Here is a 72,089-nt window from a genome sequence, read left to right as displayed (position 1 = left end):
TGGGATATATGTAAAGTGCGCCGTGTGTGTGTGGGTTGTGCGCGAAAAGGGCGTAGCCCACCGAGTGCTTTCCGTGCCGCCGGCGAGAGCAAGCATGGCCGACGGTCGCGTTGCTCCGAGCGCCGTTGCGCGCTCCCTGATGTGCTGAGCGTCGTGGGGACGCTGGTTTTCACCGCAGGGCGCAGTTTCCAAAGCCTGTGGACTGCGTGCCGCCTGGCGATCCCGAGGTGCTTCACACAGGCCTCCCCTTCACTTGCACAGCCTTGCCGCGGTCCGACGACCCCAAGGTCTCATCGCGCGGGTCCTTCTTGTGGAACTCCTGAGCGCCGCGGGTTGTTCTCGCCCGGGCTTGCCAAAGCCGGAGCTTGAGGAACGCCCGTCGCCCACCGTCAGCGATCCGCCTGCTGCGTTAAATACCAGCGAGCCTGTGGATGATAGCTACGTTCGGTACCCGTGAGTGCACTAGACTTTTATCCCAGGTTTTGGCCAAAACCCCGCGTCTCGTTCATCTCGCGATCGTAGATTAAGGTTTACTATAGTGTCATCCCATAACCGCCGACAGTTTAGGGAAACCGATTGTATTCTGAGCAGCGCCCGCCCTAAAGCGGAGTGCATTGTAGTAGTTAGCGAATTGTATTAAATTGCATGTCATATATTTGGTTTTATCTTTTCAATATCCTATCAAGTTCCCATTAACCAGGTTAGAGTAACAAGAGGACCCTTGCACTCCAATAGTCCAATGTTTCATTGCGGATCTTATCCGAGGCATCACTTCCATTAACTATTTAAACATTTTAAAAACCTTATTATTTCTCATACAACAACAACATTATTTTTTATACACGACAAAGGCTACAAAATATAGCCATGAACCGTAGCTTTCGTCGTGACATTCGGTGCATGGGATCGAGAAGCTTGTGGGCTTCAAAGAGCGCTTCCAAACACCTTAAGTTGAGCGTTTTAACATTGTCGGATCGATAATGAAGAAGTGAAATTATTTAAAATGCCTTTTTATGTCTATTTATTTACCTAATTAATATTTATTGTTTAAAATAAAGCGTTAATTAAAACTTTTAACTGTGCACGCAATATGCCTCCTATTTGGACTTTTCTAGCGTTATTGCTTCACTGTTATTTTAGTATTTGAATGTTTTTGCATTGTAAATTTTTAATATCAAAGCTAACAGTCTAACAGAGCTATATACAAATAAGAGTAACATCAACATATTAATGAAACAATAACATTATATCTAAACTGTTTCGTTTCATTTATACAAAATCAACAGAATAAAATCGCAGAGCATTGTCTAAGTTGATATTTCATTCTTAAATAAGAAATACTAACCTATATTGATATTAGATTGGAACTGTATTAGTTTGAGCGTTACTGCTTTTTCTAGTCCCCTGCTCCCGATCTGATGATGTAAACAGGAGGTGGCCATGGGAACTATGTAAGTACATAGTAAAACAACGTAACCTTATTGTGTTTGCCGAGGCCTAAATTTATGTTAGTGTGATACAGTGACAATAAAATGGAAATAGATTTATTAAAATAACTACCTAGTGGCTCTGTGAGCTGTAAACCTTGCGGAACTCTATCCCTATAGCCCTGTAAGTATAGGTATTTACATGATATTTGCATGAAAATTTTCGATAATTCGTTGGATTTACAGTATGATGTCGGGCAAGTTTTAATTGTTAAAGCATGTGTGGATTAGATTAACACAGAGAGAATGGAGGCACATGTTCAGACGGAGCAATTAATAGTTTGTGGCCAGTTTTATGAAGTAACTTTTTCGTATTGTTCGAAAGACTAATTATGGAGTTAGCTCGCCTTTGATCGAAACTCACACGAAACTGAGTGGGGAAGATAAGTTGATGGGAATCGATGTTTAAGCTGCCGGGTAACGGGGCATTAACGTTTTACTTGATTTGCTTCATGAAAGCGATATACTGCCGTATTCGAACTTCAAGATAATTATTCACAAGAGACGACACGTACTAGATCCATTCTAGATACGTTATAGTTTAGATATCAACTAGTTCTCTTTTGCAGCGCAATTCGGGCAACCAATGTCTCTTTTACTTGAGATAGGGTATCTATTAGATGTGAATTGGATCTCTACGTCATATCCTGTGGAAATCGTTCAAGAGTATCTCCAGAATCGACGAATCGCGCAATTGTCAAATTTGACAGGTTAGATCTTAAACATATCGTTATCGTATCTTGGTGATGTCTAAAAGATATCTAATAGATGTCTTTTTAAATCCGAATCGGGCCCATACTTACTTGAAAAATACTGTAGAACCCTAAGTAGTTAAATACTTAGAGTTCTACAGTACAAAAAACAAAATTTTACTTTAGTTTTTAGGGTTCCGTACCCAAAGGGTAAAACGGGACCCTATTACTAAGACTTCGCTGTCCGTCCGTCCGTCCGTCCGTCCGTCTGTCACCACGAACCGTGATAGCTAGACAGTTGAAATTTTCACAGATGATGTATTTCTGTTGCCGCTATAACAACAAATACTATAAACAGAATAAAATAAAGATTTAAATGGGGCTCCCATACAACAAACGTGATTTTTGACCAAAGTTAAACAACGTCGGGAGTGGTCAGTACTTGGATGGGTGACCGATTTTTTTTTGCTTTTTTGTTGTTTTTTTTTGCATTATGGTACGGAACCCTTCGTGCGCGAGTCCGACTCGCACTTGCCCGGTTTTTTTTGTGCTATTGTGTCGCAACGTTTTCTTAAAATAACCCATGTATTTATAAGTGGCTCGCTTAGGTTAAGTTTTTTTTATTAGTAATTATTAGTTATTTAATAAGTATACATGCAATTTATTAAAAGCTAAAGCATGATTCCCATAGGCCCATACTATGAGTCCTAAAGATTTCTCTGTATTCTTCTTGGTCGCATCCATCATGACTGATGATCGTGGTTGGTGGGTTTTGTTCGGGCACGAACACACTCTCGCCATCGATTCCGGTCCATCGCTTTCCTCACCACGTCATAGAATTTCTGAGATGGTTCCTCGCCTTTGAGTTGGTCAGTCCATCGTGCTGGTGAACGGCCCCGTGACCTTTTGCCATCAGTATTACCAACAACGATTAACCTTTCCAAACTTTCGTCTCCCCTTCTCATTATATGGCCAAAGTAACTTAGGAAGCGTTGTTCACAGATTGTGGACAATCGCACTTTCACGTCGAGTTCCAACAGTATGGAGTGATTCGTGCGCTTAGCTGTCCATGGTATTCTCAGCATACGCCTCCAACACCACATCTCAAAGGCATCGATCCGTTGTTTCTCTCTGCTTTTGATTGTCCACGTTTCGGCTCCATACATAAATATTGGAAATACCAGGGCTCGTACAAGTCTTATTTTAGTGTTTCTGGATATTCCCCGATTACGCCATATTTTCTGAAGCCGCGTCATGGCATCTTTAGCCATTCCTATGCGCCTTTTGATCTCCGGAACACAGCTGCCATCATTACATATCTTTGACCCCAGATATACGAACTCATCAACAGTGTCTATACCCTGGATTGTAGGAGCTGCAGACAGGCGGCCGGCGCGATCCACAATCATCAGCTTGGTTTTGCTTCGGTTGATTGCAAGACCTAACTTCCCGCTCTCGACCTCCAGTCTGTTGACAAGTTCTTGCATGTCAGATATTGAAGATGCCAAAAGGACAGTGTCATCAGCATATCTCAGGTTATTAATTCTCTTCCCACCAACAGCAAACCCTTTGTGCCATCCTTCAAGAGATTTACGGACAATATACTCGCCATAAATGTTAAACAACATTGGTGATAGTATGCATCCCTGTCGGACTCCTTTTTTGGTCTGGAACATTTTGGAACATTCTGATCCAATTCTAATGTAGCTTCTGTTGTCAGTATACAAGTTACGAATTAATCCTATGAGATGCTCCGGTGCTCCCATCTCTGTCAGTACAGACCATAGTTCCCCCCACTGCACGCAGTCAAATGCCTTTGTGTAGTCAATGAAACAGAGAACAACTGGATTGTTGAACTCTCGACTTTTTTCAATAATCTGTCTTATGTTAAGCATTTGCTCGCGAGTGCCCTTCCCCTTCACGAATCCCGCTTGCTCTTCAGGAACCTGTCTATCAAGAAAGTGTTTCAGGCGCTGGTTAATTATGTGAAGGAGAATTTTGCTTGCATGTGGGATCAGTGCAATGGTCCGGTAGTTGCCACACTCCTTTGTCGATCCTTTCTTATGAAGCGGGATGAAAACCGACTCCCTCCACTCCTCTGGCCATCTACCTGACATCCATACGAGGTTACAGAGTTTGGTCATTATGGCTAAGCCCGCGTTACCCAAATTTTTCAGAAGTTCGCTTGGAACTCCATCCTTTCCAGGCGATTTCCCAGTCTTTAAACTCTTGAGGGCTTGCTCAACTTCCGAAGGGAGTATGTCAGGTTCATCCGCGGTCCACAAACTCGTCGAAACTGAGGCGTCAGTACAGTCGTAAAGTGACGCGCAGTACTTCTTCCAGCGGTCCAGTACTTGATCCAGTTCCGTAAGAAGTTGACCATTTTCATCATTGACTCCATATTGCTGTACCGGTCTGGATCTGGTCAGTACTTTTAGCTTCTGATACAGGTCTTTAGTTTCGTTTCTTGACGAGTGCTGTTCAAGGTCCACACAGATGTTATTGATGTAAGCGTTGTAGTCTTGCCTGCATTTCCGTTGGACTTCACAGCTTAGTTGAGCATACCGTTGGAACTGTTCTGGGCTAGATAGTCCTCCCTGCTTCAATTCCCGGCGTTCTTTTATGACTTTGGCTGTTTCATCTGAGATATGGCTTTTCAGAGTTGGTTCTGTCTGGGCAAACTTCCTCGCTGTTTGTACAATTGTGTCTCTCAGTGTGTTCCACAAGGCATTACTCTCCGGGATGTCGTCTGCTGGTATCCTCGCCATCTGGTACTGCATTTCATTCGCGTATGCCACTGTATCCACTTTTTGTAGCTTTGGAGCCGATTTTGACTTCATGATCCTTTTTAGTCGTAATCGAATCGTTGCAACTAGTAATTGATGGTCGCTGCCACAGTCTGCACCTGGATACGTGACTACGTTCATTATAGACGATCTCCACCTTGAGCGCATTAAAATATAGTCAATCTGGTTCTTAAATCTGCCTCCAGGAGAAACCCAAGTATACAGCCGTCTTATATGATGCTTGAAACAGGTGTTCATCGCTGTAAAGTCTTCTTCCGTACAGAATTGAATGAGCCTTTCACCTCTCTCGTTTCTCTCTCCGATCCCATACTTTCCGATCTGTCGACGAAGATCTGATCCATGTTCACCTTTGCCTATCTTGGCGTTGAAGTCGCCGATCACCATAGTTATCTCGCGGTTCGGGATTTCGTCGATGGTTCGTGATAAGGAGTTATAGAAGTTCTCTATTTCCTCCTCACTGGATTGACACGTAGGGGCGTAAACCTGGATCACGTTCAGTTTGCACGGTGTGGTATTGATCCTGATGCTAATTATCCGATCATTGACTGGCTTGTATCCTGTGACATGTTTATCAAGTTGAGGTGGCACTACGAAAGCTACACCCCTACTGCTGTCATTTTCCGGACCCGAGAAGTAAATTTTATTCCCGGAATCGGATAAGTAGTGGCCGGAGTTACGCCAATGTGTTTCGCTTAATCCTAGCATGTTGATGTTCACTCGTTTCATTTCATCCTCTATGATCTTGAGCTTGCTTGGGTTGGTAACAAGTCCTTGAACATTCCAAGTGCCAATGCGATGAGGGTGTCGGATGGATTCGGTTGTGTTGACGGCACCAGTAGCAGAGTTTCCATGCGCAGCCTGGCGAGCCACATGCACATGGCCGGTAGCACATTTCACACCACCTTGCCCGGTAAGATGGCGCCGGGCGTCAGCCGGATCGCACGACAGAGTCCTTACTTCATGCCGACTTTCCATCTCAACTTTCAAGGGAATATAGTGCAGTGGTTTCCCGTTGCCTTCTGCACCAGACATTTTAGGAAGTATTTAGCCTCCAAGGCTCGCTGAAGCCTCCTCTACCCGTAGGTAGGTGATGAATGGTTATTCCGCCATTAGCTCGGTCGTCAGAGCCCCGTTGGTTATCTAGCAGGAGGTACCACGGTTTCCACCGCCGTCATTACACGCGAGCAGGAGGGGTTGACATTTGGGGTGGATAGATGTTCCTTCTCCCCCTTACCTCCCATTCTTCCCTCCCTTCTCTGTATTATTCAAGTCAAAATTGATGAAGACCGCGTATATTAGGGTTAATATACTTACTACTTATATTCTTTGCCGTGATCATCTGGCGTCTTTCTAGATAGTACAGTCACCTGCAATAATATGTAACACAACCAAGGCCGCAAAAATATCTGACGCGATCTTATTTGTAGAGCCATAAGCGTGTCACATATTTTTGCGGCCTTTGAAGAGTAACATATTATTGCAGGTGACTGTATGACTCTGTCATAAGTGTCATACACAGATGTAGGAAGGTATATTTCAGGTATATTATGTTATATTCTTTAGACGACAACGGTTTCACTCACTTGAATTTTTAGTCGCTATTGGCGACATGTTTCGGGCCCTTCGGGGGTCCTTCCTCAGGCTCGAGTGCTCGCGGCGACTGCAAATCGTGCACTGATTGCGCCAGTTGCCGTTGTCGTCCAAACAGTTTAAAATATGTCCCACGAAAGTTTAATATCGAATATTATGTTACGTTTCATATCAATCTTATGGCAACCAGTATTGCGTAAGAACTAAATATCTGGACTTACTCGTGCAAGTTACTAACTTTACAAGTTTATAAGTTTCAAATGGAACCTTTTGATGAAACCGTTTGCAGCTACAGAAGCTGGTTCCAAAAGCTCTACGGATCCAGATTTAGGGTTACATTTCAGACCGCAAACAATTTTATAGTGCCATTTAAGCGGTCGCGTGAAAGTCAACCGAGAGGAACGCGGCCATTTTCGGGCAAATGAGATGTAAAACACGAAACAGTCTTGTTATTTTAACTCACAAAGTTCGTTGACACCAAAGATATATTGATTAAAAAAGATGCGTAAAATCTAAGACAATTTCGTGTTTCAAATTTCACAAGTAACCGAAATGGCGCTGTACAGTTACAGCTCCATACATTTTGCGGTAACTCTGACTGTCAGAAGTTGATGTTTGACAATTCAGTGCAAAACATATGGCGCAGTACTGCGCCATATGTTTTGAATGTCAAACTAATTTATGGCACTTTTAGGGTTCCGTACCCAAAGGGTAAAACGGGACCCTATTTTTAAGACTCCGCTGTCCGTCCGTCCGTCCGTCTGTCCGTCCGTCTTTCCGTCTGTCCGTCCGTCCGTCTGTCACCAAGCTGTATCTCACGAACCGTGATAGCTAGACAGTTGAAATTTTCACAGATGATGTATTTCTGTTGCCGCTATAACATCAAATACTAAAAACAGAATAAAATAAAGATTTAAGTGGGGCTCCCATACAACGAACGTGATTTTTGACCGAAGTTAAGCAATGTTACTTGGATGGGTAACCGTTTTTTGTTTGCCTTTTTTTGCATTATGGTACGGAACCACGTGTGCGAGTCCGATACGCACTTGCCCGGTTTTTAAACTTTACCTCTCTATTACAATCAATTCTCTTTGGTTGACACGGACAAACAAATTGGTCGGAATTCTCGAAAAGCATCCATTTGAATTTTTATACAGCGGTCTGTAGAAATGTCTCGGGAGTTGTGAAAAGTTCATCGAGTTTCAAAATTATTCGTGTGTCGTTGGAGATAGAAAACGTCGATCACTACAAAATTGTGAAGATTCAAATCCCGATAAGGTTATTTACAATTGTCAGAAACTTCGCAGGAGAAATATCTGTTTTTTTCCGATATAATAAAGTTTTTTTAAATAATACAATGATGGTGGCAAACAGGAATACGGCCCGCCCGATGGTAAGTGGTAATCGTAGCCCATGGATGCCTGTGACGTCAGCAACAGTGATTTTACAATTCGTCGCACCTGTCACCGATGTGAAATTGGGGCCAGAATAATAAATTGTCTACTAGGTACCTATTTGATGTAAGAGCATAATCCTGTAGGTATTCAAGTACGCTAAATTCGAAAATGTTTTATACTAAAATTTGAAAAGTCAAGAAAATTTTTAGTGCCTTTAAAACAATTTAAAAACGTATTTAACCCAGTTTTTTGACGTGAAACATTGAATTAATGAAATAATGAAAACAAGCCCAAACTGTCAGTTGTCAAGCTTTTTTTACGTTTTCATGTTACTTATTGTAATAAGTTATTATTTAAGCCTCGGAGAGTCTCGACTACTAAAACATCGTTTAAAAATATTTGTTTGCTAACAGATTAGTGTCTAAACTGTCGTGAGACTAGGCACTGGTCCCACCGCGAGCTAGTAAGCTATGAGCTATCGGCTATAAACACGAACAAAAGATAAGCACTCCCGTGTAAATAAAAGAGACACGGAGATATTTATAGCTCACCGCTGGGCGAGTAACTATAACTATCGCCGTGTCTCTTTTATTTACACGGGAGTGCTTATCTTTTGTTCGTGTTTATAGCCGATAGCTCATAGCTTACTAGCTCGCGGTGGGACCAGTGCCAGGTACTAACATTAACACTAACACGTGAGTTTTAACCGTGAAATTAGCTTAAGATTAGTATAAATTTAACCTTTGGTATTTTGACGTGATCATCGCCTTCAACATAAGCATGTGAAAATTATGTTCATGTTTTTAACAACGTCCAAAATGTTACAACAGTAAGTACCGTAAAATGGGGTGAGTTGGGTGAAATTTGACTTTCAAACCTCGATAAAATTTTATTTTTACATGTGAAAACTGAATGGTGTATATAATAAGTGGTCCGGGCGTTTTTATTTTAGTTTGTATTTTATTTTGGGTAGTTCCATTTCATAACTTTGACTATAAAGAGGAAAACCCACCTCACCCCGTAGTGCCTCGTATTTGGGGTGAGAGGGTTTTTCATACAAAGGTGATTTTGGAAGATTGTTGGATCGATTTTTTTTATTATGCGTATTACTATAGCCCCATTTTAAATTGGAATACATTATTTTTGTAGCAGTAGCCTTAAAATCCCTTCTCACCCCCCTCTCAAACCTTCTCTCCCCATTCATAACCCAACTCTCCCCGCGAAACCTACTCACCCCGTTTTACGGTACCTAAAGTTTTTAAACAATTCACGGCCGGACTCAATAACAATTACCAATATTCGCCAATAACTTTTTGTCTATTAAACCTACACACGGAACGCGTGAAACATGAAAACGCTCGCGAAAATCGCCGAACACCCTTTTCTTTATCCGTTTGCTTCTCATTTTAATTCAATTTACTGGATGAGGGAGAAAAAGTAATCTCCAGGGTTGGGTACGGTACAGAGAGATTGGAAGTCATCGACACAGTATTGGGACGAGCTCATATACTTTTATGACGTCGAAAGTTTTTTTATTCACGGCAAACATAGACTGGGAATCCTTTAGACCGAGTTTAGAGCAATTATTTCATGCAACCGATGATACCAAAAATGCGGGGGTGCGCGGGACGAGGTGAGCGAAGTCCCGTGCCGTGATTGGTCCGTTCAAAGACACGGACGTCACACAAAGACACTTTCGACTCGAACATGGAGTAAAATTACCGTATGCGTGGCAGAGGGGGTAGCGCGACTATGCTAAATCTGAAGGATGTTTTGTCTGTGACGGCAAAAGAAAAAGGATTCGCGATTCGGGAACCTCTCACGTGTGGCCTGACAATCTGACGTTTGTAGATATTTGGGCGTACGCGGAGTTTTACGTTCTTGTTCGGCTTTCTTGTTTCTGACAGTTAAAAGTTTATAAGAGCATAAAGGTACAGTTCAGATTCAGACTAAGTACACGAGTGTAGTAGGTATTGCAGTGCGATAATACTGCCGACTACTGCTAACGGTAAAAAAATCAGGTAATAAACCGAAATAGATATCATACACTAAAGAAAAAGTGATCAAGTCCGAGTGGCCGAGGCGGGAATCGAACCCGGATCTTCAGCTTACGCGGCTAACGTCGTGACCACTAGATCACCCGGCCACGGCTGTACCCGTCCCAAATTTCCCCAGTTTGAAAAAATCAGGTACCTATAAAAAATACTTATAAATACTTATAAAAAATACTCCAAATCTTGTCTTAAGTGTCTTATGATTGGTGCCGTTGGGTACCATTGATTTAATAAGGACGATCCCTTCCTGTTTGCGTTTAATTTAAACCAGATTATGTTACTGCTAGGCAAAAATAAAACTGCCTCCTGAAAGTGTAGAAAAATATCGTTAAAGAAAAAGCTTCGGCCTTGACACGGAAACCACTCCATGCATAGAAATTAAAGTGCGGGACCATATAAGTCGTGTCGCGGTTATTCCTCCGGGCCTCCGCATTTTCTTATATTTCCGTCCGTTGAGAAAATTTATTTGGCCTCCGAGAAGATTCCCAACGTTGGCTACGCATTTGCCTACAACCAAACTATGAAAGATGAGTTATTACCACCACGTGATAAAAAGCACCCTTCGTTTTTTAACACATCCGTAGAAATAGATGAACACTATCTGTATCACGCAATCACGCTGTTACGTAGACAAGTATAGTCCGACAAGAAATTGTAGAAAATTATTGAGGGCGCCACTTTCTACGTAATTGTCTCATTTTTGACGTAAAACTAAAATAGCAACAATGTAGTATGGGTCCTAATTTTGTTACATTTTATTTAATTTCTACTATTTTATGTTGTACTATACGACCATTATGTCCTTGATAAAATGAATGCCGCGAGGTCAGCAACATAATTTATCCAGGAAATTAACAGTGACATCACCATCGTCAACGCTGCAGCAGTAACGTTGCAATTGCAACTGCAATGCTGCTGAAGTTGCCCTCCGATTGTAACTTTTCCATTATCGGCGGTAATTTTACTGGTCGGTTTGTAGCGAACGATACGCTCGGTATGCCGTAAAAATAACATCCCAGAAAGGAGAATAATACTAGACCGGACCCGAATAGCGAATGTGCGACGCAACGCACCTAATATATCAAGGGCGGAACTTTAATCTTACCTCCCGCAAGTATTGCGTAGCCAGAATAATGTTGAATACAAGACCGACAATTTAAGTAAACTGTTGTCACAATACAATACTCTATGTTGCATTTAATTTGGTGATTTTTGTATATTTTTCTTTCATGTAGGTGGGTACCTACTTTTTTGTGTTGTTATTTTGTCATAGAGGCATACTAATCGTATCTACGTGAACAACTTCATGTTAAAATATTGTCCTAAGTAGAATGGTGTTCAGGTTTAAAAATGTTAGCTTGATTTGTTATTTATTTCATATCAATTAGGACGAGCGATACACTGTACTCTCTTCTTATTTTTTTTAATTCTATTATGCTTCTTGGTGTTATAAGGTGTATGAAAAAAACAACGGGTTGCACTCCGGGAGTGCCGACAGAAGTGAAAACTCAATGACTTGTCCAAAATGTCTGCAGCACTATGTATAATTTAATAATTTTATTGACCCATCCTCCTTTCTATTGAAACACTTTAGTGTTTATTTCGTCATGTATTTTGAGTTTTATTCACCAGTAATAGAGTTCACTTTCATTAGCGATTTCATCAAGACGTAGCTTTATTGAATTATCTTGGAGTGATATAAAGTTAGAATGTAACTGTGAGATCCTCGTATTTCAGCCCGTACAAGATTAGAACATTGAGCTTTATTGCTTAATATAAAAGTCCAGTTTCAAATAATTGGTATCGTCTTGGGTCGTCCCATTCGTTTTTCGTCAAGTTCTTAAATTAGTCCTATTCTGCTTTCGTCACTCATTCTACATTCGTCACAATCATCGGTGGTTTCAATGTAGAATGAGTGACGAAAGCAGAATAGGACTAATTTAAGAACTTGACGAAAAACGAATGGGACGACCCAAGACGATACCAAATAATTGCCCTGATTATGATACGTTATGACTAAAGTTCTTTGGTGAATAACATTGTCCGTCACCCACGACGTCAGCGCGTTACGCGTAACGCTGTCTCGAGTTTATCATTTTTTCCCCACCTCAAAAAGACTCAGCTCCGCTAAAGAAGTTTTCACTTCAAAAACATTTATCCTTATATACTTACATCAATTTTTTGATATTATTATACAAATTCATTTTTAGTATTAATCGTGTGTCGATAGATGGCAGTAAATTTACTGTGACTGCAATATTTACTATTACAGCAACCCTCTATACTATCTATTACCTATGCCTACGTGTTGAATGTTGTCCTCTCTCAATCAGAAATTTTAAATATTTCGATAGCAAATCAAATGGATACTAGAATGCGAAATGTGATCCCATCAGTTTCATAGAAATGAATCGGAATATGAGCGTTCTTAGAAAAATGCGCCGACTACAAAGGCCCTTTTTTTTACTCGTTTATTAAAAAATGAAAATATATGGGCACGGGTTTTTCTGTGAAAATGTAAAACACACCTATTTTGTAATAATTCTATGCAGGTTTTTTTAATGGGATATGTTAGGTACAACATTTTAGTATTCCGCTGAAGTGAGTGGCGGTATGTAGCATTGAGGTAACTGAAACAATAAATCAAACGTTACGCAACAATGCACAGTAGCAGCGTTATACGGCCCGATTCGAACTTTAAGATATGTCAGTTAATAGATCTAGAAACGATATGGATAAGATGTGTCAATGTCAAAAGCGACGTTTTTGTTTGAAGAAACGTCACATTAGCAGTTAGTCGGACCAATTTCACTCTGCATGGAATTTGCAATGATAAAGTGTGACAATGTCATCTTTATTGTCAAATTTCTATGAAAATATGACGTTTATAATGACACTGTTCTGTTAAAGTCGATGCAAAATTAGCTTAGACAGACTAGACATCGTCAAATTCAACCATATCAAACACACTTGTTAATTTCAATTATGTAAGGTATATGATATTATACAGTATGTATCAGAACGAAAGGCAAAGAAAGAGACCCATTAATGTTAATAATTAGGTCATACTGAGCAACTTTCACTATGGGACCAACCCCGAAAACGCGGACGGTACGAAACATTAATGGGTCTCTTTATTTGCCTTTATTTATTTATTTATTTATTTATTTAAACTTTATTGCACAAGCACAGGAAAAATGTACAAATGGCGGACTTAATGCCTAAAGGCATTCTCTACCAGTCAACCATTGGGTCAAACAGAGACAAATGTTGGTGCAGGAGATACATAATTTATAAAGAGAAATGTAACCGAGAAGTCAAATATTATATATAAACATAATAACATAAACCTACAAAATTATGATAAAATACTAATACTTATAATGCTTATAATATGGCCTTTCGTTTTGATACATACTGTATTTCTTATTAACTTGCTTATAAACTAATAATGAATATGTGACAGATCGGGCGAGCAAGTTTTTAAAAGTTTAAGTGAGTTGGGGTAAGATTGAATGGTTTTTTTCATGAGGGCTAAAATGAAAAGCCGCCCATATAACGAAGCAATCCTAGCGGCTTTTTATCTAACCCCCCATGAAAAAAACCATTCAATCTTACCTCAACGTACCTCAAACACCTACTCACTCTAAGCGCGAAGTTAAGTGGCTGGGGTGTGATTGAAAGGTTCTATTTATTCGGTCGTTGACTCGTTTTGCGCGTAAATTAGGGCGAACACCGAATATGTGCCTCGTACCACCTGTAATGTAGAAAAATACATTAGATACCTACACATTTTATTAAAACCTAGAATATATATTACTTTACTAATCCACGAAAAGCGAAATATACTTTGCTTTACTTACTTTGAATATTACTTTGCTTTTCGCGGATTAGCAAAGTAATATTTTTGGTTTTAATTAATATGGATTACCGCAAAGTAACGCCTGATTATATTCACTACCTACACATTTGTGTTACCACGCATTACGTAGCTATGCGAAAACCAAGCCATTCGAAAACAGGCTTAAATTTGAATACTTTGCCCGAGAATACAGCGAGTTACATGGGTAGCAATGAGTTTTTTACAGCTCAAGCTGATACGATACGGCTGCCATATAGTAGGACTAACAAATGTCGCATATTATTTATTGAGGGACATTCGTTAAATTCCAAGTTTTTTTTCCAAACACACCTGACCTGTATAAAAATTTAGAATGCTGTAGATGAGTTGCAGCATATTAAAGGTCTTCAGGACGATTGGTCGCTGATAGAGTCTGTGCGGAAAGAGAAAAGTATGGAATTAAATGTATGGAATCCAATACATTCTACGACTATTCTCTTTCCGAATAGCACGAGTCATGCGTCGCGACGAAATATGTCACTCGTAGGTGGTCGAGTCAATCAAATTTTAACCTTAAATGAAAATGACTGCTTCAAAGTTGTCATTCCAGTTTCCAAAGTCAATCACAAACTAATTTCGCTAATTAACTAGTATAAAAGTGTCATAAGTAAGTTCCAGTCCAGCATATTGAAGGCTTTCATGACAATTGGCCTGATGACAAATTTTGAAATCCCTTTTATTATTGTCGGTACACTTGTACCGGTTCCGAAAAACACAATATTTCAGCTATACTCATAAGATTTAACATAAATAATTGATTTTTGTTATATATAATTTAAACCTCGCGCGAAAACGCCTCGCAAGCCATTTGTGACGTCATTAATTAGTTGGTGGAAGGGTGATAGACATTGTTTACATACTTACAGTTACGAATTTTCCCTTAAATCCGAATGATATTGTAAATTCAGCACCATGATTAGGAATGATAAATACATTACGAGGGACGTCTTAGCGGAAGCAGTTATAAAGTTGACCCAAAAATTTTTTATTAAGCTATGAGCTTCATCACATATGTTCCTTGAGTAATTCTAAGCATTTCAAGCCTGGGAGGCAATAAGAAATGTGTGTCTACTCGGATTTGTAATGGATTCAAACTTTCAACCCCTTTTTAACCCTGTTAGGGGATGAATTTTACAAAACGCTGAAATTACTTTTCCTGTCTTTTAATAATATCCCCAAATACAAAGATTCAAGTCCCGCGTTCGAAAATTTTTTTGATATCCATACAAACTTTCAACTCCTTTTTCACCACCTTAGGGGATGAATTTTCAAAAACGCTGAAATTAGTTTTCTTGTATTTTAATAATATATCGTTTTACGAAGTTTCAAATTCCTAGCTTAAAATAAAACTTGAACCCCATACAAACTTTCATCCCCTTTTTAACCCCCTTAGGGGTTGAATTTCTCAAAATCGCTTCTTATCTCTTGTACACTTTATAAATGTAATCTAGTGTGCAAATTTCAACTTTCTATCTTTTGTAGTTTCGGCTCCGCGTAGCAAAAATCTCCAACCAAGTTTTTCACCTTTTTACGTTTTTCTTGTAAAATTACTATGAAATTGAAAAAACAAATATCAGCAATGAATTCTACGTCTTTGGTTTATACGAAAATGATACCAAACTTGCCCTAGTACCCACCAGGATCAGAGTAGATTTTTTTTTAAAGATGACGGATGGCGGCCGTCTTTGTACCCCACCCTCCCCCCCACTTCAGGCTAGAAATGCTTAGAATTACTCAAATATCAGATGTGATGAAGCTCATAGCTTAATAAAAAATTTTTGGGTCATGTATGGCAGCGTTACATAACTGACTCCAGTATCTGAAAACTTATAAGCCTAAGGTATTTCGAGGTTGTATATGTGTTTATGATACTGGCCGCTAGAAAGGCCATTTAAAAATAAATTATTAAGAAAACAATATGTCAGATTTTTATTATTCTGTTTCGAGATATTCAACTAGAAACTACATAATGTGTGAATTACCAGCGAATATTACGAAAATTGAGCATCGTGCTGTAATTAAGTTCCTTACAAAAAGTGAAAAATCACCGCAGTGTATTTTTGAGGAAATGGCTATTATTTACGGTGCTTCTGGGCCTTCTTATGCCACAGTCAAAAAGTGGAGTCGCTTATTTAAACTCGGGCGGGAATCCATCGAAGACGACCCCCGCTCAGGGCGGCCAATATTGGTAGTGACCGAAGAAAACGTAGCCAAAGTCAAAAAGTTGGTATTGGAAGATAGAAGAATTAAGGTTTGGCAAATAGCTGAGGTCCTAGGTATAAGTAAAGAACGAGTCGGAGAAATTTTACACGAACATTTGCACATGAGTAAAGTTAGTGCTCGTTGGGTGCCGAAAATGCTTACTGCCTTCGATAAAGAACGTCGTGTTGAAACTTCCCAGGCGTTTTTAGACTTGTGCGAAGATAATATAGACGAAGTTTGTTCCCGAATAGTAACTGTCGATGAAACATGGATCAGACAGTATGACCCGGAGTGTAAGTCCGAATCAATGCAGTGGATTGAGAAGGGGGAACGGCCGCCGAAGAAATTTAAAGTGCAAAAGTCGGCCTCTAAGTTAATGGCTACGGTGTTTTGGGACTGTGATGGTATTCTTTTAATCGATTATTTAGAAAAGGGTTCCACAATAAATGCACTTTATTATGCAGATCTTGTAAGACAGGTACGACAAGCAATAGTTGAAAAAAGGAGAGGTAAACTAAGGAAAGGAATTTTGTTTTTGCAAGACAACGCACCCGTCCACACCGCTCATGTTGCGAGGCGTGCTTTGAAGGAAGTTGGCTTTGACGAAATCGACCACCCACCGTACAGCCCCGACCTAGCCCCTAGCGACTATTTTCTATTCAATAATTTGAAGAAAGAGTTGAGGGGAAAGCGATTTACTAGTGACGAAGAGATGAAGGCGGCCGTAGAGGAGCATTTTGAAGGGCAAAATAAAGAATATTTTTTTAATGGGCTAAAAGCACTATATAAAAAATGTAAAAAGTGCATTGATTTGGGAGGAGATTATATCGAAAAATAAACAGTGATTTACCTTTGAAAATTGTGTTTTTGTATCTTAGGCTTAGAAGTTTTCAGACGTCCCTCGTACATAATCACAATAACTCATTTTATACAAAAACTCTCACACGGTTGCAATTTAAGATGGATTATTTAGATACGTGCAAATTCTGAGTGAAAATCACCAAGCGCCGGTTTTACTTTTTCATTTTTCATTTTTTCTGGTTACGACAGACAACATGGCAATGATAGTTCCATTCAGCCGAATAATTAAAAAAGTTTTTTGGTTAAATATCATATTATTTAGCATTTTATTTATTAAATAACAAATAAACTTTACATCGTGCAATAATATTTTCTGGACGTAATAAATGTTTAGCGGCGAAATAACATTTTTTGAACCTCCAAACTCTTTGGTGAGGATGTATGGATTACGGTCAATGAGGTTGTCTATGCTGCTCTAAGAAATACGTCATATATTGATGATCCTAAAAGTGACATTCCATTTCCAACTGCAGCTGCAATACTGTTCATTTTACTATGGAAACGCGTCGCTGTCACTGTCAATTTTCATAGTAAAATGAACAGTATTGCAGCTGCAGTTGGAAATGGCATGTCACCTTTATGTCGCTTCTGATTGGCGTTTCAGTCAAAATAACTGATTGGAGAATTTTGCACTTTTATTTTATTGAATATAATTAATAATCCTAATGTTTATACTGAGATTGGACCGTTTTTTAGAACCATATTAACATATATGTTTCTTTTAAACTATTATTTCCATGATTCTTTGTTACTGTCATCAGGCCAATTGGTCGCTGCGCCGCCGCCGCGTACGAAAACGGCACTAGTAGGCGTAGGTCGCGTCACATCGTAATACTTAATTATGTCACTGACATGGTACGAGATTAATGAGAATAAATAATAAACCTGAATCTTAGGCTTTATTACGCTAAAACAAAACGATAGGAAAATATTCAATGACAACTTCAAATTCATGACATTCTTCCCTCCTTAGTCCTGAACGTAGTCCGACAGATGGGAAGGGGGTCGTCGAGCTCGAGCCGAACGACGTGGCTCGTTCGGAATAAAAGGGCTAGGAGTTGGCTCTGTAGTCACGTCTGGAGCTCCGACAGTTGGAGTTGTTTCAGTCGCGGGGTCAGAGGGCCCAGCAATTGGATCTGCAAGTATTTCATTTCCATGGAATTCAAAATCATGATTTGCTTCATTCTCTACACCGTGTATGGGAGTAGGATCATTTGTGTTAGTGTTAGACTCCGTTAGTGGCACTGCACCCCTGGGAGCGAGGTGACGATTAGAAACCAGCATCTCTTTGCCGTTTGATAATCTCACTGAACTATAGCTGGGATTTGCTTCTATTAAATCAACTTCTTCTACCAGGGGGTCGTACTTGCTTGCACGAATGAATTTTTTGAGGAGGACTTTTCCGGGCTGTAGCCATGCTGGCATAGATTGCCCCCACGAAGATCGTCGACAGTGGTTAAACATTCTCTCGTGCGGTGTCTTATTAGTCGAGGTGCAAAGTAAAGATCGAATGCTATGTAACGCTTGTGTCATCACAGTCTCCCACATGGTGATAGGCAAGTTTTTGGTTTTTAAAGCAAGGCGAATTGTTTGCCATAGAGTGCCATTCAGGCGTTCGACCTGTCCATTTCCTTGAGGATTGTAAGGTGAGGATCTGCTTGTGGACACGCCCTTAGAGTGTAAAAAGTCTTTCATTTCAGTGGACATAAAAGAAGTCCCTTGGTCCGTATGAATAGTTGCCGGGTATCCAAATACAGAAAATAGTTCGGTGAGGTGTTTTGTGACGGTTTCCGTGCTCATGTCTGAGCAAGCATACGCAAAAGGAAATCTGGAGTATTCGTCTATGATTGTCAAAATATACTTGTTTCGCGTTGCTGATGGTATTGGCCCTTTGAAGTCCATAGATAATCTCTCGAAAGGAGCGGTAGCTTTTATTAAAGTCCCGGCGGATTTGCTGAATCTGGGTTTGATTTCCGCACATGTAGGGCATGATGATACGACTCTCTTTACATCATCACAGCTAAATGGTAAATTTTTAGATCTAATCCAGTGTGTTAGCCGAGCCACACCAGGATGACAAAGTGATTGATGTAATTCCTTTAGACGGTCATCGGTTGACGCCGCGCAGCAAACTTGCCTTGACAGAGCGTCTGCTACAGTGTTTTGACTTCCTGGACGATATTTGATATCAAAAGTATAATTTGAAAGTTCTATTCTCCATCTCTGAATTTTATCATTCTTTATTTTACTGGCATGTCCTTGTAGCATATAAGCTACTGATTTTTGATCTGTTACGAGATAAAATGATCGTCCGAGTAAATAATGTCTCCATTTTTTATTTACAGTCACTTGTTGAGAGTCGATCAAATTTGAACCTTAATTGACTGACTGAAAGATGTCATTCCATCGGTCTCTATGACTAATTTAGCTAAAGAACTGACCTGTATAAATGTTCCATAAGTGAGCTCTAGCATATTGAAGGCCTTCATAACAATTGGTCGCTGCGCCGCCGCGCACGAAAACAACACGAGTCGGCGTATATCGCGTCGCATGGAGCTAGCGTGCCAGCCACAGTTGAAGATCGAGTCAGATAGAAGAGATGCCTGAGAACATTTGAATTATTTAACTTCCCCTCTCTGGGTATTGGCTGGTCCAACAAGTTTCCATCGCCATACAGCGTGGGAATGCTGCCAGCATAATGGGAACTTTCGGGCCGGGCTTGATGCAGGGTAAAGATGGGCGTTAATTTATAGGTGTTATTGACGAAACTTGTTGCACAAATTGTGGTTTGTTTTGATATTCATGTACAGTATAAATCCCAATGTAACTTTTATGCATGAAATTAAAATAAGTACTTATCAAATAAATATTCCAATTTCATTAAAAAAAACTGGTCAAGTGCGAGTTCGGACTCGCGTTTCAAGGGTTCCGTACATCACACAATTTTCAACAATTTTTTTTGTACATCAAACGTGACGTGAGTGTAACGTCTTGAAAAACCCGAATGGGTCAATCAAAAACCAGATGTAACATGAAGTTTTCTGGCGTGGTGGCTTATATTATATCTGCAACTATGCAAAGTAGCTTAGATAGGAAGATTAAATGCCGAACAGTAGTACAAGGTGTCCAAATGCGAAGACTGAAGACCGAGCTCCGCCTAGGGCTGATAGCTCGGAGCGTCCGACGAGTCACGCTTCCTACAACTTCCGCAAGTGTTTTAAAAGGCCGAAGAGAGATAATACCTACAGGGTGGCCAAAAAATAAGTGCATTCCCGTAGCCGGGGAGGTTTTCGGATTATACTGAGCTTTACAACTTTTACTATGGGACCCCAACCCCGAAATCGCGAAAACAAATGTATCCTCCCGTAGAAAACGGACCAGCCAAATTTTTCCTCGCAATTTCGGGGTTGCACGTTGGCAACGGGAATACACTTAGTTAATTTTTGGCCACCCTGTTTAGTGCTTTTTAAAACACGTAACAATAGTAACCTAATCAATCAGTACTACACTTGTACCAATGCGGCTGTGTGCCAGATACAGCCTATAGTCACACCAATAAAAGTCTGCAGCGGATATGATAGCCCACGCAGTGTAAGTGTTATTAATCATAATTTCATAGAAGTTTGACGTTTAATATGACACTTGCACTGCGTGGGCTATCAAAATCGCTGCAGACTTTTTACGGTCTAACTATAGTCGCATTTTTTGTCGTCATTCCGACTCATGCTTGAAGTTAGCTTCAAGCGTGAGTCGGAATGGCACGCCTCTTCGGGACGCTTCGGGCCTTCGGCCTTATGCGGATATCGGCCTAGGGCCTTCGCAAATAGCTGTCTACATCACGTTTCACTTAAACCATTGCGGCTGTGTCCCTAAAAAACCTAAACCGCATTTTTGTTCTTAAATCCGACTCACGCTTGACTGTAGATTTCTAACAGGTTTTCCTGTCATCGTTAGGTAAAGGACTATTATGAGTAATTTTTTCAGAATTTTAGACCCTGTAGTTTCGGAGATAGAGGGGGGGGAATGGTCATTTTTTGTATTATTTCTTGAATAACTTCTAAATTTTTTGTTGTAAATTTATAAAAAAAAATATATTTGAGATTCTCACAATGAGCTCTTTCGTTTGATATGTAACACGACATAGTTTGCAAAACTTTGTTTTTAAATTTTATCTTTTACCCCCCAAAAGTAGCCCTTATGTTTAAAATTCATTTGTTGACGTTACATATTCGTCTTTGGGTCACAGACTTACATATGTGTACCAAATTTCAACTTAATTGGTCCAGTAGTTTCGGAGCAAATTGGCTGTGACAGACGGACGGACAGACAGACGCACGAGTGATCCTATAAGGGTTCCGTTTTTTCCTTTTGAGGTACGGAACCCTAAAAATAATACGTTTAAAAAAAGGTCATTCATTTAGGCAATGTTTCCCCGATAGCAAGCGTTTGGTATCGAAAATACAGATTAAAACTTACCTGATACGTTATTTCACCAGCATTGCAAAGGAAAAGAGCGAGTAGAAAGTATAATGCTCCCACAAACAATATTATTTTCAATTGGGCGCCTACAGTTATGTTCTTTGAAAGCTGAAAAAAAGCAATTATACATCGTTTCAATAAACCGGTTAAATAAATGATTTATCGTGAACACGATTACAGACCGGTGCGTGTTGCACCTTAGGGATAATTAATGAGAAAATCATATATTCCTACTAGTTTATCTTATGGGAAAATTCCCAGATTAAGAATTCCCAAAGAGATATTCCCAGCGGCGCATCACTAAGCGCATGCAATTTAGCTTAAGCTTGCATGATATTTATTTAAGCCCATAACTGAGCTGGTTCTCTGAAATCGCAGTTGCGCTAGTAGGTAAATTCTGTCATAAACAGTTACTATATTACTACAAGAATGCCTTATTCATGTATATAAATGTCCCAGTGCTTGACACTGTCCCATGCTTCGCACCATCAACCACGGCATGCAATAGAGATTGACAAGCGGACTGTCAATAAGACGTCAAACACTGGCAATTTCATCTTAGTTATTTTATCGGTTTTCCGTGCACATATTTACCGGAATTTCTTATACAGGCTGTTACTGACCATGGGGCTTTAAATTCAGGGCTCGATTCTACTCGCTAATACTTATTATTATGGCACGAACCCCGAAGGCCCGAAGAAATTTTTTACTTTTTCATACATTTTGGCTGATCAGATGTCGACGTTTTCTATGGAATAGCCAAAAAAAATTCTCGATTTTAGGGTTGGTCCCATAGTAAAAGTAACTCAGTTTAGCGAGTAAAATCAAGCCCTGGAATTAAAGCCCCATGGTCAGACACATACTGTAGAATTGGAGGTAAGTATCTATAGATTTACCAATTAATTATGTTCTTTCCAACCGCCTTAGTAAAATAAACTTACGGCCAACTGCAGAAGCAATGAGACGGCGGAGCCCGAGCTCAGGCACACTTGGAGCGCCAGAACCGCGCCGACGCACCGGTCGATGTCTTTTGATAACCTTACCATATAGAGAATAGAGAGCGTTTAATCGTGACAACAAAATAAAACAACAATTAAGTAACACAACATAAGAGTGACATTCCATTTCCAACTGCAGCTGCAATACTGTTCATTTTACTATGGAAACGCGTCGCTGTCATTGTCAATTTCCATAGAAAATGAACAGTATTGCAGCTGCAGTTGGAAATGGAATGTCACTTTAATGGTCACGAAATGGTCCCGACTCAGCAGGCGCTTAGCCTGGCTCTAGCGCTGATCTTCCGTCGGGGCCATGATCTGTTACAACAGCGCTAAATTATAAAAAAGAACACATTATGAAAAAGAAAAATTAAAAGACACACCATTATTATAAAATTAACAAAACACATATCACATATAAATCATATAATATTATCATAGCAAACTAGGGTGAACCAAAAAAAACTTTGTTTATAAACTTAAGTAGTAAATGCGCCCCAATACTCGGCACAAGTATTGTGTCTTTGAACAATACAATCGTCGTATATCGTCGGTGCGAATAAAAAAATTGCATGTATTTTTAAGCTACTTTTCAGGAGACAAAAATAACTGTTTATTTTCCTGTTTTTTTTAATAGATCAATGATTTTTACATGGTACTCATGAAGAATATAAACAGTTTTTTTTGTAATTTTTTACAATATTATTATTTTAACCAATTTTGCTACATAGCAACTTAAATTTGGTTCATTAAAATTGTCATGTTCGAAGTTTGTACACATACTTAGCGATTTGTTGGCAAAGTAACATAGTACGATATATGATACATACCGGATTTTAGGGTCTATGTCGGGTAATCCATTCTACAATAAATCGCCATGTGCAACATTATCGCCATCACCCTCGACGGAAAACACGGCATTTAATATCGTTATGTACAAAAGTCACATAGCTATTTTTTAGGGTTCCGTACCCAAAGGGTAAAACGGGACCCTATTACTAAGACTTCGCTGTCCGTCCGTCCGTCCGTCCGTCCGTCCGTCCGTCCGTCCGTCCGTCCGTCCGTCCGTCCGTCCGTCCGTCTGTCACCAGGCTGTATCTCACGAACCGTGATAGCTAGACAGTTGAAATTTTCACAGATGATGTATTTCTGTTGCCGCTATAACAACAAATACTAAAAACATAATAAAATAAAGATTTAAGTGGGGCTCCCATACAGCAAACGTGATTTTTGACCAAAGTTAAGCAACGTCGGGCGTGGTCAGTACTTGGATGGGTGACCGTTTTCTTTTTGCATTTTTTTCCTTTTTTTTTTGCTTTATGGTACGGAACCCTTCGTGCGCGAGTCCGACTCGCACTTGCCCGGTTTTTTGTTTCTGTCCTGTTATTTTTTTGTAGAAATGTTGTTCCGTGTTCACATAGCGGAATTTTTATTTCCAAACTAATAAAGATATATCAAAAATATTTATGTGGGTCGACAGGAGATTTAAAAAGGAATTAAAATATGCCAAAATCAAAAAATCGTAAAAAAAAAACACAGCGATTTTTTTATTCGCACCGACGACATGTTTGTACACCATGATATATCTATGGTATATGATAAAATTTTAAATACAATACAATACAAATCTTACGAATAGTTACGAATAGGAGCGTTTGCACACTGTCCGATCCGATATTATAGCCTTTCTCATAGTGGATTCCGACATTCGATATCGGATTGGCATTTCCAATAATTTCAGCCATGTCGGAAGGCTGTGACAGACGGACAGACAGACAGACGCACGAGTGATCCTATAAGAGTTCCGTTTTTTTTTCCTTTTGAGGTACGGAACCTTAAAAATCATTGCTCTAGCATCAAAACCCACGGAGGAAAAAGTCGAGTACGTTTATATGGAGAAATGACCACTCCTGTTGGCTCTTAAGAAGATTCCTTCGCCGAAAAGCAACTGGTAAATGTTTTTGGTTCTTGTCATAGGTACGTAAGTCACGAGCTTACTATTATAAAGATAAATAAATAAGCAAGTATATAAGTAGGTACCTTATAAGATTGCTATGCATCTTGATTCCTTCAATCAATCCAGAGTGCAGTTGATCTGTAGCATATTCCTCATTTCCAGCATAGTTATTTATGTCAAACTGTTCCCTTAAACCTTCCAAATAATATCTCAACGTGATAAATTTATACTTGTACATGATCAGAGTGACCATAGCGAAGGAGTCAATGCATATCATAGTGGCCATCATAACGACCAATACTCCTGTTGTAAAGAATCTGAATGTAATAGCAATGGCCGAATTATCTTCGTAATATGGCCAATATGTCACAATTGTTATAAAGTGGGATCCTGGAAAAACACATTATGAGTAGATACCTACTTAGTCCCATAATAACTCTAAATTAACCAAACGCACTGCTATCACAAAGATCAACATAAAGCCAGCAAAATACAAAAATAGTTTTCCTTAGGTCATAACTAGGGATATACGTACAAAGGTGTCCATCCGGGCCGTCTGGCGGGAATCAAGTACATCTCCAGCTCGTACCAAGTACTACTAAACTACGGTTAGCGCTGGTTCTTCAAACTAAGTGTAGGTACTTAGTTTGAAGAACCAGCAAGTAGCCTTAGCACCTATACTTAAATTAAACTATATACCTGTCATCATCTTCCGAATGCCTTCATAAAGAAAGAAAACAAATGAACCATAAACAGACACCGCGTATGCTGTCACGTTAATTTTTATAATTTTATAATTCTCAGCCAGTCGATGTTCATCTTCATGGTCTTTGCAAATCTCTACCAATTTCCTGTTCAATTCCTTGACGCGTTTCCTATTATAGATGACTGAAAACATCTTGCCCAGAACTATAGTATGGCTCACAGCGAACGTTGTACAATCGCTCCTTTCGTCATCAGGCATATCGCCAAAGAACACCCCAATCATTTCTAAGACAGTCATAGAAATATAAATAGAAAATAACAGAATGCATAGAAGTTGGTATCGCAAACTTTTGCCTTTGCTTATTTCGCCCTCCTCAAACCAAAAATCGCCCGCTCCTGCTAAGTAAATTTTTCTGCATAAGTCTTTCAAAATGTAATAGTTTTTCATTTTTACTGGTCAGATTCTTTCAAGGCACAAGCTTTCTCTTTCAAAGGAGAATGAATAAGTAAACCAACAGCTGTAGGTGTAAATTGGCTTAATTTTGAGCGATTATGAAGTTGTATAATAATAGCATACTTAGTACTAGGTACTTAAGTAAATTCAATGGTGATATTGGTTTTTCTTCCAGAGATCCTTAAAGCATAGGTATTAATATACAATATTTACCATTATAACATTAAAGTGTATATTTATGGAAAAGAGCTACAATCATTAGGTATTTATTACCTTTGTAGTTTAATAAATTAACTTTAGGCATTTTATGTAATTTAGTGGAAGCGGGAAGTATCTCCTGTTTGAAAGTCTTTGAATACCGTAAAACGGGGTGAGTAGGTTTCGCGGGGAGAGTTGGGTTATGAATGGGGAGAGAAGGTTTGAGAGGGGGGTGAGAAGGGATTTTCAAAATAAAATTTTATCGAGGTTCGAAAGTAAAATTTCACCCAACTCACCCCATTTTATTGTATCTGTTATTGATATGTTAATAGTTTTTAGCCAAAGCAGATTTCGTTATAGGTTTATAGGTAAGTATGAGTGACGCAGGGGCGAAAGATGGCATAATTCGGGCTCCCACAAGGTTAACATAGGTACATAACATTCTTAGTCTTAGTTTAATTTACGCTACCTTAAATAAAATATACCAAAGCTTGTCACAGCCTTACTAGTTGACACCTTCAATCTTAATTTGATTTGACAAAAGTGACAAAAATAAGGTGGCCATTACTGGAATAAGAATTTCTAAAACTGGGTAATCTAGTAGATCAGCCACCAAGAAATTTTTGTCACGCAATTGCTCTGAGTTGCGTAACAAAAAACACCTAATATATTTATTCACAGAACAGAACCAGTTAAAACATGTTTTATGAAATAGCATTGAGGTTTCATAGTCGAAGTCATTTGTAGAAAAGTTTTACCCACACTAAGTGGTCGAAATGACACAATAAGTGTTAAAGTTTTTCAAACCATATAGCTAATAGCGCAAAAATGACACCTTGTTTGTTATTTAATAATACCTACCTTCAATCAGGCGTAATTCCTTAACACATTTAGCTTTTTTCTTACTATATATTAAGTTTGAGGCCTAATCGTCTTCACGTGTCTAATAAAACAAAAAGGTACTTAAGTATTTTTTGCTGCTGTCATCCATGACATTTATTTTTACCGTGATTGTGTACATAAGTTTTTACTGTCTGTAAGTACACGTAATACAGTAAAACCCAGCGCGAAAAATACTTTATTGATAAAACCAAAGGCACTGGTTCATATATATTCATGGGCCGCCTATTTTCTTAAATTTCAATAAAAAAATATTAATAAAAATAAGTAAAAATTTGCTTACACGATCTAGTTTCTGTTATATCTCATTAATTCGACTATAAGTCGAGTAACTGCGTTTACTGCTACACTTATAGCACATGATGTCGCCATGTTTATGGATTTATAGTCCGATGGCCGACTGCATGAAACCCTACCTGATAAAAAATTGAAAAATCCTACTCTGTAGGGGTAGCTGACTTTTAGCAGCTTCAACTGCTCTTGGTCGGCCGTGGCTTAACTTGGCAAATTTTGCGCAAATGGCAAAAAAGTGGTACAAATATTCATCAAAAAAACAAAAGTGGTCAGCTACATCCTGTGTTGGCAGGTTCCTGTGTCCGACCGAATTTGTGGTACCAAGTGAGCTACAATTTACCTCATCGAAAAATAGAATGTCACTTGTATGGTAGGATAGCTGCCATTGACTTTTTTTTAATGCGGACGGACTGAAAACGCTGTCAGGCTAAGGTGAGGCCGACCAAGACATATGTCAACAAATTTAATGTAGGTATTACAATCAGTTGTTTTTATTCTATTTTTCGATGAGGTAAATTGTAGCTGTCACGTGGTACCACAAATTCGGTCGGACACAAGAACCTGCCAACACAGGATATAGCTGACCAGTTTTGTTTTGCTGTCCTCAAAGGCAGCTATCCTACCATGCAAGTTTCATTCTATTATACGATGGGGTTTTTTTTATGAATTTTTGTGCCACTATTTTGCCACTAGCGCAATATTTTCCAAATTAAGCCGCGGCCGACCAAGAACAGTTGATGCTACTAAAAGCCAGCTACCCCTACAGAGTAGGATTATTCTATTTTTTTGTCAGGTAGGGTTTCATGCAGTTGACCACCGGACTATATTGAAACGTCAACATGGCTGACTTGTGCTGTTAATGTAGTTCAAAACTCTTTAAAAGTACTCTAAGCTGAATACAACCTGTAAATACACTTCAGCACCTATAACAGCGGTTTGAACCCCATTACCCGAATTATGATATAAGCGCGCTGTTACAGCAGCATTGTTGCCAAATGGTTATTTGATTGCTTTTAATAGGCTTTTATAGCAACAGAGAAGAGAGTTAAGTAACAGTTGTATTAAAGCGCCTTATTCAGACAATTAGCAAATCTATAGCTGTTATATGATTTTAATAGAACAATTATGCTGAATAAAAGTGATTTAGTAGCGCTAACTCAGCATTTATTAAAAGGTGGAATAAAAGTGCTAAAAGATAGTGCTATAAACGTTTATACGACATGATTATAGCACTAATTAGCGAAAATTGCTAAATAGTCGAGTTAACCGCTATTATACGATATATTGGTGCTTCAACAACCGTAACTCGGCTGTTATACGATTACAGGCTGAGTAAATCAATTCTTATACGACTATTTTGCTAGTTGGGTAGTTATGTAGATTAGGTAACTTTACTATAGCTATACTCGTAATAACGTTGTAATTCTAATATATTTAATATTTTGAATAATTTTTGACAATCAAAACCTCGTACGAATATTTTCGTGGATAGTGTCAAAAAAACACGTACAGACAAAACACGTGGTATTGTCGGTAAGGGTTTACTTTATCTCTTATTTTATTTTATAAATCGCTACGACTATAGATTTTATTCGCGATTTTATTCTAGCTTTTTACGACTTTATCCTAAAATGAAGCCGTCTGGAAAAGCTACATAAGATTTTATCATAGCATAATACAACAAGTTGTTCAAAAGCCTCGACAAAACGAACCTCAAGAAAAAGATGAGAATTATGTGAGTTTTAATATTATTGAAATGACTCGTGAACGATTTTACTGATATTAGGTTGTCCACAATTTGTGTCGTCCGCCGCAGTTTCGCCTGGCGAGTGGCCAGACTCCCTTTGCCTGGGAGCAACGAATTATTTGGATGACGCTGCTAATTTTTAACTGACTACGGCTAACAGCGGCTGTTGAAATGGTTGGGACACGTGGAAAGAATGAGTGAAAGAAGGCTAACAGAGAGAGTGTATAAGGGAGAAGGAGAAATGGGAGTTAGATGACTTAGAAGGGTAGACCTCGGCGGTATTTCTCTAATCAGATCGGGAAAATCCTGAAAAAAGCCACGTCAAGGTCACCCTAAATCAGTTTTTTTTTAATTAGAACAATAGATAAAAAATAGATATTGTAATAAAAGTTATTTATTGTGATGTACCTATTAATCGTTGTCATTATTTTCGGAAATATTCTTAAATAAAAAAGATAGTTAAAATCGGCCAAGAGCATGTCGGGCCATGCTCAGTGTAGGATTCCGTAGTTACCATTCTGTCAAAATAGGCCAAACGGGGGCTATTAGTAAGTATGATAAGGGAGTACCTTTGCAGCGGTACACTACGTCTTTTTACTAAGAAAAGAAGATGTTTTTTACGAAAAACTCACAAATGACTAGACCGATCATGTTTGCTTTAGTTTTCCTTGGAAGTATTTATTAAGTTCTTGTTTCACGATTATTTTCATATTTTTTGGACTCGTGGTTCAAAAGTTAGAGGGGGGTTACTTTTTTTCTTTCGGAGCCCATATTTCCGAAAATATTAACTACAGTAGAGTCCGGTTATAACGACACCCAAGGGACCGCTGATATTACGTCGTACTAACCGGACGTCGTACAAAACAAACCGCCAATTTTAATATATTTTTTCAATCAAAATAATTACATCATTTTGTATTTATTAATACTTATGCGACAATTAAAGAAAAAAGAAAACATTTGTTTTAAAATATTTTTTTACGTTAGTATTACGACACCTTGTCAAAATGGAGAGAGAGACTTGTGTGTTTAGAAGAAGCCACTTTTCAATATACGCGTACTCACTCGTCATCCGCAAATTACTCGAATCCCATAAAATAAAAAGACGCAACGCTTACAGATCTAATCAAGATGACGTTGTTTTATCACACAGTTTCTATGGCCACCTCCTGTGTCCATCATCAGATCAGCTCGAAGGTACCTACCAAATATTGCATTGATACCCAACTTACATAATTATGTACTTATGTGAAGTTTAAGCTCAAATGAATAATGGAAATTGGGTTTTATTTAGTTTACGAAAGTAAGAAGAGCAAGTTTACAAAAAATCACGTGACTATTTCATCTTGCTCCGTATAGGCAAAAGGGGAGTTGGGTGAGCGGGACGGAGTAAGCTTCTTACCAACAATTTATTTGTAACAACTACGTCGCTCGTCGCTGTAACCGGACTTGACGGACGGATTTTGTGTCAATTTCCGTCGTTAAAAGCGGTCGGTTGTTATAAGCGGAGTCGTAATAAACGGTTGTTCTTTCATAATAGTTTGTACTAAAACCAAACAAGTGCCTGTACTTACGTCGCTATAAGCGGTTGGTTGTTATAAGCGAAGTCGTACTAACCGGATTCTACTGTACATATTATATCAAAAAAATATTTTAGGAGACTCTTATTCCTTTTGAAAGACCTATCCAACGATACCCCACACTATTAGGGACAAAGCCAAAAAAAAAATTTTCAAATAAGTAATCTTTTTTGATGGGAGGTACCCAAAAAAATTTTTTTACTATTTTTTATTTTACTGTTTTGTCGCAATGCATGATTTATGTATCCATGCCAAATTGCAGCTTTCTAGCACTAACGATCACGGAGCAAAGCCTCGGACAGACAGAAATAGAATATAGAATAGAATAGAAACATATTTATTGTATATCTTTTTGTTACAAATTATGTCCGCTTAGCGGGTGTGGGTAAAATTACATATGTCTTAAAGATCTAGTAATTTAATCTATGTGTATATTTTACATATTAGGTTATGGAGGAATTCAGAATTCATTCATAACAAAGGAGCCCTAGGAGGAATATTACGCTTGCTGACGCGGTTACCCCTCCCTAGCTTATCTATATATGGCACTTCCCCGATTCTTGTGCTGAGCAACATTGGGTTGAATTGACCGTATCTTGTGTACGTTGGACCTGGAGTATCTAACCCTTGAATGCACAGTTTATCCAGTCTCCGTATCATATCATGGTGTAGGTCATGTACTCTTATGTGCCATGGGTCTTCATCAAGCATTTCCCATAGGGTAGATGTTGGAAGTGATCTAGGGAAGTTGCCAGCCGACTTTAATGCCATTCTGTACTGACGCTCAATTGATTGAAGGTTCGTCTTGCTAATTCTAGGAAGTAGTTGTACTATACCGTAATCGATAATAGGTAGTAGGCATGCTTGAATCACGGTTAATTTTGTTTCTATATTTACTTTAGAATACCATCCAATTATTGGAGAAAGCATTCCCCTCACACTTTTAGCTCTAGCAATTACCTTCTTAACATGTTCGTTCATACTAAGTCTCTTATCCAGTATCACGCCCAAATATCTTACGCTTTCCTTATATTCTAGTACTGACCCTTTAAGCTTCACAGTCGGTTTGTAGCCTTTTCTCGAAGTGCTTCTGGATTGTTTCCTTGTAAACATTATACACTCGGTTTTATCCACATTGCACTGTAGACCCCATCGTTCATAGTAGTCTATAATTTCTTCAGCCGCCCATGTAGCCCTTGTCGTAGCATGGTCAGGTGTTTCAGATGTGTTTAATATGCAAAGATCGTCCGCGTATTGGGAGAGCATTTGTCCCGCGATTTTTGTATTCGGTAGGTCGTGCACATAGAGATTGAATATCACTGGTCCCAATATAGACCCCTGGGGTACACCGTTGGGCACAATTTTTTCTTCTCCTGTAACCGTTCTGTATTTGCCTCTTATTTTACGATTGGCAAGATAGTTTTCAATAAGCTTGATGACGTTATTTGGTATGTCAGCATCTTGGAGTTTACGTGTGAGTCCTTTATGGTTAATAGAGTCAAAAGCTTTGCTTAGGTCGGTTGATATCATGGCCACACTGTGACCCTCAGCCAGTGCGTCACAGATGAACTTGGATGTCCTTAGGATCTGGGTGCTGGTTCCTTTACCGCTCATAAATCCGTGTTGGAAATTGGGAATTAGTACACTACATACATCCATTATTCTTTTGTACATAATTCGTTCACAGATTTTGCCCATTATATTTATTAATGTGATAGGTCGGTATGACTTAGGGTCTTTGTGGTTTTTTCCTGATTTATGCAAGAATATGCACTCGCCAAGTTTCCATTTGTTTGGATAGTATCCTGTAGACAGTACGTAGTTGATAGCTTTTCCTAGTCCTTTCCAGAATGCTGGGCCGGCTAATTTAATAGCGTCCACTTTAATTCGATCGGGACCTGGAGCTTTTTTATTTTTAAAACTGAATATAGCCTTTTTAACCTCTTCTGGTGATGCTTCTTCCAATGGTTGAAATGGGGTTGTTATTTCAACTCCAGAATCAGTTTCTGAGATTATAGAATTTTTGACTATAGCAGCATCAACTAAAGTATTTATAGTGTCAGTTTCAGTCGTGCAACTTGGTAGCATAGGTAGTTTAGGTATTGGTTTTTTAAGTGTTCTTTGTATTTTCCACAATTTAGCTCTGTTATCATTGTTGCTCTCTATAATTTTCTTCCAGCCATTTTCCCTGTGCAATTCCAATGATGTTCTCACTTGTGCCTTAGCTTCGTTATAAAGTTGTTTTGCAATAGGATGACCGCGTGTCTTTTTAACGTTTTGTTTTAATTCATTTCGCCAGAGTATAAGATTTTGAATATTAGACGGAAGACTATCTTTCTGTTTTATAACCTTTTCCGGTGCTGTTAGATCTAAGGCATTGGTGATTACATCCTCAAGTTTTTGAATATACATTTCTAACGCTCTGTCGTTTCCAATAGTTTCGTTTGGATCTAAGCCATCTTCGATAGTTTTTTTATATAGTTGTTGCGTCTTCTTGTCATTCAGGAGTAGTTTCATACATCTAAACTTCTGTATTTGTAATTCTGTGGGTAAGGTCATTGTGAACAACCACGGCATGTGGTCTGATGATATCGACTCGATCTGCCGGCAATCCTCACCAATTTCATGTTGCATGGAACCAGTAACGAGAGCGACGTCTAGGATTTGTTCGCCAGCGTAGTTTGGTCTTGAAGGTTTATTTGTATGAATTAGTTTGCAGTGACCTTCATCAACGTATTTTTGAATAGCTAGTCCTGCTCCTACCGTTCTGCGATGTTTGAGTGACCTCATTTTTAGGTTCAAATCACCAATATTGATGCAATTATCGTCTTCAAGTAGGTGTTGTAATTGTCTCTTTATGTGCCCGTAGGAGACGTGTGGTATATAAAGCCCTCTAATCGTAATTTGGCTTCCAGTTGCATGATTTGTACATAGTCTGATTGCGACTCCTTCTATTTTTCTTTCGCCATCGTCAAACCCAGGTATAAGCTGTATTTGGTTCCATCGCAGACCTTTTATTATATACATAGCTGTGCCTAGGTGAGGTTGTGTCGTATCAGTTAATTTGTCATAATTCGATATAATATACATATACTTGTCAAAATCTGTATTACATTCATTGAGTACTACTATATGAGGCTCATATTTTTGTATTAAATGTTTGATTTCCATAATTTTTTTCTTCAATCCGCACACATTGCAATGTAAGATGCGAAGTTTATTTATTTTAGCTGTTGAGGACAGACAGACAGACCTGGCGAAACTATAAGAGTTTGTGACTACGAAACCCTAAAAAGTTCGAAGAAGGTTTCATACTACTAGACTAACATAGAATACTAAGTATTCTATGAGGATGTTCTAAGAAGCTACTAACACCTACTAACACATAGGTACAGGCTACTCCAAACTGTACCATCGTAATTTGTTAATTTCTTCGTAACCGCTACACCGTTTGTTATTCTATAGGTATTTGTATACTGTAAAACGGGGTGAGTAGGTTTCGCGGGGAGAGGTAGGTTATGAATGGGGAGAGAAGGTTTAAGAGGGGGGTGAGAAGGAATTTTAAGGCTACTGCTACAAAAATAATGTATTCCAATTTAAAATGGAGCTATAGTAATACGCATAATAAAAAAAATCGATCTAACAATCTTCCAAAATCACCTTTGTATGAAAACCCCTCTCACCCCAAATACGAGGCACTACGGGGTGAGATGGGTTTTCCTCTTTATCGTCAAAGTTATGAAATGGAACTAACCAAAATAAAATAAAAACTAAAATAAAAACGTCAGGAACACTTATTATATACATTATACACCATTCAGTTTTCATATGTAAAAATAAAATATTATCGATGTTTGAATTTCAGTTTTGACCCTACTCACCCCATTTTACGGTACCGGTTCTAAATACCATAATGCATAAATAGCTGTCTACATTTCGGCTTTGTCAAATGGCTAAAGATACACTGTAAAATGCCTCCTCCGCATCGCTCCGCAATCCGGTTGCAAGCTGCAGGCCACTTGCCCGTTGTATCAGTTATTTATTGCGCACCACTTTATTGCCGCTGCGGATTCAGGGAACGGACGCCGCCTGTAGGAGCTCTATCCAATCAGCTGCTATTTGGCTTGCTGACTTGTAGGGGTATTCTTGGGTGTTCATTGCATAACTTATATGCATATCTTCTTCTTCGTCGGTATCACTCTTGACAGAGTGGTCGTGGTCATCACTTCAGGTGTTGGTGGCAAGCTTCACAACACGTCGCCACTCTTCTCTGATAGCCGCCTTCCTCGTGCATTCATGTAGTGATGATGAGCCATTTACTGCCGCCTTTATCTGGTCAGTCCACCTCATAGGCGATCTTCCTCGTGGCCTGGTACCCTCGACCTTTCCCTGGACCACAAGTCGCTCAATAGCCACTTCCCCTCGGCGGCACATGTGACCAAAAAAGGTGAGGATACGAGACTGCACCAAAGATGATAAACGCTGCTTGATGCCGAGTTCTCGAAGTATAGACTCGTTGGTACGGAATTCAGTCCACGATACTCCGAGCATTCTTCTCGAGCACCACATCTCTAGGGCGTCTATCTTCTTCTTCTCTACTTCCCGCAGGGTCCACGTTTCTGAGGCATACAAGAATATGGGGAATACAAGTGCCCGAACTAGTCGGGTTTTTGTGGCTCTATATATGTTGCGATTCCTCCATATTTTCCTCAACTTGTCCATTGCAGACCTAGAAATAGCCATACGCCTCTTCACTTCGTCGATACATCCACCGTTGTTCGTAATTAAGGCTCCCAGATAAATGTATGATTGCACCACATTGCAATTGCAATATGCATATACGCTCTCATATTTCTATAGGTTTCAAGTACTACTTAAACAGTGGATAAGCGTTTACCTAAATGTAACTTTTCGGTGATTGCGGATTTAATCCATAAATCCGTTGAGTTGCATCCGCACCTGCAGCAACATTACTACTGCCACAGAATAAATAATAGTACTAGGTACAGAAGATTCACTCTATAACAAGACGCGTCTGTTACGATTAGGACAGATATGACAGCGCCACCCACGGCTTATGGCTAGCCACCAAAATTGGTGTGAGACAGATGTACTCGTAGCTACCTGTTGCAAAGCGACGAAATCGCGAAGTGAGCCACACCTGCAACGTTGACGTGGGTGGTGTCACTGTCAAAGTAACATTTGGATATCAACGGCAGTTGCATTAGGCTAAGTGTATGCTGAGACGCAAGCGCAGCGCAGCGCAGCGCAGCGCAGAGCAGATTTTGTAAAATATGGAACATCCTTGAAATGCAGCGTGCGCAGCTATACTTTACAAAATCTGCTCTTCGCTGCGCTGCGTTAACTGCGTCGCCTGCGTCTCAGCATACCTACGCTTAGTCTTAAGGTGACAGTCCATTTCCAACGACAGCAGCACTACCAATAATTTTACTATGGATATTGATAATAACACCGACGTGTTCGTACTAGTAGTGCGGCTGCGGTCAGAAGGTTACCCTTACTTTTGCGACATAACTGCAGCGGCGCTCTGTATCTTTCAATTATTTCATTTCCGAATATAATTTATTAAACGCATATCAAATGTTGAACGTATACAAGAGCTGACATCAAATACCTGACAAAATGAAAATACCAGATTGGTGACAGATAGATATTGAATAATAAAATAGAAATGTTTTCTTCATTTGAAACTGTTGTAGGGATAATTTGAATCCCTCTTTATGGTCATTCAATATGTTTTGTACCTATTTTCCAATACCTAAGCTTTTGTCAGCAGAGAAAAGGAAATATTACCAACGTAATAACGTGCAGATGTTACTAAAGTGTGCAAATAAGTTTTTGGCAAAAAAATCATTTTTGATTCAAGCTATATCGCTGAGTGTACTTTTCTTACGACAGACAACTAATACTCATCGAGACAATTCTATAAACCCCCATCAAAATTAGGTTGCGTTGTTTCATCACAGAGTTCCTATGGCCACCTCCTGTCTCCATCATCAGATCAGCTCGATGGTACCATAATATTGCATTGTCATCCGATTTATACATGCACGCAACATTTCAGCAGAAGTGGGTCAAATTTAACTTGCAAGATTTGATTACAAACCGACAGACAGACAGACAGCAGGACAGGTGGAACTAAATAAAAGCTGGTAGGTAATAAAAAGACATTTCCTCATAAAAGAAAAATGTATGAATAGAAGGTTATGAAGATGGAAACTACTTGTCTATATCCTTTGTGACATTCGCTATTTAAATTAAATACATAGGTATAGAGCGTGACAGAAGCCAGACATTATATCAACATGATATCAACTGTTTCTACATATCTTACCACGGATTTCCGGTTGAATTTCGAAATGTTGAAGTCGTCTCGAGATTTTTTTAAGAACATTATTAAAGCTTACTATACAAGCATGCAGTGAACTAATGTGGACGTGTGCCAGGGCCGTAGCTAAAGGTGGGAGGAGCATTATGGGGCAATGTCCGACCTTAAAATCCCATTGAAGAATACTTCCTTTAATTACGGTTGCCCTATCTCAAATTTAAGTCTGGCTACGGACCTGACGTGTGCACCTAATGAAAAGCTACTGCTTAGTACACTAGACATTAATCCCACAACACTGTGACAGTTCAAACTAGTTTAATTCAATGCTTCTCAAAATTGTATTACAATGTATTTCTGTATGGAATCACGAGCAACCCAAAAGTTTTTATTACGACACTAGTCAACCGTCAAACTTTCATAACGCGGAGCAAATGAAGCGAATTAACAACTAAGTTCACAGAGAAGCCGATTGAATTTTACCATTTTGTTATGGTTTTCATTTTATTTTGATATGACCTTGACGGTCAGCACCAGTCAGCTTTATGGTACCGTTTGGATTCAGACTACACCGGAATCACTGCTGCGGTAAAATATACTTAGGTCATAACCTAAGCACAGTGAAACTTGGATAGTTGAAATCTCAAGGGAAAGTCAATTTTGTATCAATTAACCAGGTTTTTCATTTAAGCAGATCGTGCCAATTAACGAGGTCCAAAAAATCGTGTGACGTGCTCTTGTGTTGACTCATTTTGGGTCACCGCGCCAGCCAGCCAAGTAAGTAAAAAATTCGTTGTTTCAATTATAGAGGTTCTCATTAATAGAGGTTGCGTTCTGACAAATTTATTTTATGGAGGTGCAAATAATCATTCAAAAATTTACAAGCTTACGTTCGGGGTTTCTGGTTTATATGTATATTTAAAGTTGAATTTCGCATGCATTGACTGCGTGATTAATATACGGTCAAGGTCGCTGAGGTTATATGTCGCCTAAAGCTATTCCTTGTTAAAGTTTGCCTATTAGGAGTTAAAGTTTTAGCTTAGTATACGGGTACAAATGGCCTATTATATAACTTTTGTTTACCCCGTGTGAGATTCGTGTATTGTTTGACCCTATTCGGAATACTGACACGTGTTTCCCTTAGTCAACAGCAATTATAAAATACTAGCTTTTGCCCGCTCATTCTGATTGATAAAACTATCCTTTATCCTTTCTTGAGCCTCAAACTACCTCTATACCAAATTTCATATGAATCAATTCAGCAGTTTAAGCGTGAAGAGGTAAAAAATAGACTTTCACAATTAAAATATAGTAGGAATTTCAATATTAAATTTAATAATAAATAGGGACCTATTTATTTAGGTATACTTTTTTTAGGGTTCCGTACCCAAAGGGTAAAACGGGACCCTATTACTAAGACTTCGCTGTCCGTCCGTCCGTCCGTCCGTCCGTCCGTCCGTCCGACCGTCCGACCGTCCGTCCATCCGTCCGTCTGTCGCCAGGCTGTATCTCGCGAACCGTGATAGCTACGACAGTTGAAATTTTCACAGATGATGTATTTCTGTTGCCGCTATAACAACAAATACTAAAAACAGAATAAAATAAAGATTTAAATGGGGCTCCCATACAACAAACGTGATTTTTGACCAAAGTTAAGCAACGTCGGGAGTGGTCAGTACTTGGATGGGTGACCGTTTTTTTTTTTGCTTTTTTTGTTTTTTTTTTTTTCTTTATGGTACGGAACCCTTCGTGCGCGAGTCCGACTCGCACTTGCCCGGTTTTTAAAGTAGATATTACAATAATCAGAACGTAACATGAATAAGACAGCGAACGCACAAAGTTCGATGTAATAATAATAACTAAAGTCGAAGTAATGTCAAGTATTCGTCATAAGTACGACCTGAACCGATTTTGGAGCTGTGTTGCTACGATACGAGTTACGACGATCTAATGATGTGACAAATTAGGAAAAGGAAGATATTGATATAGGTACTTAAAGATATGATACAAATATTTGAATCTACGCAGCTGCTGGAATCATAATTACCCTTATAATATATATTGTATTGTATTGTAGTTCGGGCGATTTTCCGCAACTCGACGTCTTGCGCCTATTTTGCATGATATATACAGGGTGATTCATGAGACGTGAGCAGGACTGATCCTGCACACTCAGTAACTGATAATTGATCGATCACCGTCGTATTTAGGTGAAACAACCACACTTTTTCCTATTTTTTAACTTTTTGGTGAGGACAATTTTAATTCTCTACAATCATTGTCACCCTACAAGACCTAATTAATAAAGATAAAACCTCTTTTACGAAGAAAATAAAATGTCAAACTTGAGTGAATTACGAGTTTTCAAAAGTAACCAGACCGTGGTGACAGTGATGACGTTCAATTTGACGCAGAATATCGATAGTTTAGTATTCTAATGTTAGGGTGACCATCCATGTCGTAAATAAATTAATAACTTTTTTTTCAACACGACTAGAAAATTAACGTTAACCACACTAATATTGATAGGAAACAGTTGCTTATAATTTACGAAATGCGCAGTGTTAGTCCTGCTCACGTCTCCTGAATCACCCTGTATATATTATTATAGTAACAGCACCAGTCATGGGACATTTAAGAGGGAATTTGGAGTATTTGTGATATTTCCCTAATACATGTGAATGGTCTACCGCTTAGCGTATTGAAAGATGAAAGTCCTACCCGTCTTTCATGTTTCAGGCGTGTTGTATCAAAGATACTGCAATGAGTTTCCACATACTTAACAAATTAAAACTATGCTATTTTTCTCCAGTCATGGACACCAAAGCTCCAGTAATGGGCCCCCCAGTAATGGACACTACTCTATCAGTATAAAATATTGAAATAGGTCATCAGATCTGGTCCATGTTATCATAATATTGCATTATCATCCGATTTGCATATTTAATTACGAATACAAAATTTCAACTCAATCGGAAAACGGGAAAGTGGCTCAAACTCGGCTACCAAGATTTGACCCACACTAAAAAACGATATTAATTTATCCGAAGTCCGAGCATACCTCCTGATTGACATATTTCGTAACTACATTTTACTTCTGTATTGTTTAAACATGAAATGATGGCATGGCAAGCATCATTATGTAAATTTCCCATTATAGGAGGTATGCAGTTTCACAGCTCCTATAATGGGATTGGGCCAAATACCACTATTTTTTTACATCTGTGGACTCACAACATAGTATGTTGAATACCTTATCTCATGGTAAATGCAATTAACAAAACACATTTTAGTTTTCATCAAGTATTAATTAATTAAAATTTAATAAATTAACTCACCTCTCTTAGCGAAGTTGTTAAGAATTCGTAGTGGTATTTTTTTTCAGTGACACGACAACTTTTGGGTTGACGCCAATTTCTTAAAAAACAACCAAATTTAATAAAAATTCAAACTGAAACAGCTCTAGGACTCTTATTTATGATAATATACAGGCAGTGTTTATAAACTACTTTTAGACACTTATTTTACAGGATTTGTGGTTTTTTGTCCCATTACTGGTTCCACGCCCATCATAGGGTACACTACTATATATACCTTAAGTACCTATAAAATTAAGTAATTTTATACATCATCTTTAGTGTTTTTCTAATTATAATGCGACATAAAATAGAAGAAATTGAATAAAATTTATGACCCTGCTCGCCACTTAATTCTGCGGATACTAGCTATGTGTAGGTTAGGTATGCAATACATTGCTGCTCGAAAAAAAATTCAAAATACGCTGCTTGTTTTTCTGTTTTCTTTTGTATTGTTTTCTTTTATTGAGGTGTGCAATAAAGAGTATATGTATTGTATTGTTGACTCACACATAAAATTAAAAATTTGTTTTAAAATCGTTTCGTTTCAAACGTACGCCTCGATTCTTTTAGCGGCTATATTAAAAATACACTCTGTTATTTCGGTTTCATTAAGGATTATACATATTTAAAGAGAATGGTAAGGTACTTGAAACCATTGAAAATGGGTCTCCTAGTATAGACATACGAAAGTTAGCATCATAATTATGATTATGGATATTGTGAAATTCTTTTTTTTTTATATCTCACATCTCTCTGAAATTCTTTAAATAACCAGTCTAATGTTGAGCTACAGTCAAAGCCGTTTATAATGACGTCGACGGTATCAATGAATTGTATAAAGGATGACTAACGCTAGACCCGGCCATGTTCGGTTCGAGGCGTCTGACATGTCATTTTCTATGACATGCTGGTCACGTGGTGCTTTCCATAGAAAGCGCAGCGCCGGTAGCTCCGGCCTAGCCCCGGCCCGGGCTAGCTTAAGTCATACTTAATTTGGGACCTCAAAATTTCGTCGTCATATAGCCGTAATGAATTTGCTGCATCTCATCTGCCACTGGCATTGTCGTGCCACAAGATTGTAACAGATGGCGTTAGCACGTTCTACATCGCGCTTACAGAGTTCTGAAAGTCAGTTCCTATAAAGACTGTGCTTAACAACTCTCAATGGACTTCGGTCCCCTGGCACAACTGGCCTGGAGAGAGACTGTCTATGGCCCTCTCTAAATACTACGCTACATGTTATTATTTTATTCGTAGAAGAAGGTAAATATTACAAAGTAAATACTTATAACAGGAATACGATTCCAATCGAAATTAATTGCATTACAGCTATGGCGCCTCTGAGCTCTGATTTCAACGTAACATTGAATACATTTCCCGACTACTCGATTATATGCACGATTTCCACTAAAAACCAATCAAACGCAAAACCCCTTAATATTATTGATTTATGTCGTAGGTCATGCATGTATAGGAATGGAATGTATGGAAACAAGAGAATCTTTATTCAGTCCAATTTCATTAACTCCATATGGTACCGATTCGTTCGCATGATACTTATAACAAAATTATACACTATATTCTTAACAAATTCAAAACTTAGGAAAAGCCCCCGAAATTAAACTACAAAAAAAAAGAAAATTGGGAAGTACCTATATAATTAAGGAAATCTTTTCTTAATTAAGTACCTGCTCAATAATTCTAAACATTTCAGTGTCCCTATCCCGAACGGAACCCCGGAATTATCCATTTACACAGGGAATTATGGCCGGTAAAAACTCAAATAAACCCGAGCGCCCGCGGCAACAAAGATCTGGGTCAAAATCTATGCCAACTTTTTGTCTGAACTGCTGATGAATATTTTAATGAGGCCCATTGAAATGAGGCCCTAAAGTGGATAGTTGGCCGTAATTGGAACGTCACTAAGCTACGCTTATTAAGTGGGGGCGTAAAGCCAGGAGATTATACTACAATTAAAATTAATGAAAATTAGACATGTTTTTGTTTTTAGGGTTCCGTACCCAAAGGGTAAAACGGGACCCTATTACTAAGACTTCGCTGTCCGTCCGTCCGTCCGTCCGTCCGTCCGTCCGTCCGTCTGTCACCAGGCTGTATCTCACGAACCGTGATAGCTAGACAGTTGAAATTTTCACAGATGATGTATTTCTGTTGCCGCTATAACAACAAATACTAAACTAAAAACAACCAACCAAACCCTTTGACCAAAGTTAAGCAACGTCGGGAGTGGTCAGTACTTGGATGGGTGACCGTTTTGTTTTTTGCTTTTTTTTGTTTTTTTATTTGCATTATACAGGGGGGGGTGGGTACGGAACCCTTCGTGCGCGAGTCCGACTCGCACTTACCCGGTTTTTTTTTTCAGTTTTTAGCTAACTTGAACCTTTTAAGGTTTTAGTTGGAGATAGCTGTATGTAGCTATCAATTTCCTTGATAAAATGGAGAGGTTGGAGTGCGACACAGCAATTGGGCCTTTCGTTCCCACCTATGGTTGTCGCTGCCGCCGTCGCCAGTCGCATAATATCGTGGTATTTGGTCGAACCGTTAATACGGTGACTATGCCGTTCATTCAGTCACTCATTTTACCTAGGAAATTCACAAATACAATAACGACGCCGCAACAGTACCTAATGCAGTTGCAGTTGATATCCGAACGTGACATTAAAACTTTCCGAAACATGTTGCACGAGTGACTAAAGATACGTAAATTAAACCGTCTGATTATGTGATATCTTTACTTTCGTTGGTCCGGGTTTTAGGACATATTTGTATATTGGAAAACTAATTGGACGAACAGCGACTCGACCAAATGCGAGTTGGACGAACGGCTAACAGGGTGATTCATGAAACGTGAGCAGGACTAATCCTGCACACTGAGTTAATATTAATTGATCGATCATCGTCGTATTTAGGTGAAACAACCACACTTTTTCCTATTTTTTTACTTTTTGGTGAGGGCAAATTTTCTCTACAATCATGGTCACCCTACAAGATCTAATTAATAAACATAAAACCTCTTTAACTCTCATGACAGAATTTTGATTACAAAGAAAATTTATTTCTACAAACAGCTCAGTAATCCCAAATATAATTTCAACAAACAGATAATAGAAACTGTAAGAACTAATACAAATTACAAAAGTCAATTTGTTCCTATTAGTTAACTCTCCTTGTCCCCGGATTAAATTTATTTTTGTAATTCTAAGTGTATTTTTGTTGTACTTTTCTCTCAGTGTAATTTACGAAATGCGCAGTGTTAGTCCTGCTCACGTCTCCTGAATCAGCCTGTATTAGTAGAGTTAGACCAAGAAATGTCAACGCAGTGCAAAATGTAATTTATACGTCATAATTTTATAGAAGTCTGACGTTTAAAACAACACTTGCACTGCGTGGGCTATCAAAATCGCTGCAGACTTTTCTTGATCTAACTCTAGAATGCATTAGGAATAAACGACGGCATGTGACGTTATTAAAATCTGTTATTTATTTATCGTATGGCATTTACAGAGTCGCCTGATTATCAATTACAATATTTACAATACGATATCCAATATATATCCAATCTGTAATATCAATGCACAAAGAAGAATTCAATTGTATCCAGCTGTCCAGCATACTAAGCTTCTTAATGTCCTAACTTTATGCTTTCCGAACACGTACAGATCACAAAAGAAATCCTAAAACGAGAGAGCATTTTGATTCGAAAGTCTGTAGCTTTAGCCCTATTAGTCCAATAACACAAGAGACGAAGACAACAGGGAAGTACAGGGAAGCGACAACCGGTCTGGCCTAGTGGGTAGTGACCCTGCCTGTGAAGCCGATGGTCCTGGGTTCGAATCCCGGGAAGGCCATTTATTTGTGTGATGACACAGATATTTGTTCCTGAGTCATGGTTGTTTTCTATATATTTTAATATTTATATATTATATATATCGTTATCTGAGTACCCACAACACAAGCCTTCTTGAGCTTACTGTGGGACTTGGTCAATCTGTGTAACAATGTCCTATAATATTTATTTATTTATACTACTTAGTGGCCATTCTTTTCATTCGAAATTCTATCTATGTACCTACGATTTATCTCTGCACTTTTTTACAAGCTTTTATTTAACTTATAAATAGTATTTTAACTTATAAATTTCACATATGTGAAATTGGTAGAGTGCTTTCAAACAGTTGGAAAAGTTTTCGGAAAATTCAGGAAAATATGACAAAGTATCGCAATTTTGGAAACTTTTGGACAGCACATCAGTACGTATAGATATAAATTTCACGAATAGTATCTATTCCTAGGTGGACTGACGACCTGGTAAATGTCGCGGGAGTTCGCTGGATGCGGGTGGCGCAAGACCGGTCATTGTGGCATGCACTCTTTGGGGGAGGCCTACGTCCAGCAGTGGACGCTCTCTGGCTGATATGATGATGATGATGATCGATTCCTATATACTATAAAATTTCAACTCACAATTTGCCATTTACATATTTCTTAATCACTTTCTTTCCGATTAAGCCGCAACGCCTCACCACAATCGGCACAATCCTCTTAACGGTACGGTTATGATGATCGCACTTGTCTATTATAGGTGACAGCGAGATAACGTCATTGTGTGTCCCTTTCAAACGCGCGCTGTTAAAACGTGACGCTTATTTTATCAGGTGGATTACGCCATCATACGATGCTGCTTGGACGTCGTATAGAGCTAATATTTGCGCAAGTGACGTCTAGATCTGTGGGCCTACCGCAAAACACGAAGTTCGAAATTTTGTTACATGTCTCTCTATCACTCTTTCATATTGGAGCGATAGAGAGGCAGATAACTAAATTTCAGTTCTCGTGTCATGCGGTAGGCGCTCTGGAAGGACACGCAGCAAATACTCTAAGCTTACGAGCGCTCGTCTCCAGCAAGTAAACAGTTAGTAAACTAAGACAAGTGCAAGCTAGTGTGCGTGTGTTGCGTTTCGTAATACGATCTTATTGATTAAATATGTATATGCAAAATGCGTGATGTGAGAACCAAAAGTTGTAAATGCTCCTCTACACGATAGCCAGCTGCGCCAGCGAGATGACCTTGTGGTGGTTGCAACGCAACTACATGATGGCGACATTCAGTTGTGCGGCCGAAAAACCGACACCGCGGCCAACTCATCGCCATCCCGCGCGCCATAAGCCAACCGACACCACTACCCCCTCTACACGTTCGCCCAACCTATTGGACCAATATATAGGTTGGGCCATCGTGTAGAGGAGCCATAACAACGTGGCAAGAAATTTAGCTTCCTTAGGCCAGGCGTGGCTCACTCCACGATTTCGTCGCTTTGCTACAGGTGGCTAAAAGTACATCCGTTCCGCCCCAATTTTGGGGAAAGCCATAAGCCGCGCGTGGCGCTGTCGCCACCTAGCGGCCATATCTGTGCTGATCGTAACAGACGCGTTTTGTTAGAGAGTGAGTCTTCTGTACCTAGTACTATTATTTATTCTGTGCTTAGGCTTATTTTTACACCCTTCGTGTCCATTGTTAAACAACTTGTAAGGCAACTGAGGCGTCAAATTAGCTGAACTATCGAGTAATTTTCGGTAAACTAAACTGTAATTTCCAAAATATAATTAAACTGACACGTGTGCACGCTTGTTCCGATTTCCACCATCACAAGTTAATATGGCCACTCTTGGCGGTACTAAGCAACGGTTGGCACGAGCAACTGTAACTACCCCCGAGGTCAGAAGCCTGCTTAAACAACTTTGAACCTTGCGTGAATGATCGTAAGTCGATTTTGCTATGCTTGTTCAGTGATTGCAAATATTGGATGTATGTTCAAGACTTGTGGTTCAATAGTGAGCTTAATTTGCATCATATGCGTCGTTTGAATGCTGACACGAGTGTGCTCGTTTCTAGGAAATCGTTTTGCTCTAGTAAAAGGTAGAAATATGCAAAAGCGGTCTATCGTTTTCTAAGTGCGTATTAAGTTTTGAAAGTACGAGTGTTTATAGAGCATAATAAATACTACCTACTACATATACCTATACCTGTGCCCACTTTTTAGTTGGTTTCATTTATTCGATTTAAAATAGTGCATCTACTACTCTATCTAGGTATGTTTCCATCTATATCTTTTGTTATGTTATTAAATATCTTCATAACAATAAATACTTATCAATCAGATAAATATGATTTAAGACAAAAAATTACTTTGTTATGAACCCAAGTCAATTATTTCGTTAGTATTTGATGCAAAGCTTAAAAGGCCCATTAAAAATATAAATAAAACACGTAAAATTAAACTAAATTGCTCAAAATAACAAATTGTAAGTATCATCACAGTATAAATAATAGTACTAGGTACAGAAGACTCACTCTCTAACAAAACGCGTCTGGTACGATCAGGACAGATATGGCCGCTAGGCGGCGACAGCGCCACGCGCGGCTTATGGCTAGCCACCAAAATTGGTGTGGAACGGATGTACTTTTAGCTACCTGTAGCAAAGCGACGAAATCGTGGAGTGAGCCACGCCTGGTATCATTAATAAAGTAACTTCAATAAAATAAACAAATGCGCAGTATAAAGTATATTCACCACTACTTATTTCCATCGAACGATCTCGGTACCGTATTTAGAGAATAATACCAACTTATGTATCACAAAATCTTATTTTTCTTCGACGTCTGTATAAGAAATTGTATTCACAAGCTCTCACTCGAGTAATATTGAATTCCTTTTCAACTGTACTTGAATTTTCCTTTTTCTCCAATAGATCTTCGACTGGGCATGTATTATGGATAAGTGTGTAATACGTTTATTTTAGAGATGCATGCGAAGCGTTATAAGGATTGTAAGGGGTATCGGGGTTATTCCGATATGTGGGCAAGTCTCAAAGTGTCTCAGTGTTTCTGAATGGACTTGAAAGCCACAAATTATGAATTAATTAATTAAAAAATTAAAAACACGACTGCTGAATTTTAAAGCGAACTGAAAAGCTAAAAATAATTAATTAAAAAATTAAAAACACGACTGCTGAATTTTAAAGCGAACTGAAAAGCTAAAAATAATGTTAATATGTTAGTTACATAAGGGGTCATGCACATTTATGACCGTGACTGTAGTACGTGTAAATTTAATTTCAATTACAGTCGGAGGACCTTCATTTACTTACTGCATTCTTTCATTCAAAAGGTCCCCCGACTGCAATCGAAACTAAATGCACACGTACTACAGTCACGGTCATAAATGTGCATGACCCCTTATGTAACTAACATATTAACATTATTTTTAGCTTTTCAGTTCGCTTTAAAATTCAGCAGTCGTGTTTTTAATTTTTTAATTAATTAATTTTATTTTACACATTTTAGTGATAAAACGAACTAAAACTATTATTTATAAAGGTTACTCGGGCATTTAGTTTGTCCACAAAGTTCTCTTTATGTGGATATTAGACCTTTTCATTAAAGTCACCGTTCCAGAATACCGGCGTCTTTTCTGTGGATAATATGTGGATGTGTTCACGATGAGGTTTTGAAGGTCCACAGTAAAGACTCATTCATAACTTTAACTCCCACTAAAAAAGTTACTGGATCAATTACCTTCGATGCGACTTTAGCAGGACGCACATGGCCCTAGGCTAAATAGCACGTTGCTAGCAACAAATCGAACAACAATCATATGCGTCAGATTGCATTTCATCTTTATATGGCAGTAATTACTACCTACTTACAAATGATGAACTGGCAAATGTAGGTAGGTAGCCCCGACAGACTAGATGCTGAGGGCCGAGCTTTGCGTAGGGCCGAACGCCCAAAACGTTCAAGAGAAGCACGCTTCTACGCGAGGCTGAAAGCCATGCTGCGGGACGTTAGCGGTGAAACGCAGAACCATTGTACATGTGTCAAAATACGTAGACTGAAGACCGAGCTCTGCGTAAGGCCCACGGGTGCAATTTCTTCAAATGTCTGACCGAGTTCCACGAGTACTAAACTCCCGCAGGTCGGTCTTCGGCGTCGCGTGGAATCGCGCCTTCCCAATTAAGATACTAGGAGAAATTGAGGATAGTGCATGTACCTGTCGGACGCTACGGACCTTCGGCTTCGGCATTGCATTGTTCTGTGTTTAAATACTAAAGGTACGCCTCTCTCGGACGCTTCGGGCATTCAGCCCTACACGAGGTTCGCGGCCTTCGGCCTTCTTATATTTAGATACTTGTATTATTGTCTATATTATGGTATATTGTTGTTGTTTTTAATACTAAAGACGCGCCTTTCTTCGACGTTTCGGGCCATTGGCTTTTTTATTGCTATAAAAGGGGAGATTGCAGCTATACCAGGGGAAATTGCAGTAAGTGAGTTCCACCTGTCAGACGATACTGGCCTTCGACCCTACCCCAGCTCGGACTTTGGCCTGTGCATCTAGACACTTGTTCTATTGGTCTGTGTTTGAACACAACACTTGCAGCTCGGCCTTTGGCCTACACAATTAAGATATTACTTAGGGGAAAGTTGCGAAAAGCGCGCGCTCTGGCTCTTGGACCCTACGCGGAGCTCACATTTCTGCTTTTGAATTTAGACAAATGTCTACTACTACTACTAGTTAGGTTAGGAATGAATAAAGGAAGGTTCGAAGCATTCGAGAAGGAAGGAAGAAACATAATATGTATAAACATTGTCACATAGATACTTCTTACAATAGGGAATATTACACGAAACTCTGCGTAGGGGGCGCCACTCCTACAATCCATCACAATCTCGGGCTCTACCGCGAAATAAGAAAATCGAAATTTCGCTATCACTCTTGCATATTCGGCAGAACATTGCAGTACCCCTATTATGAAAATTAGTTTAGTACACTACTAAAGTTAAGAAGAAATGATCGAAGTTGGTAGGTACCTACCTACGCTCGTGTTAAAACAAAACCAATTTTTTTCGCAGGCGGGTTAAGTAGGTATAGTAGGCAAGGATAATTTTCTTCACAAGAAATATAAGAATCCAATAATAAGCCAGAAATTATTCGAAGCTCATCGCTTAAATAGAAGTTCATACGTTTAGATTTCAATAGCGCGATTTAGAATATGTTTGCGTTTAGTTCCTATTTACCTTAGGTATACCATATGATTTATATATATTTTTATGATCAGCGGTAAAAACCCTTTCATTTGATAGCTCAGTAAATAAGATAGAAGGATTTATTTTTCTTAGCACATTTTGTGAATCCTTATTCTACCAAATTAAGACTTGAACGCGTTTGTTGCAATTATATTTTAAATCGTCTTTCAAAGCTCTTCATTTTGAGGCCCCACTCGATAGCTTTGCAAGAATTTTTTTTCTAAATATCACGCAATATCATATATTATGTCCGCCATATTGATTTTATTATGACTTCACATAGCCTATGTTAGTCGGGATGACGTAAGGATTCTAATGATATATCATTTATCTAAATCGGTTAAGGCATTCAGAAGTTATGATGGAATAAAGAAACTCACATACAAACATGAACCCTGAAAACAATACACTCTTTTTGTTTGGGCAGTCGTGTAAAAAATAATGAATTATGAATCTGAAGAAGCTTTGCTTTCCAATCAGCGTGATCTGGTTAAGTACTAACCTTTATTTCTACTTTAAACTTGCATATATATATATATATTATATTGTATTGTATTGTATGTATGATAGTATGTATTTTATGTATTTTATGAGTTGACAATACGTTAGTTTACTTTTTCTAAATATTACTGTACATCCCGTAAGTTGATCTGAGTGTCTGACCTGACTGGAGTTTTCCTCTCATCTAATCGAAAGTTAGCTGGAAGAGATCCCTTATAGGGATAAGTTCGCCTTTGTGCTTCCATTACTGTAATTTATTTTTGTAAACCTGTGTTGTGTACAATAAAGTGATTACTACTACTACTACTTAAAAAGTGAAAAGTAAAAAAATAATGAAATGCAACTGGCCCTGAAGTTTGCTAGCGATCGGAGCGAACGACAACTAGAGCTTCGAGAAACGAATACTGATTTGAATAATTCTCCAATTGCCACGACTCTTTTTATGCATTTTGTATGGGTCGCCATACAAATAATAATAATTAGACCACAGACATATTTTTGAGAATGACCCATTAGATCCACTTATATTTAGAGTGTCATACTACACTTTTATTTCAAATTTGGGAATTTTAATGTTATTTTAACTCAGAATCATATAGGCTCTTTCGGTTCTAAAAAAGAGAAAAATAGTGTACCAAAATTTCCATATACTATTTCCATTAGAGATGCCCCGAATAGAGAATTTGGCCGAATACCGAATACCGAATATTCGGCGCCTCTCTAGGCCGAATACCGAATATTCGGCATGACATGCCAACATTTTGAGTCACAATTATTATGAAAACTGTTCACCAACAAAGCACAACGTTTGCTAAGATATATTTTTATGTTGAACAGAATTAATGAATTTAGTTAGAGCAAGCAAATCAGACCCATGATAAAAATAAAATATTTTGTAATCAACAAATGCTCAAAAACGTGCCTTCGTATTTAACTACTTTCCAAGAATACATTTATAATAGGGATGTACCGACTAGTCGCCGACTAGTCGGGAAAGCCGACTATCCGGCCTCATTTGTAGTCGGCGATTAGTCGGCGACTAGTCGGCAAAAATGGCCGATTAGTCGGCACTTTATGAGTGATAGAAAAACAGGACAAAAAGGAATAAACAGCACATATTTTCATAAGCTTTTCACCTATTTTACTCAAATTCCTATTTAGGGTGCTTACGAAAACTTTTGTTCGAATTCGAGTCACTTTCTTATGTCCGATTTTACGGTCGTCGTATGAAAAATATAGTCTTAGGATATTTTAATTTATTTTATTTTTTAGCGTTACTATTTATATGATAATAGCACGACGAAAGGTGTAAACCAATAGTTTATTAGTGCATCTGAACCGAACTTAGACCAAACTAATGATCTGGCCGACTAGCCGACTAGTCGGCCGACTAATCGGCCATCCGAGCGCCGATTAGTCGGCTAGTCGGCTAGTCGGCCAAATCAATAGTCGGTATATCACTAATTTATAATATTAAATATACCTAGTTTTAGGTTATTTATTGTGTAATTTTTCATTTTAGGTAGGTGCAACAGATATTCGGTATTCGGCCGAATAGTAGGCAACATTTGGCCAAATACCGAATATTCGGCACAGTGGCCGAATAGGCCGAAAACCGAATAGTTGCCGAATATTCGTGGCATCTCTAATTTCCATACTCTCCTATTAGGATCGAAGGAGCTCCTGATTCTGAGTAGAAATAACACAAAAATGCCCAAATTAAAAAAGTAGGTACCTACAACTTTTGTCACTACCGTGCCGCTTAAACAGGATATTTTTGAGTTATGCAGCTTATGGAATAACCCCATTACATCTTTATCATATTGACCTTACTGAAATGAGTTAAGTGACCTCGTTATTTTGCTCTCGGTATCAACATATGAAGGGCACTTAAGATTGCGAGCCTGCGAGGGCACTGTTGTTATGATTGTTTATATTTCTTTCACCCTATGGAGTTTGCTCGTAGGTAAACATTACAATCTGAAGACTTCAGAAATTACTTATACAGTAGGTATGACCAGTGGCGTAGCTAGGGGGGGGCGGACCGCGAACATCAGTAGTGCCACCTATAAAAATTCGTAATATGAAAGCGATGGAGTAAATCCTGAGCTATTTAACAAAAATTACAATTACTCTTTTTAAATATATTTTACAATTTTGATTGAATTTTGGGGTGGCACCCACAATTTCCGCACCGGGTGCCGCCCATGCTAGCTACGCCACTGGGTATGACTTATGTACAGTCAAATGTAAAAACATGGGTGCATATAACTTACTCAAAAATATGTCCCATATTTCATAATTCGCTGACATATTTTTGAGTATGATGTGTGCACCTATATTTTTACACTTGACTGTACAAAATTATCGGTCAAAGATAAACCGCGAACAAAATGGGAATTATGTTATGTGTCATTTAGGCCAAGCAATAAGAAGGTATAGAGGGAAATGCTAGGAACACAATTTTTGAATCCGAAACTTTGTTTGGACTAGTTAGGAGGTGAACATATCAAAAGTCCCCGGCCGTAGCCCCGGTGCTGCTGCAAAGTTTCCAAGATATCAATGAAAAACCGAAAAAATCGACCTTCTTACCCCCCCTCTACCCCCCAGCACCGGGGCTACAGCCGGGGACTTTTGATATGTTCACCTCCTAACTAGTCCAAACAAAGTTACGGAGTCAGAAATTGTGTTCCTAGCATTTCGCTCTACAACGTTTTTTGAGCATTCATTTCCTGACCTAATATTCCTGTCATAATTAATGACAAATTATTATGATATTTATGATGTGTAGAAGTTTTACATACAAATGTCTTCTCGCTCTATTTTGTTGTAGCATCTTTTTTTTAATGAAACTAGTGCCGACAATACATGTTACGTAAATGTTCGTGCTAGGTAGTCCTTTTAAAATGAGAGCGTACTTTTGATTCTATGGGAGCGGCTTTTTAGCGGCAGTTTCGTGTGCTTAAGACAATAAACTAAACGTATTAGATCCGATAGTGAATTATAATGAATCTGCTGACGACCGTTACAAGACCAACTGTGCCGTTTTCAACCAAAAGGATATTGTGGGTTGTCAATATATAAATTGAAATTGCAATTGCAAATTAAAACTGAAACTGAAATTGAAATTGAAAGTCTTTATTTCAGCTCTGTCTGCCCATATTCTGTTAGGCTGCGCTAGATGCTATGTCTATAAAGCTTCATGCAATTTGAAATCAAGCTGACAACAGCGCGGCGCGCTCGTTCTTTCTTCCATGGCGGCAACCGACAATATTGTACCTACCCTTTATAGTTGAAGACGTCATCATGGCGACGTCACTGACTGTTACTGGCTCAGTCGATGTCGAACCGCAGGGCGGACGTGTCACGTGGTGTTAATGTTGGCAAGCCGTTGGAAACACTCCTCGTAAGTCCCCGTGTACCTGACAAGTACAAATTAAATTCGAGTTTTGAACTCATGTAAAAATAAAAGAAAGTATCAAATTCAAAAGCGCCAAAGATGCTGGGTCTTACGAGGATATCGCATAATTACCTGTGGTACATATATTACATCAGATTATCTTCCATCCCTTTCAATAACGTAGATGTAACCGAACGTGAATCATAATGAAGTGATCAAGGCCTTGACGATAGCTGACGACCGTTACAGGACCAAATTATCTTTCACCCTTCCGCGGACGTGTTCAGCGAGCGCGGCGTGACTCGCATAACTAGAAGTTACCAGATATTTAGAAGAGCTAGCCCGGAAAATGGTACATGATAATGCGAGCGTCTAACATGATATTACTTCATTATTTTTGCCTTAAGGATGAATCACGCTAGACCGGGCCGTGCCCTGGCCGGCCATAGTATTTTCTATGACGGCTGATCTGTGATCACTTGGTGCTTTCCAGAGAAAACGAAGATCCAGCTCGGCCCTAAACCGTGGCGGGAGCCATCCTTTACGCGTTGCGCTCGTTAAAATCACTAAATAAGTGTACAAAACGCGAGAGTTGAAAGTTTTACGTAGCTACGAAACTTGACCACGAATAATGTACAATTTTTGACGCTAGCTCTCCGCTTATTTACACGTCGAGAAATCCGTGTAAATCTTTAAGGATTGCCCTGGATTCAGTCATATATCTTTTTTGCTTACTTATTCATTACTTACTTATTGATTAAGTTAGGGGTGGTAAATAATATAGTGAATTCCAGACGTAGGCATTTTGAAATAAGTTGCGTTTTTCTGTTTTAAGGTGAGGTATGCCCGGGGAAAATTTTCAGATTCTGTCAAATTACCCCATTTCACACACAAGCAAACGTCACTCACACTACCTCACTTTACCGGGACAGGTCAGTGACCCATCCTGTTTTTTTTAAGATGCAAAAGAGAGTATTTTGAGTTTCGTCTTAACCACTAGCCTCCTTTGAGGAAGAGAAACTCTAAAAAAGTTCCATTGAAAGAAGGAAGACAAAACAATATATTTTATCTTGCTCTCCTTGTCTGTTCATGTCACATGTGACGTACTTAAATGTAAATTAACTAAATAATCGAATTCATTAGATACTCGAACTAAATAAACCGAATAAATACAGAAGTCGTCAAATGCAAAAAATTATTTAGGTACTACTCTAATTAATAGGGCTTTCGATAAGGCACAAATCAATTCAATGACAATTTCATTAAAATCATATGTGTATTCCGATGATGTTATTATTATATAACTTACCTTAGCTTAGCTTCAATTTGTATATATTTAGTTATACTACCTAGCTACTAAGCAAAATTTGCATGCTTCTTCAAGTGAAATATAGGGGAGAGCGGGGACAAAGGTAACTGCGGGTGTAAAGTAACTATTGCTCTGTAGGTTTATCTAATAGACAAAATACCACTCCGCTGCTATTAAGTGATAGACAGTGGTGCCCCCTTCACTCAGTCAGCGCATTCAGTCGAAACGAGCGCCACGTGCTATTAGGTTGTGTGAGAGGACGCAACGTGACGCAAAATTTTTCGAATCAAAAGTACGTTTTTTGACTTTTAGTTATTTGATGTTTATGTTGTATTAAAATTCATACATTTTCTGAATATTTGCATATCCCCTAGAGTGGCATTGTCTGGCTAGGTCTCTATGGTGGTGGGGAGCCGGGAGATGGACAGATATAACATGCCGTTGAATGGCGGCGCCTCAGATTTAACGGTGGCTTGAGGTTGAGTGGTGCGGCCATTTTAGAAAAATATACGTCAAGTGGCGGCGCCTCCATGGGTGGTCATCGCGAATTTGGCGTGTGCTAGAAATATGACCATTTCTCTAAAATATGTATGATTGAATTGAATTCAGCATAAAATAGCTTATTTGATTGTATAGGTACCAATGAATTTCATTATATTTATATGAGTTATGCTGGACTTGATCAAATCTCATATTACCAATTATTTTTTCTTTCGTGTATAAAAATATATATAAATAGGAAAAAAAAACAATTGATTGAAAAAAAGCAGTCTTTATGACAAAACATTACATTTAACACGATTCACACAGTTTATTTCACTTTTTATCACTGCGTATTCCATTTGTGTACCTTTGTAAGGACAATGTTGTTAGCAAATAAATTTCTGGTTTCTGAATGTTCGCGGCTCGACGGTCGTTGCTTACGAGGTCTGGTGGGGCATGAACATCACGCCATTTCTAAAAAACATTATTTTACGCGGGAATTCAACCTTTAAGGAATACCATCCTTGTTTAATGAAGAATGCATCTTGCAAAAGTGAGCAAGCAAGGCATAGTTTTAATGTAAAATAAAACATTTTAGGCGCAAAATACGGCGTCGCACAGAGGCCGGGAGACGGTCTCTGCCACACACGGGCTTGTTGTGACGGAACCGTCTCCCGGTTCACCGCTAATTGGGGAGTGTCTGGCTCCCGGCCTCTGCCACGCAGGGGCATGTTTTAAAAATGGCCGCGCCATTTTTCCTACCGTTCAACCGGAGGCCCTGCCACCCGAAGGGATATTGATTAGATTGATTGCAATTTATTTTTCTCGCACACGTTGCGTTTCAAATTCAAAGATATCTTTCATGTTTTCAGAAAAATGCGGTCGGGTACAAAAGTAACAAAGCCATACAAAAGTAACATTTACATCCCATACAATATACCTATTGGATCTATGCCATATTAGTAAACGATGTATGCCATATTTGTAAGTGAAAAAACTCTGACCCCTGAATTATCTGATGAGATAACATGTTTATCTCATCACTTGAAATAAAAACAATTTCTAACGAGGAATTAATATTGATTTGTTTTCTTAAAATACTAATGTTTATGTAGTTGAAATGCAAATATTAAAGTGTGTTATCAATAATAATTTACATGATTAGTAGGTACTTTTAGGGTTCCGTAACTCAAAAAGAAAAAACGGAACCCTTATAGGATCACTCGTGCGTAGGGGTCACAAAACCGTGCGTATTTTATAAAACCGGTTTTTCGGTTTTTGTGAGATTGCAAAACCGGGTTTTCGGTTTTTTCGGTGATTTCGATCTTACGTATAATTTGTAAAATAAGCAATTATTTTTAGGTTCAATGTTTTGATATTACGTCTTCCACGACATTTCTATTTACTTTACCAAGACCATATCAATAAATCAATCCAAATCCATCAATAAAGTTTTTAACTAAGCAGTAATTCTAAACCGGTTTGCCTAAGCAACCTATTATATGACAACGGTGTTGACATAGTCCTCCTTCTGGAAATACACCGCTGATGATGCCCAACTCGCTAAACGAGATAAAATACCGGGATTTGATTTGGTAGCGGCATTATAATACCATAAACAATTAATATAGAACTTCGACATGCGGCCGGTCTTCTCTTACTGCCCTGGTCAACGTGATTTCAAATAACATCGATGGCAACAATATCGCCACCACGATTATTCAAATCAGCGGAACGCGGATATGCAGCATATATAATCCTCCACGTAGCTGCTGGCATACTCCACGCCTTCCTTACTTGGAACACCCATCCCTTTACATTTGAGACTTGAATAGCCACCATACCGGCTGGGAATAAAGGAAATCTGACGCCAACGAGAAGGCGATCATGGACTGGGCAGATAGGAACAAAACAACACTGTTTTAGTCGTTTCTCACAAAGGCAAAGGAACGTTCAAATCAGCTCGATGGAGAAGTGAACCCGGACCTAGTCTTCACAACAAGAGCAATAGACGGTACCCCAGTGGCCGCCGAGCTGTACGTGCTAGCGGATTTTCCACACTCTCAACACAGCCTAGTATTAGTTGTCATAGGTCTGAAAAGGTCTGAGTCGTATCCTGCCTAACACCACATCGCGGAAGTTTGCTTATGCTGATGATGCCCTTGTGACACAAAAAGACAGCTTGAAAATTGAACTAAATATCCTGGAAAAGGACCTGGATCTATTAGATGACTATTTCTCTCAGTGGCGTTTGTGCCCCTGCCCTTCCAAGACCGAGGTGTTCTGCGTTCACCAGTGCAACAAACTAGCCAACACGGAGCTGATATTAAAATTCAGAGGCAATCTTCTCCGACACAACTTCCTTCCTAAATATCTCCGAAGCATCCTGGATTGAAGCCTTAACTTCAAGGACCATCAAAGCAGTCTATCTGCAAAACTGGGCAAATAGATATAACGTTGGAGACTAAAAAGCTGTTCATTTATACAATTAGTGCGTATAGTGTATTGTTTTTTTAATTTGCTCTTCAAAATAATGAAACTATGTTTACAAAAGTGTAAAATCGAAAAACTCGAAAAAGCCGGTTTTATTAAAGTAAAAACCCGGTTTTGACAATTGGCTGTAAACCCGGTTTTTCCGGTTTTTTCGATTTCGGTGAAACCGGGTTTGTGACGCCTACTCGTGCGTCTGTCTATACGTCTGTCACAGCCAATTTTCTCCAAAACTATTGGACAAATTAAGTTGAAATTTGGTACACATATGGAAGTCTGCTACCCAAAGACGGACATGTAACATAAACAAATAAATTTTAAGTATAGGGGGCTATTTTAAGGGGAATATGAGAAAATTATAAAACCAAGTTTTGCAAACCATATCGTGTTACATATTAAAAGGGCTTATTTTGAGGATCTCAAATATATTTTTTTTATAATTTTATATAAAACAGTTAAGAAATTATTTAAGAAAATAGGCAAAAAATGACCGCCCCCCCCCCCCCCTTATCTCCGATAATATAGGGTCTAAAATTTTGAAAAAAAAATACACAACCTTCTACCTCTAGATGACAGGAAAACCTATTAGAAATCTAGAGTCAAGCGTGAGTCGGACTTAAGAAAGAAAACGCGGTTGGGCTGTTTTAAGGACACAGCCGTAATGGTTTACGTGAAACGTGGTGCGGACAGCTAGTGCGAAGGTTGATGGCCAAGCTCTGCGTTGGGCCAAAGGCCTGACGCATCCGAGAGAGGTGCACCTCCACGCAAGGTCGAAGCATGACCTTTAGGAGGTTAGAGCTCAAACAGAACAAATAACTGGTTTAAGTACGAGTAGCTAAGTGAGAAGGCTGAACTGCCGTATATCGCGACCATCGAATTTCGCAAATTGCGGGGATTTTTCTATTACACCAATGAAACCGTAGGTAATTAGAGTGACAGAGAAATGCCAGCAATTTGCGAACTTCGAGCTTCGATTTCCGCGGTTATAGCCCTGTTATCTTGAATTAACAGAGATACACCTAACAATGAAAAAAAAAATGTAGGCACTATGCTTAACATAATACTTGAACAAAAAAAAAATGGGTAACTAACTATCCTAAGATAGCCAGCTGTGTGTGGACAAATTGAATAAACAGTTGAATGTACTTAAGAACTTCGCTTTGCTCGCTCGTTCAAAAATGTGTGCAGTACGGAACCCTTGGGACTTGAGTTCGACTCGCACTTGACCGGTTTTTATTTTGATTTGATATGTCATATTATATTAAATTACAGCCCACTGTGTCTTGTTACTTTTGACCCACAACGTGTTACTTTCTGCACGCCAACGGGGTGATTAGTAACAAAAGACGATTTTTTTAAAACAAAATACACAATTATAATGTTAGTCAAGACGTTAATGTACAGAACATGCACTGACGTTATATACGAGTATGACTACATTAAACTCATCAAAATAATAATGGTTAACCAGAAACTAAGGTCAAAGTACATAGTGTTACGTTTCTCCCCGCTCTACCCTACGCATCCAAAATTACTGTCCACCTATGTTCATCACTATATGTATTTTTTGCAAATAAATATATGGTTATCTTTATCAATAAATTAAGTCCTGGCAGGGTGGAACTTTCATTTTGGCGGATTCTTTCTCTCTGCATCTGACTGTACCTATAGCTATTACGGCAATTTTTTGGTAAACTTACGGTTATATGTTCAGACTCTGAATCTCTATAGTCATTTAAGACGAAAATATATAAGATATATGGACATACCTCTGGTCCTTGAACTACGTCCAAAGAGAGGTATGGGAATGGGAACTGAGAATGACATCTCGCTTTGTGTGGTAGGGCACAGCACAGCGGATGTCATTCCAGATCTAGAGCAGAGCTCAACCTTACAGAAATCTGCAGCCAAATAACACTAGCACTAGACCCTACTCATAGTGTCCTTCCTGCCGGTGAGTATGGTTGCCAGTTATCAACGAGGGGTGCGGAGTGTTAGACTCGGCAACGCGCATGGAGTTGCAGGCGTCCAAAGGCTACGAAGATTGCTTATCATCAGACGGGCCGGGCCGTATGCTTGTTTTTTAGCGACGAGGTATAAAAAATAAAATTAAATATGCACAGAATATCATTGAATTAAAAACTTTGTTTTATTTTATAGTAAATTAGTATAACACTCGATACACAGGCAATCACAATCCAGGCCGCAGCGATTTTGGGCTGTAAGCCTCGTAGGCCAGTAGGTATATCTCGGCCTCACAAGCCGCAAAAACTCGCTAGGACTGAGTCTAGACCATAGCCGTTTATTTATTCTTGATTTCATGAAGGTTTGCAGAACAGTACGTAACCGCATTATACATCTATCTTAGACAGCAACAAAACAGGTTTACCACTGCACGATTTTCAAGTAGTACACGAAATATTTACATAATGTTCCGTATTAATAGGTAATATTTGAAGATCAAAAGTTCTCTAACATAAATACAAGATCACAACATTGTCATAACAGTTCATTGACGTTGACGTACAAAAGTACGTCAAATAGGTATGCAATATTAATACCAGCATAATGAAAATTAATTCCAATCAGTAAGTATGAGTCTTCAAACTTTTTTCATTCTAAGCCGGGTTTCAAGGAGCAAATTACTTAAATGATATTGGAATCGTATTGTTTTAAGATAGTTTACTGCGTTTTTCAACCATTATGCCCCAACAAATCAAATCTAAGATGAGACTCGAGCTCCATGTGATGATAATTATTTACCCTGTTTTTTTAAATACTATTTGTCTACTGGTATACTTTTTCGTATATGTATATGACTGATATAAGGATCTAATCATTTTATTAAAACAACGGTATGTGTAATCAAAATACATTTATTTGACACAATGAATATAACCTCTCTGAACTTGACTAACCACAATTCAGACACATACTATAATTATTATCTCGGGTTCTCACAAAACAAAACGAACTGACCTGCTCACAATTCAAATACCTTACCATTTTTAATATTGATCGACCGTCATCGTCGAACGTCACCCCACGACTGACTACGAATGATCGTTCAATATTCAAGATGGAGGGATCGATCACGTGACCATTCACGTGATCGATCATTACAAATACTTTTTAAAGTATAGTCACTTAACTTATTTAATCTATAAAAATGTATTATAAGTACTAAAAATCTATATAAACCACACAGTATCCTAACAGCTCGGCCATCCTGCTAGAGCAAGTCCCTTTGCTCATCTACAATTACCATTCGGTTAAATGTTAGATTTACTGGTTTTATAACAGTATATTACTAATTAAAGTATATATTAACTAAGCTATGCGAATTTATATGGTCACTTTATTTATTATCATTCATTTAATTATTTTTAATTAACTCATTGAACAACGTCATCAAAGCCTAATCAATAGCACTTATTATATAACTTAAAATAATCTAACAACATAGTCAGGACATTTTAGGATTTCTATTAGTACAGTACACCTAATTAAAGATTCAAACTTACGATAGTACAATATTAACTAAAAATTAACAATTTATCTAAATTAACTATATTCTAGATCATAGACTAACAGCCATGTGAAGTAGCCATGATGATTACTCAGACCCATTTGGACTTTCGGTCTCGACACTGACAAATTCAGAACTACTTACTTACCATGCTTGTTATCAAACACAACCAAGATTTTAATTTATTTATCGCAATTATGTTTTCATAACGATGGTTGCCCTTTTCCGTGTTAGTGGTGTATCTTCGACTGCTAAGTAGTCGAAGATATCTAATCGTTCGGAAGGCATCTAATAATCCTATACGGTCCCTGGTATTTGCTATCCAATTTTGATTTACCACCACTCGGCATTTCTCTCCTAACGCTCACTAGGTCTGTGATTAATCTAACGGATGCTCCAAAATAGCTCATGTGGTCGCGGAAGACCTTCACCGTTGTTGAGGTCTTTATATTTCGAACAGACTTGATGTTAACGAATTTAGTAAAGCTGTTTATTATAACAAGGAGATAATCACCGTGAGGGTCTCTAGTTCAAATGAATGCGAACGTTGCTTATCTGGTGTAGTTTTTCGGCTAAAGTATACGAGACTGGCTTAAAAGGGTCTTCATCACTTTTTTTTGAAGTAAGATTTCAGCAACAGTATCCATAATTTCCTTGTATTCAATCTTAATTTTTTTTTTGTGTAACCTCAGTGCTTATAATTATAATTTCTTCAATAAAGATCCTATTCCCCTTATAGGTTATCTTTATTGTTTTTGCTCAATGAGCATGAATAAACTTGCACTACATTAACCTACTAACACGAGATACCTAAGATACAAGTATCGAGTTACTTGGTTTAGGTATTGATATAAAATATATTAAAAAGCCAGTTACAATGTTTAGCTTGCAAGATTTGATGTTTTATGTTAACTTTTTTTTTTTTTAGTTAACTTGTCGTCAGTCTTATTAGCAGCGTCTAGCAGAACGGATATCTTGTAACGTGATCTTCTACTATCATTACATCAACTTCTTTTATTCCTGTACAGTCACGTTAACTTTAAAAAATCTTACCTAATTATTGCTTTACGCGGCCAGTTACACCTACCTTTTACAGGCAGGTTGCTAGTGTCATAAGTTAAATTTAATTTATTCGCCCCGGTTTTCTATTTAGAGTTAACGCACTACCCAATACCCATACTGACAGAACACAAAAGATTTGTATGTAATTTTTTTTTTCAGGATATTGATAATAGTTATATTTGGAATTGCTTCTCTACTGCTACAGAACACTGGAAGATGACCTAGCTTGCCGCAGGTCCACTGTCTTTTTTTTACAATTATGACAAACAATTTTATTAGAGGATTACTCCGATTGTTTTATAAGAGCGCGGCGCGCTCATTCTTTCTTCCGTGGTTTTATAGTATGGTCACCTAACTATTTCCTATCTTGTCCCTGCTTATCAGATTTCTCACTTATTTCTCTGTTACACCCCACCTTAACTGTTTCTAAATACTTATGAATCTCTTCAGGTTCACGAAAGCCAGCAGCTTGGGCACCTACTTGTACAGCACGGTCATCTATACCATCTAACAAGCAGTCAACAACAGCTTTCCAACCCTGAATACTACATCTGTTTAGTAAATTAACTTTGTCATAGTAATAGTGCTCAAGTGAATGGATATTGCTTATAGCTTTCTTGGAGAGAATAGTTGTTAAAAGTTCACAACATGGGAATGATTCTACAAGTTTATTTTTCTACTCCGACCACGTGTAGAGGACAGTGCTGAGACCTCGGTACGAAGATTTAGTAGGGCCTTTAAGTTTCGGAAGCGTAAAATGTATAATGTCTTTCTCTGTCCACCCGTAAATCTCAGCGCTCCTCTACTTTGTAAGCCATATAAGAATGATTTGATTTTTTTTTCTATATAGGACCGAACTCGGCAAGAACATTATCTAACGAGAATCCAGAAGATAAATTGCCTTTCATATATTTTATGGTGTCCAGAAATTTACTTATAACATTTTCACCAGATTCGGATACCTAGTTTACTTATGCTATCACGCCGTTAACTAAGACTATGTTTGGGAAAATCTTTGACACGATCGACGCTTGGAGAGTGAAAGTATATATAAACTTTTATGCGATAGTCATTATCAGAACTGTATTATAAAATATAGCGCCTCTTTCTCTCCATGCGTCCATACCGTCTTGGGACTCACATGATGTCGTGGATGCTTATAATTATCCTCATTGTCTTCATAAGAGGAACTCCGCGACCTCCGCAATTTCCGTCGGGCTCGTGCGTCCACATATGGTGACGTGCTTCTACTGCGCGGAATGTGGCTCGACGGCCCAGCACCGTGGTAATCTCTAACAGATTCCTCGTGCGTGTGAAATCGCGATCATATTCTTCATCATGCAGCAAGTGTTTGCGGCTTTGCCTACTTTCAGGCTCCCTTCCGCTCTCTCACTTGGCATGGCAAATGATTTACGCGTTGGACGTTCCCGAATCTCACATTCGTTGACGTCCACTTCTGTGACATTAAGATCTGTGCTTTGATTCTCTCTGCACCCACCATCGCTGACCTTATCGTCATTTACTGTCCATGTACGTACTGACTAAATAAGAACATTTTGTAATACCATGGCTACAATAAACGATTATGATTATGATTACATCCATCACTGCAACTTTTAGGCACGTATTTAACCGGTCATCTAATTAATTGAATATGGGTAGTTTAAAAAAATAGAAATGGGTACTAAATTTAATACATTGGCGACAAAAGGGGGCCTTAAAATATATTAATATGAGTTGTATTTTAATGCTGTTACAGCTTTTAGTTTACTTTTAGGCAGGTATCAAATATTTATTTGGCAACTGGAGACCATTTTGTGAAGCCCACTACTATATTGGAGACCATTTATGTAGCACATTTAAAAAAGAAAAGAAAATGGCCATGTATTAATTCAAAAATGAAGTTCGTTAGAAATATTTTGTTTGGTTACTACCTTTACACTGGATACACAGTCAACCTAACATGCTCCTCCTCGCTTCGCTCGTCGTCGCACCTATTTTCTGATTCTGGCAGAATACAGTGGTAACTATTGAAATAAGTAATTAAAAATTGAAAGACCTAATGGTACAATGGACGTTAGGTGTTTCATGATTAGGGATTTCGACTATAAGTATATTGCTTTACAATATTTTAGTTATTATTTTAGACGCCAACCTATCACTTAAAGTTCCCTATATTTTTTTTTTGTTGGATCGATTTTGCTGCCATTTTTTTTAAATAATTATCATGGTTATATTTCTACATACTAATATAAATTTATTGGCTCTAAACTATTAAAATAAAATGAAAGTTACTGTTTAATAATAAGCCAAAATTATATTTGTGCGGTTAATTATTGCCGCTCATTCCAATACCGTCCTTACAAACATTTCGAATGTTGTAGCGTCACCTTTCACTATATGGTTAAATATGATTAGAATAGTTACACGTTGTTATTTTAAAAGAGCTCTAACAGCTGATATAGCATCTTGATCAGTTAAGTTTTTATTATTAACGTTCTTACACGATTTAACCCCGTAATATTAGCATTTCCAACAGGTTCTAACAACCCGGAATATTATCATCCCTGGAAATTTATTAAATTTCACTAAGTTCAGGGAGTTTTCAGGGGCCTAAAATATCTTTACAGGTCGGTTCTCATGAGGCTCTACACAATATCAAAAGATTTGAAGTTATAACATGTTTCAGCTGCTTTCAGTAGCCTGAAATATCGTTTCAGGTCGTTTCTAATGAAGCTCTACTCAATATCAAAACATTTGAAATGTTCACAAGTTTCAGTCGCTTTCAGCAGCCTGAAATATCGTTTCAGGTCATTTCTAATGAAGCTCTACACAATATCAAAACATTTGAAATTTACACAAGTTTCAGTCGCTTTCAGCAGGCTGAAATATCGTTACAGGTCCTTTTGAATGAGGCTCTACGTAATGTAAAAGAATTGAAACTTTTACGAATTTCAGTTATTTACATCAACCAGACATATTTCAGGCAGTTTCTAATAATTATCTACACTGTATCAAAAATTCTAAATTTTCATCAATTATCAGTGTTTTTCAGCAGCCTGAAGTAACGTCGCAGGGCGCGTCTAAACGGTTTCATTATTTATTTTATAAAAAATGTTTTTAAATCACAAAACACCATCATCATGGTTACATTAAAATTTCATTAACCATATGATTTACGAAGTATTTAAGGATTTATTTCTTCATTTACCAAATCGTTTAGTTTCTTTATACTAGTAATTTGGTCATTATTTGAATAAACAACTATTATGAATATGATGATGATGATGATGATGATGATGATGTTGATGATGTCCTCCCAGACGTATCCGTCGACGACGACACCCGGACAAATCAGTATCAGGTATTCATACCTGATTATGAATATACTGCCGTTTTCGAACTTCAAGATATTTACAAGAGACGACAACACGTACTCGATCCATTCCAGATACATTATAGTTTAGATATCAACCAGTTCTCTTTCGCAGCGCAATTCGGGCAACCAATGTCACTTTCACGTTAGATAGAGTAAGATATATATTAGATGTGAATTGGATCTCCAAGTCATATCCTGTGGAAATCGTTCAAGAGTATCTCCAGAATCGCGCAAATGTCAAATCTGACAGGTTAGATCCTAGACATATCGTTACTGTATCTTGGTGATGTCTAAAAGATATCTAATAGATGTCTATTTCAAAATCCGAATCGGGCCCTTAGACTTGTTCACATGAATGTAACACGAGCAAACTCAAACTCAATGTAATTCAAAGAATAAAAGAAAAACGAAAACGGGAAGTTGTATTGCATTACCTTATTAGCACATCATCACGCATCTAGTTTTAGGCAAATCGTGGAAATATAATATATATTTACAAGTACCTACACTAAGATAACAATAAACACTTAGTTGCGAACCAATCAAAACATTATTAAATCTGACCGTCGCAATTGAAATTCATCGTATAGGTAATAAAGTAAATAGGTATTTAATAGAAAGCAACACTCAACCTTAGGTATTGGAAATTATAGGTACCTACCTTTGTAGTGTAAAACTTGTAACTGTTGTTTTTATTTTTGTCAAAACAGCTCAGACAAGCATACGTTTTAACGTATGCATGCACTCGTTTCGTAGTATATTTCTCACATTAAACAAGTTTGAGATCACGAAGTCAGAATGTTATTAAATTACATTATTTTATTATTTCGTTTACATCCCTAGTTGTATTAAGCTATCATTATTTAAGTGTGAGCACGAACCTCACACTTTAAAAAAAAATGACTAGTCAAAATAAGTGGTCAACAAAAACAATGATTATCATTTAATTGTTATGTGTCATTATTGTATTCATTGTGCCAAGGCCGATTAATTAACTTTTGCAGGCGGGATAAACGAGTGATTTGTAAAAATACTCGCCCATCCTCACTTCTGAGATATAAGGATCTAATCATTTTATTAAAACAACGGTATGTGTAATCAAAATACATTTATTTGACACAATGAATATAACCTCTCTGAACTTGACTAACCACAATTCAGACACATACTATAATTATTATCTCGGGTTCTCACAAAACAAAACGAACTGACCTGCTCACAATTCAAATACCTTACCATTTTTAATATTGATCGACCGTCATCGTCGAACGTCACCCCACGACTGACTACGAATGATCGTTCAATATTCAAGATGGAGGGATCGATCACGTGACCATTCACGTGATCGATCATTACAAATACTTTTTAAAGTATAGTCACTTAACTTATTTAATCTATAAAAATGTATTATAAGTACTAAAAATCTATATAAACCACACAGTATCCTAACACTTAATGTCGAAATAAATGCGAAAACCAACTGTCATTTTAATTAAATTCGCGATACGTGTGCTTTGATCCGAGCCCAGCGGGCATCTGATCAAAGAAGTTGCGTGCACGGAACCGCTGATATCATATTTTCGAACTTATTTAGTGAATGTGAAATTAAAAAAAAAGTAATCCTGTGCCCTATCCCACAAAACTTTACAAGTGTACAATTCGACAAAATTGTTAAATTGTAAACAAAAAAATGTACCACAATAATTACAAATATGTATTCGTTACAAGTCTGCAGTATACAAATATGTCATTTTTGTGAAAGCGTATCACAAAGAATAAAGGTATGTCACGACAGCTACATAATTGTAGAATTGTTGATTTGTAAATGTACAAGCGAAAATTTGTAATGTTACAACTACAAATATATAACAATTTATTTTGCTTCTTTAATGTTGAAGATAGTTTCACTTTGTACGCAATACGCAAGAATTATGTTAATTATATTTATATAGTCGTCTATCTCCGAATTCTACGAGTATTTACACACCAACTGACATTACAATTAATGGATTTGCAAGCTAAACTGACCATTTTAAACCTCATAAATGAAAAAAAAATAAACATTCTCTTTGGTAAATTTAGCGATGAATTGACGCACACTGTGAAAATAAACAAATGGAAGGATTAACGCAAAATGTAAATGATTTAGGAATAATGGAGAAAGATTGGAAATACTTAAGGGACACTATGTGGCAAAATTGGCAAAGGGGTACGATGGTAAGCTGAATTTGAGTATATGCATTTTTTTCTTATCCAATACCTATGAATATTTCGTAAATTAAATTAAAACTAAGTAAGTTTGGGGTTTATATGTATATGAAATTCATGACAACTAGGATCTCTAATTTTTAACGCTTTTTAGGGTTCCGTAGCTAAAATGGCAAAATATACTGCAATTACTAGTATACGTATAGGTAGCAACTGTAGCAAGAGGGTGCGACACACGTTTAGAGAATTGTTAACTTGTAGGTACAATTCTACATATATGTATAATTATTACTACAATTTAATGTACCACAAAACAATTGTCAGCTACAAATTTGTACGTTTTCCGGAAAATATATGTAGCGTATGTAAATTTTTGTGATACAATAAATTGTAGACTTGTCAATACAATTTACATATTTGTAAGAATTTTCCAATACAAATTTGTTACTTGTATATTTTGTGGTACGCACATTTGTATTATTACAAACTTGTAACTTGACACTTGTAAAGTTGTAATTGTAAGTTTTGTGGGATAGGCCACTGGTAGTCGTTCAAGCATACAATTGCGCGTACATAGAAGCAGTTTTCATATTTCTATCTTTTGTGCACAAATTGTTACGAATCTTTAAAGTCCGTTTTAGACCTATGTTCGTGATCGTTTTCTATCGAGCAAAAGTCAAAAACTTAGGATTCTAATCACTCCACTCACTAGAAAAAGCCCTCAAGTTTGCTAATTGAATGTATGGCAGCCGTATTGTGATCCAAAAAAGAGCTACGGCTTTTAAAAAACTCCGTTTTCTGAACTCACTGCACCTTAACTATTTTAGTCACGAATGACACAAATTGTTTTAGTCATAATGTAAGCTCTAGACTTATGTGTAGATAGTAGTTTATGATATTCAATATTCATACATATATAATGAATATAGGTACATAGATCGGGTACATCATGCATGTGAACAGCGTCACAGAATAAATAATTTATTTATTTAGAAATTTAATTCAGGCAACAAGGCCCATATTACAAATACCTTACAGACTAACATACATATGTATTTTATAAACTAATAATAATAATAATAACCCCGCGGGGGCAGCTTGTGGCGAGCTGACGGTGAGTGGCGACACCGCGGACCCCTATTCCAGAGGGCACTTTCATCTGGCCCTTGCCTCTGTGCTTGCCTTGATTGGCCGGCCAGAGTGGAGTCGCAAGAGCGGGACCTATGCTCCAGGTTGGAAGTGTAAAATGTCATAACGCCGGCGGCCCTTGAACGGATTACCGGGATCTGGCTACCGCAGACTCACCTCTCGACAACCTCACAGCCGCTCCAAAGTGTTGCCCTGTTGTCGCACTGTGCGTGCGGCCATTGCGGGGCCTACTCAATGAGTTGGCGAGTCACCACCTGTCTTATACAATTTTGAGACTGATTGTCACGGCAGGTGTCCGCTAGTCTCTCCCATAGCCCATTATCCAGTCCATCCAACTTTCAAATCTATAGCCCATGACCTTCGTTCCCATCGCAGTACAAAAGTGCTGCACTTGCACTGCAATAGTCTTTGCACCTGGCGGGGACCATCTCCGGATGTATCACATTGTGCGTTCGGGGATGGTATCCGCCATGTTTATCCCTTGCTCTTAAATTAAAGTGTCTTAAAGGGCCTCTGCGCTGTTGGCTTCGGCCCCACGTACGCCTCCCAAAGGTCCGGGACCCCATGGTCCCGAGATATGGAAAAGACATACAAATAATAATAATAGTGTTGGATCTATATCCCCACGCAAGCCTATCAAAAGACCGGGATTTACAGGCCCGTGATTCCAAAAAAGGAGATACAAATAATAATAATAGTACTAGGTACAGAAGAAACACACACAACTGTACTAGGTACAGGTAGAAGACTCACTCTCTAACAAAACGCGTCTGTCACGATCAGCACAGATATGGCCGCTAGGCGGCGACAGCGCCACGCGCGGCTTATGGCAAACCCCAAAATTGGGGTCGAACGGATGGAGTTTTAGCTACCTGTAGCAAAGCGACGAAATGGCAGCGTGTCGAATGTAGTCCAAAACTGCACAGTCAACGCGGATGACATGTGCCTGTCGTTCGCCGGCAAGGAAGTCGCGGACATGGTGAGTAGAGTGCAGGTGGATTTTGAGAATGTTACTAAATGGGCCCATGACAATGGAATAATTTTAAATTTAAATAAAACTAAATTAATTAAAACCAAAATATTACTTTGCTAATCCGCGTAAAGGGTAACGTGCTAGTCAGTGCTAACCCGTTATACTTACTTGCGTATTTTTTACATGCAATTAATGTTCCCACCCTCCCACCGCAAAAATAAATACACAAATAAATATAACCACCACCAAAAGAATAATACTCGACACGTGTTTCGCCTCTCTACGAGGCATCCTCAGGAATTGTTGACGGTCTGACGCCCGGCAACGGAATGACCTAAAAATAAAGTAATATTTTGGTTTTAATTAATATGGATTTCCGATAAGTAACGCCTGATTCTATTCACTATAAAACTAAATGTATGCATATATTTTCTCCGTACAACAAAATAGCCAAAAAAGTAAAGGCATGTGAAATTAATGTCGTAGGACATTCATATGAATGTTTACATAAAAATAGAAATAATTGCACTTGTAATAAATTAGAAGTAGTTGAGGAATTTAAGCATCTGGGATTACTAATAGATAAACATTTCAATTTCAAATTTCATATAAATCAAATATACAATAGGCTTAGGTCTATTTTAGGTCAATTTTACCACCTAAATCGAATTGTTAATAAACGCACCTTGCGCATTGTTTACCATGCACTTGCTGACGCATTATTAAGCTATGGACCCAGCTGTTACGGACTTACCTTTAAAACTTATTTATTTAGATAAAATAAAGCTTCTCCAGATAAGATTAATTAAATATTGGGTGGTTCGGTTATAAAACTAGGAAAAAGCATAGACATAATTATGATACACTTTTCTCAACTTGTAATTTGAGAATAAACTTGTGATTTTAACGATACTTCCTGTGCATTATAAGGTTATACATATATTTAAATGTATTACATAGTTACTACATTGATGATTGTAAAATACCAAGAATAAGTAAGCGTAATACTAGGTCTGCTAAGAGAATAAGATTGACACAACCGACAGCAAAAAAATATTATAGTCGAAGAACAAAAGAATACTTGATCCCCAAAATTTATAACGAGTACTCTCTTTTACTTGAAACACCTAAATTAAAGATAGGTAGATTGAAGTCAGAAATTTAAACAAATTTTACTTCACAAATATGAAAACTTAACCTAGCTACCTACTTTCTTTTGTTAACAAAGCGTTTGTGCCGCTATAATAGTATAATATAAGAATTCTTCTTATTATTTCGTGTAATGAAATGTCACTATTAGTACTATAGTCCGTTTTTTTTAGCATTAGAAAGAACTCTCTCTAACGGAATCATGACAGGAAAGCTACGATAAAGACCCGCTGTGACCAGGCTGTAAGAACCTCAAAGATACTAACAAGATTTATTAAGGATAAGAAAATTGAATGGAAAATAGCTAGACTAATGTACAAAATGGTCATCTCACCTGCCATGACATACGGGTTAAATGTAACCGCCCTGACCAAAGCTAACAGAGCCCGCCTTAGGTGATACGAACGACACATTCTTAAGGAAATGCTGCTAGTAGCCAGGGACACCCCGAGGCAAAAAGTTAATGAAATCCTAGAAGGGAAAACAATTACAAAAATTATTAAAGTCCGCCGGCTCTCATATTACGGGCACATACTTAAACGAAAAAACCCTCACCTACTCCACGCAGCTCTGGAATACAAAGAGATAAAAAGGAAGGAGGGACGCCCGATATATACGTGGGAAGACTCACTTAACCACGACATTCGGCACTATACTAACCGACCCCGATCCTATTGGGAGCACATATCGGAAAACAGAAGCAGCCTAAAGAAACAGGCGGAAAAGATATACAAACAACCGGAAACGGACACGGAATCAGAGCCAGAGGAAACCGAAAGCGGTGGCGGCACTAGCAGTAGGATATCTAATACAGAGCCCCAAGTGACCTAGAAGCTATCTAGCTTGGATTAGATCAGAGACTACGCAATATAGACAAGTTGAAGAGGAGGGGTGGGGGGGAAAAAAAAAAAGCAGTCATATTTCCTTCCAACCAAGTATTTATTACACACCAAGTATAGTATCTATCTACCCCATGCTGACTTCACGATGCCTTGTATTCGGGTCGGCTAAAAACTTCCCGTCTCTCCTACTATCCTGACTGCAAACCCTACACTCCTGTCCTATCTACTGGGTGCTCCGGTGTCTCGGGCAGGCTGCGGGCGCCTACGGAGGGGTGGCAGGGGTTGTTGCGTAATAAGCTGGTTTGCGCGCGTACTTTGTTTGATTTCGCGTTTGAGGCTTAGCCGGTGCGAGGTGACGCTGACACCTCCACTGACTCGATGCCGCTTAGGTTGAATCAGCAGAGTCAAGCGAGCTTACAGGGCTATTTGCCTCAACTTCGCCTACCCCCTGTAGTCTCCTCTTCCTAGTCCTTGCTGCAGGATCTGCTGGCTGGAGTTGCC

General features: G+C 38.4%; 1 protein-coding gene across 1 annotated transcript; it reads right to left on the bottom strand.

Moving 5' to 3' along the window:
- Nucleotides 1-13,674: 13,674 nt before the first annotated feature.
- On the bottom strand, nt 13,675-25,615 carry LOC134669643 (uncharacterized). Its single transcript, XM_063527313.1, has 6 exons — nt 25,125-25,615; nt 24,509-24,815; nt 22,412-22,508; nt 21,468-21,578; nt 19,433-19,594; nt 13,675-13,784 (listed from the first exon to the last, which is right to left on the bottom strand). The coding sequence occupies exons 1-6, from the start codon at nt 25,576-25,578 to the stop codon at nt 13,719-13,721; spliced, it is 1,197 nt and encodes a 398-aa protein (XP_063383383.1). The 5' UTR covers nt 25,579-25,615; the 3' UTR covers nt 13,675-13,718.
- Nucleotides 25,616-72,089: the final 46,474 nt, after the last annotated feature.

The sequence above is a fragment of the Cydia fagiglandana genome, chromosome 12 (assembly GCF_963556715.1).
Source record: "Cydia fagiglandana chromosome 12, ilCydFagi1.1, whole genome shotgun sequence".
In the NCBI taxonomy this organism is placed as follows: domain Eukaryota; kingdom Metazoa; phylum Arthropoda; class Insecta; order Lepidoptera; family Tortricidae; genus Cydia; species Cydia fagiglandana.
Note: the sequence above shows the minus strand (reverse complement) of the source record. Positions and strands in the feature narration are given on the sequence as shown.

Coding starts and splice junctions, on each gene's coding strand:
- LOC134669643 (XM_063527313.1), bottom strand. CDS start 25,578: ATGAAAAACTATTACATTTTGAAAGACTTATGCAGAAAAATTTACTTA. Junction 19,595..21,467: donor CTGGTGAAATAACGTATCAG/GTAAGTTTTAAT, acceptor AAATGTTCTCAG/GCATCTCTTCTATCTGACTC. Junction 13,785..19,432: donor CTTATGGAACATTTATACAG/GTCAGTTCTTTA, acceptor TCTACATTACAG/GTGGTACGAGGCACATATTC.